This window comes from Phaseolus vulgaris, chromosome 9 (assembly GCF_000499845.2).
Source record: "Phaseolus vulgaris cultivar G19833 chromosome 9, P. vulgaris v2.0, whole genome shotgun sequence".
Taxonomy (NCBI): domain Eukaryota; kingdom Viridiplantae; phylum Streptophyta; class Magnoliopsida; order Fabales; family Fabaceae; genus Phaseolus; species Phaseolus vulgaris.
Window position 1 is genome coordinate 14,782,908 of NC_023751.2, and position 56,755 is coordinate 14,839,662.

Sequence of the window (56,755 nt, forward strand, 5' to 3'; positions counted from 1 at the left end):
GTCTCAGAATTAAATCACAATCATTATTTAATAAATATTCACTTAAATTCTTTATCTAAACGTATGCTTTCTGTGTGGAATTTCCAAATCAATTTACACAGAACTTGCAAAAGAGAATTTTTGTCGTAATCATGATTTCAAGTTCTTGCAAACACAAATCAACATAACGTAGTGATATCTTTTGATTAAGTACCAAAGTGGTGATATCTTTAAGCAGTTATTTTTTCCTTAATATTACTTGTTGTATAAACATGAATTGTAGATGGTAACAAATCCGGTCTGTTGGTCTGGTTCATTTAATGCACTTTTCTAGGTTGGCTTGAATGGAGATATTCAATTTTTTTTTTTAAATGGAGTAAAAAATATTAAAAGTTGTGTTTTAGGATTTTGGATTTCTATTTTCTTTTTGTATGAAAATAAGTTGTGTTTCAAGACTCAATATTTGAGTTAGAAAATAATCAAGTGTATTTCTCTGATAATTTGTTTTAGCATTTGTTAGAATTAAAAATAATTTAGGGGAATTAAATGAAATGACACGATTAAAAAAATTAGTTGGATAAGAGAAATCGATAGTCGCTAATAAATTTAAAATGATTTTATCATTTTATATTTTTAATTTATTTCGCCGGTCATCCTTTTAATCCGTTCATACATATATAATTTAGAGATTACATTTTGGTTATATTCACACTTATAAATTTGATATAAGATTATTTTTAATCACTGATATTTTTTAAAACTTATCGAATTTTATTTAGAGATTGAAAAAAGTAATAACATGCATGGACTAAGATAAAATGAGGGTACTTTGAAATAGTTTGTGTTAAAAAAAGAAAGAAAATATTGAGAATATTTAATTAAAATAGTGGGAATAAATAAAAGTGTGAAATTGAGTTTGAAAACTAAGTAGCAAAAGTTGTTTGTTTATAGTTTTAGGATGGAATTTTATCGATTTGTCCGTCTATTTTTGTTTTTTTCTTTCTTGCTCGCATTTCCCAATTAGATTTCTGTGGTTATCTGTAGAAATAGGCCTGGGGAAGGTGAAACCAATGAAAACACACTTAGGATTCTGGTGCATGGACCTTTTTCAATGTGTGATACATTACAAATATACCCCTTAAATACATCTCTCTTCAATTATGAATTATGAACGTGATGGTGATAGCAGTTGCCAAACACTATAAAATAAACAAGATACTGATGAGTTAAATTTTAACTGTACAGGCAAAAGTAAATTCTAAACCCTAAATTTCAACCCATAAGATTATCGATTTATAAATAAGATTTGTAATCATTTATATATAATAAAGTATTATTATTTTTAAAGTAAATCCTAAACCTTAAATTTCAATCTATAAAATTATCGATTTATAAATAAGATTGGTACTCATTTATATATAATAAAGTATTATTATTTTTAGTTAATATGAAATTTCTTAACTCCCTTTTCCCTAATTAGAATTTGAAATGAAGTAATCTTGTAAACAAAGGGAAGCATCTTTTTATAGATATTCTGTTTATAGGGAGTACGAGGTATTCAAATTTCACTCTTCATTCAAATTCTTTTTTAACTATGACACTATATGTAATGTTAGATCCCAATGTTTTCTTATCCAAATGAAGTAATTTCTCATGTTTTCTTAATTCTTGCTTTTATTTTACTTTTTACATAACGTAGAGTTTTCTTTTTTCTTTTTATCTCTTCCATTCCCAATGCATTTACCTACTGCTTGGCCAAGTTTGAGATTGTTTAATTTACTATTAAGTTTTATTTGCTATTTTTTAATTTATATTAAGAAAAAAATGGAACTTGCATAATTGACTGTGAAAGAATAAAATGAACTAATTATTTTGTATTTAAAGCAATATAATTAATTATATTGTCATCGGTGCAATTTTTTCATGCGTTTTCGTTGATGCTTTGTATGGAATAAAAGTTAAGCATTCCACCCTTTTAAGAAAAGAATTCTTCAAATTTCTACACTCTCAAACTTCCATCTTCAACTCTCTTCATTTTCTTCCTTTATCTTTTCTTTATGTGCTGGCAAAAGAGATTGCATTCACTATTTAACAATAGAGTGATCAAGTTGAACACATTACAGAAATAAGAGAACAAAACAATTTTATTTCATCTTTTATTTGTTGTAAGTAAATTATACATATATTCTTTAAAAAATTTAAAATTAACTTCTTTTAACCTTTAAAACAATCTCAAAAGAAAACATTTCAATAATAGTATTTGAAATAGATAACTTTCAAAAAATTACGATATTTATTATAAAAATATGTATTTGTCAATATTAATTAATTATGTATATGAATATAAAACTAATTTTATTTCATGATGTGATGCCAAAAGTGATATAAAGGAAAATCTTATTATAATTTTACAATTTTTAAATAAATTTATCAAAAAATATTAGTTTCACGACTCTATAATAAAATTGTACTAATTTATAAGTGTGATGTGTTACAATATAATTTCAAAATTAATTTCTTAATTGAAATATTATTTTTTTCTTCAATTATAATTTAACATAAGGTTGTCAAAATATCCGCATACTTGGTTAACCTTTATTGCACTTTTTTCTATACAAAGAGATTTATTTTCTCTTTACCTTCTTCCTTATCGACCAAGTATTCTTCCATGTTAGTCATGGAGGGTTGTTGCTCTTATAGAAGGAGGAGCTAAAAAATGTAGGTTATGAGAACTTAGATTCTTATTACGCTGAGAAACATTGTTCAGAAGGAGAAATGATATATTGACAATCTGTTTCAGTATACAATCTCTAACTGATGATATAAAAAAAAGTATTTTTGTCATATCATATCAAAATTAAAATATTAGATAAAAAAAAAAGAGTTGTAGTAAATGTAATATATTTTTCTTTGAGAAATGTAAGAAAGAGAATGAAGGTTATTAAAATTTGAGAAAGAGGTTTAGAGTAATAGGGTTGAAAGAGTTTGAGTTGGGGTCACCGACAGTGTGAACAGTGAAGAAAAAAAGGGTGTTTTATTTTATATTTGTTTTGGAAGTGGAGAAGTAATAAAGAAACAACAAATAAGAAATAACAAAAAGCAATAACTAGAGTAGAGTACAACTTCACTTACCCTTCTTACCCACTCACTCACATCACACAAAATTCACATTTTGGAGTTTGTCTCTTTTCATGAAACAAACAGAGGACTCTGTTTTCCACTAATCACCACCATGCCCCGTTCAGCTCCCAAACCTTACGACTGCGTCAGAAGAGCATGGCACACTCACATACACCAATCCATCAGAGGAACCCTCATTCAAGAAATTTTCAGGTCAACAACCCTTTTCCCGATTTCCTTTTCTTCTCCCACTCAACCACACTTCTTCTTCTTCCTCTTATTTCTCACCTTAATTAAACTTTTTTTCATAGGGTTGTGAACGAGATACACAGCTCTTCCACTAAGAAGAAGAAAGAGTATCAAGAGAAGCTCCCCGTTGTTGTGCTCAGGGCAGAGGAAATTATCTACTCAAAAGCAAATTCCGAGGTAACCAACCTTGTTTTTTTTTTATTTGAAAAAAAGGAAAAAACATAAATTATTTGAGGGTTATCTGTTGCTTGAGGCGCTGGACACAGAAACATCTTACGAGGATAAAAACTTGTCTTGTGTTGAATTAATAGTAATAATAATAATTGAAATTATTTTTTTGGGCAGGTCGAATACATGGATCTTGCAACACTTTTGGACAGAACCAATGCTGCCATTGATACCATAATTCGATGTGATGAGCACACACAGACTGGAGAGTATTTGCGACCTTGCATCGAAGGTATTTTTTACTTTAATCAACTCTCACATCAAGTAAAAAATGTCGAAGCTTTCAACTTTTGTTCATTACCTTTTATGAGTAAAAAAGGAAACAAATGTAGTAAAATAATTTTTTAAATTGTCAAAAAAGTAATGAAACAACACTTATCATGTCTTTTTTAAATGATGCAAATTCCATTAAAATAAAATAAGACATCTGATTAGAAATGAGAGAATGCTTACCCTTAAGAAAGAGTAGCATTTTAAATTAAATAGAAGGATAAAGTAGACCTGTATATAGGGTATGTTTGAAAAGCCAATAAACTGTCATTTGACAGATTTTTACCATTCCAATGTAATAGAAGGGAGAGGGAGGGCATGGATTAGGTTACTTCCACTTGACAAATATGCAAACACATGTTTTGTTTGTTAGAGTTTTTGCCATTTTCCAAATTTTGTTTTGTTTAATCAACAGTGATAATAGTTGGATGTTGAAATGAAGTTGTGAATATATCTTTGTTGTTCTTTCTATTTTCTTTTTAGTCATTCCTAACATCTATGAACAAATATTTTACATTAGCTATTATTTAGGTAAGTTATTTTTGGACTTCCCCATATCTAAAATGCTCTAATTGGTGGCAATTGTTGCACACACGTGTTATATGTACTTTTCCTTCTTCTATTGGTATTATTATGGTTCAGCTGCTCTGAGTTTGGGATGCTCTCTAACAAAAGCCTCAAGGAGTCAACGCAACAACCAACGTTGTTACCTAAATCGCAACACTGAAGAGGTTCCCAATCTCTTTCATGATCTCTCAACAAAATCGCAATATGTGTCTGAGCATGTGGCTTCAGGCAGTAGAAAGCAGTGCGTGGAACATCTAGCACCACCAAATTTGTTTTCAATTTATCCTTTGTACCATGGTAACAACATTCAACTCCACGAGTCTGAACATGGATTCAAAGTGTCACATGTATCTGTTTCTCACACCAGTGGACCTACCCCTGTGTTTGGTGCTGAGAATGCCCTTGCCCATAACTTAAATTCTTCAAGTGGGGCCTCCCAATCATACATTATCAATGGGGATTTTGAAAATCCATGCACAAACATGTGTGATCTATCATTGAGGTTAGGACCCTCTTGTAGTGTACCATCCCCTAGTTTTGAGAATGGTCAGATTATGGAAACTGAAATGAAAAGCAAGCTAAATTGTTCGAACCCCTTAGAAGGGGTAAAATACGAAGCTTCAAGGACATTTCCGTGAGAGTGCAACCGACAACATTACAATAGCCGAAGTGGATTTTAGAGGTTTGTTTTCAGCCTTAGTTTGCCTGTGTACTAAGTTTGAGAAACTGTGGTCTCTCTCTAGACTAGACTTGTGTGTTAAGATTAATGCAAACTCTCGTTTTATCATTATAATATTAGAAATTGTATTTATAAGTGTCGGTCTTTTATGGAGTTACTAAAAGATTGGTTGAATGGCATTTTGATGTGTCTCAAAATATTCAGAGAATATAATCAATGGATACTAGATATCGAATAGTTAAATGATTTGGTGGAACCAGTGAAAATATATGGATTGAATGTAGACACGAGTCTTGGTGAAAAGACACAAATGAATCATTGTGTTTTTACGTATGTCCCCTCTTTACTTTCTTTCCTCAGCATTAGTATAATTCTCTTCCTTTTTTTTTTCCTTTTTACACTTATTCATCTTCCACCACAGAATTTAAACACGTTAGGGACTGTAACATTGGGGTTCATTGCAAACTTGATAATTGACACTTGCTTCTTGAAATATGAACTGGATGCTAAAATAATAATTCAAGAATAAGACAAACATGAACCAAGTCTGAGGTTAAAAATTGGAAAATCAAGAACAAGAATTCTTGCATCATCTCCCTTAACCATGCACAGTAAATACTATAAAAGGAAAACATCATCGTATGGATGGCATCTCCCCGTGGAAATTAAAAGACGGTGTGCGTTTTGGTGTCTTCGTATCTCTGTCTATATAATATTAAAATCATAATATATACATGGTAGACCAATTATAAGCGTACACTTTGTTTTTAGATGTATAATAGAAGCAAGAGAGATAGAGAGGGGAAAAAAGGAGGACAAATAATACAATAAAAAAATGCAAAGCAAAAAAAAAATAGACATTAAAAATAGTGTAAGTTTTAGACATTAAAAACATGAAATGTTGTGGACAATTGCATGGCATTTGCACCGACATTTCTTTCGTTTTTTTTAATTCAAACCCATTCAATTAGATAAGGATCCGAATCGAAAGGATAACGGTTGTATGAACTAATGATCCTTATACGATGTTCTTGATTTTCAATTTCAGTAAAATCAGTGGCGCATGATTTTAAAGTTTAAAAGTTGTCACCAAAATAGCGGTGCAGCCGCCAAAACTTAATTATTGTGAACTAGCATTTTTTGGTCCTAACAATTGCACAAGGACAATTAGTAGAGAGAGAACATTCCTTTCACGAATTCGATACTTTGATGTGAAGATGCAATTTCATTTTTCTCCGGTCTCGAATATCTAACCTAAGATTGTGACATGACACATAATTTGATATGTCCAAGGCTGAAAAGCATCAATCCTACAACTACAAAGTCAGGAGGGTCTTCAAACTTGAATAATTCTGCACAAGTTCGTTGGGTGATATATCAGAATAATATTTTGGTGATCATGCTTCTAATTTAATGTTCCACTTGATAAGAGGGACCACAAAGAATCAGTTGAAGTAGCAGAAGAAGCAGAAGAAGAAGAAGAAGAAGATGAAGAAGATGAAGAGGAAGAAGAAGAGCTATAATGGAAATCAATCTGCAATTGTCGATGAAGATAGGGGCTTGAAACACTCCATTTCCTCTCCTCCTTCTGTAGTTGCCAGAGTGGTATAGCAGCAAGAAAGCGTTTGATGAACTCTTTACAACACTCTTTTCCACGACAAATTATCTCACGACTTTCTCCACTTTTTGCACTCTCAGCACCCCTACTTCCCTTTGAAGGCTCCCTTTTTACTGTGTCTATTGTCTTATACATCAAACTCGAATCATCAAACTTCAATATGAATGCCTGTTGACACCCCTCAAAAAGCCGCTCCCCCAAAGAGTCAATGATGTAGTAAGCATCTCTTTCTACCTTCAGCACAAAGAAATGATCATTCCAACTAACTATGTAAATTCTTGGCTCATGATCACCCACCTTGATCTTTATCTCCTCCCAGATTTCATCAAAAGACATGGCTCCTTTTAAGCACTGAAACTTCTCAGGGGAGAAAAACCCCGTATACGATTTCTGAGGCAGAACAACAAGAGGTCTTAAATTGGCTTCAATGATCGTCTCAAGGTCAAAATGTTTATCTGGGAAGAGCTTCGAGTAGTAGTCACTGCTGCATAGCCTTCTCCATTCGGATGAACCTTGTGTAATGAGTTTCTCGAGTTGCACTCTTGTTGGCATACCATGGTTGGAGTGGAGCCAATGGGCTATGAGTGCAACTAAAACCGTGCATGCACTCTCACCACAAGCTCTTTCACTCATTTGGTCAAAGGAAGCAAAAAATGCATTGGTTTTGAGCTTTGCCTTCCCATCCCTACTTTTAATCTCCTTGAATTCCCAACCTTTTGCAGTGCCTTTCTGGTATACTTGTGGAATAACTTCGTTTGATTTCTGTCATAAGTAAACAAAAGCATATAGTAAGTAACTATCTAGTTGGTCTAGAAAAGTAGGGACCATTTGTTTTGCTTATTGCAATAATAACCAATAGTGTAACATAAAAACGAGGTTAGGAAGTAAGAATGTAACACACCGTGAAAGGACCAGGATACGAGGTTTGAGTTTGTTGTTTGTCAGTGGGTGTGTTAAAGTTCCACTCATTGAGGCTTCTATTCCTCTGCAAACGAGTCTTTCTCTCTGAGATTGTAAACCTCTCAGAGCCATTTGTGAGTGTTGGCCGTGTGCTGCGGGTTCCACTGTTATTGCTACCACTGCTTGTGTTGGAATCGTTGGATGAGTCATCCGAGTCAAACACGGGGGATCTATCCGAGTCACAAGGACTGGTTTGTTTTGATTCGTCAATCTTGCCATTATTTTTCCTTCCCAAGCTTGTGAAATGCTTTACTTTCTCTATAATCCCCTTTTTCTTCTTTGGCTGGACACTGTTTTCAAAGGGTCTTGCTGTCACTGAGTCACCCTTAGAATTAGAATCTCTCAAATTCAATAGTCTTAAAGAGACCTGTTCAAAAGAGTAGCGCGGTGAGATACAGTATTTTTCCATCATATGTGCATAACCATTTTTGCTATATGAGGCTGTCAAATTCTTTAAAAAAAAAACAGCAATAACAAAATGTTATTCACACTTCCTTCTCAACATTTACTTATTTATTGTTGCAATTCATCATTCTTATTCAGACTGACAAGTTAATCAGGGAGCTTTACTTGAAAATAATAAAGAGTTAAATTTAAAATGTTTTTCGTAATTATCTCACTGAAAATTGTAATACATAATATTTGTTATAATAAATACTTCTAAAAGCATATGCAGTAAAATTAATGATGTGTTGATGCAATATCCTTTTTTTCTCACAGCGTAAGGATTGAAAAACATAGTAAAAAGTATTTAAAAATGTGTACTGGTAGTGTTTTTGAGCCACAAATATTAGCCACTGACGAACGAATAACTTTTAAATAAAGAAACAAAAAGAAAAGACAAATCATTCACCAATCACGGTCAAATTACGTTATTATGAAAGTCAATTGGCATAGATATGAGGCGAGGAGAGTCAGGAGTTGAAACAACAAAATAGGACATAATCCATTCACGTAAACATAGAAATTTTGAATGGAGGAACCAAGACTTTCATTCTACTTTTGGTGTGTGTGCTTATGAAAGGGGTTTGACTAAGAAGGTTTAAATAAGAAACACAATTAATTGTATTAATAATTAATAATTACTAAAAAAAAGCGACAAGGAAAACGAGGATGCAGCGTACCAAAAGGGTAGCTTCTATGCATAAACCATTGACCCTCAACTTGATTGGAAGCCTTCTTTGAAAGTGATTATGAGAATTGGACTTCGTCTTCTTCTCCTCCCTCGCCACCAACTCCACCACCGCAACGCTCATTTCCGCTTTTCCGACCACCGTCATCTTCGCTTTCGCTTCTCCCCCACCTCCCTCTCCCTGCATTTCATTTTTAAACATTTCCTCTTTTATGAACAAAGACAAAAAAAGTTTATCAATAAACAAATTAACAGATTATACACCCTCCTCCATTTCTTCCGCTTTTTTATCCTAAAAATATCTTTGAAATTCATAATAATCTTAAAAAATCGTTAACATAACTGTTTGTCCTAGTGGAGGGTTTTATGTTAAAGAAAAGAATAGCATTCTTATATGTTATGACATTATAAATTTCTTTACAAACATTTTACGATGAAAAAAATGGGTGAAATATTAGTTAAACAATTCGATAAATAATGGTTGTTCTTACATATAAGACATGAAATGCGAGGTCGCAAACATCGAGGGAGTTGTCTTTGAGAAGGAGATGAAAAGCGCAGAGGTCGCGCGCATCCCATGTTAGAGAGGGGGATTTGGAACCGAGGGACCTACTGGAAGAGGTTGTTTGAGACGATCGTCGTTTTGAGAAGGGAGCGAGTGAGAGAGGTGTCGTTTTCGGTTTGGATGAAGTGGAAGGTTTTTCTTTCTTCGTAGATGTCCCTGTTATTTCGAACGCGAGCTTGTCGTTCGGGGCACCGAGGTTGCTTCCGAAGAGACCCAATTGGAGCTTCAATTGGGTAACCTTGAGCGCGTGACTGTCGTTGTGCCCCGAAAACCTCGTGGCCCAGCACTTCATCGGCGACATGTCCTCGTTCCGTACGCTGAACCTGAATGCTGTGTTTGGTCGGAGGAATAACCATGGATTGAAGAAAGGGGCTGTTAATTCGGGTAGTGACAGGTAGAATTGGTTGGGTTTGTATATGTGATGGTGTGGTTTTGGAAAGTGGAATGAAGAGTGATTAAAGAGAAGGAAGAGAAGAGAAGAGAAGAGAAGAGAAGAACGTGGTTTTGGAGTCAAAGCGAATTAGTCACAGTTGTGAGTTTCTATATTTCCGCGTCAGCGGAATGCCACGGTCTTCAAGAGTTTGCATCAACACACGCTTGCGGAATGAAGGATCAATTACTTTCTAATGTCTCAAATTCTCATTCTTTTTCTTTTTATACTCTTAATTAATTTTAACTCCTTCTAAAATCAACCAACACCCATATATTTTATTAAATTAACGATTAAAGTAGTGAATATTTATAATTTTAAATTTTATAAATTGCAGAACCTGGCACAGTTTGAATGATTTCAGGTACAGTGATGTGACAATGTCTCATTGGCTTGCAAAGCAAAGAAAGGGTCGGTTGGTGAAGAAGAGCCATACACGTCAACCTTTACTTTCAGATAAAAATCTCAGCCACCATGGATAAAATGCTTACACTTACACATTCTTCACTCCTCTGTTACCACAATTATTCATATATATAATAATACAATATCCCTCTTTTATTCCTACCATAAATCAAAAACTTGTAAAATTAATGATAATTATATCATCATAAGCACAATTAGTTTCTGATATAATAAATTTAATGGTGCAAGGTAGAAAAACTAATTTTATTTATTATTACGTATCTGTTATACAAGATGTTGTGAAAAAATAAAAGCATAGCGAATATTTTCAGATTTTTGTATTATTATGTGAAATTATGTGTGTCTTTTGGTATCCGATTAGGGTTGGATTTGGGGTGTTAAAAAGTACTGGACTTGTGTTTGGCGAGTCTTTGATTGGGCCTTGAAGAATACAAATGGGCCCATCGATAGCAAGTCCACACCATAGCATCAATAATCGCGTTAAAGAAAAGCACTCAATTGGTTACTACACACGCATTTTTCAACATAAGCCGTTTGAGTGATGTTAATATCTTATTAGAAGTAAATTAAATAATGGGGTAACAATCTTAAACCTTAAGACCAACTAACAGTGAGAAGTTTGGGTTTGGTGTTTGGGAAACTGAAGAGTTAATTACAGACATTTTTATCTCCCTATGTCCAATGTTTCTGCATCTGCCCTCTCTGCATAAAAAGAGACGCTATAAGATTAAAAATTATTTTTTTAATAAATATAAAGGGATTCTCATTATAATATTTTTTTTTCAAACAATTTTTTTCGATTCTACTCTTATTTAATATATATCATTTTATTAATATAATCAAGTATTTTGTCATTTCATATGAGTTATTTAAAAAATAAAATACTCTCCGGCTCTTCCTTTAATTCTTTATTTTAAGGCAACAACAGGGAGAAATGAAGAAAGAGAGAGCATACTCTCACACATTTACACATTAAATCTCACATATCAAATAAAATAACTTCAATTTTCAATAACTCTTTGCATTTTATTTCTTGTTTTTCAATTTTAATTAATCTAAAATTATTTTTGTATGTTAATTTTTTATTATCGTAAAAATTGAGTAAAGGAGGAAAATGCGGATACACAAGCACGGTTTTCCGATAGTATATATAAATATTATTAAAATACATAAATTTTTTAATGTCTCACATATTTTATCATATTTAACTTTCATCTTGATTTTATGATATTATTTTTTAAATTTAACTTTAACTATAAACTCTTTTAAAATGTTTTTAAATCAATAATCATTGCAACCGCTAATGTTATTAATAATATAAAAAAATATGCACTATTAATAAATTTTTCATAATTATAATTACATTAAAAAAATTAATTTCGAATTCATTTTAAAGATATTAATATTTAAATTATAAAGATAACTAATTTATTACATTATTTTAAAAAAATTGTAACAACAAATTTCTATCGTCCGTAATATCAAAATTGAATATATATAATTTTTAAGAAGTATTTATAGAAAAGTTTATGAAACAAATAAATACCAATATCTTTGAAAACTATCAAACTCGGACAATATGTCTATGTTAGGCACACATATTAGACACTCAGATTCGATATTCATAGAACATATATAGGTAAAAAATTTAATTCAAAAAATATTTGTTAGATTTCTGACAATTATAGCATAGTTCTAACACAATTTTAAAAATGATAAATACATTAATTTAAAAAAAAAAAAATTTATTATATAAATTTTTATTACGATTATAAAATTAAAGAACAAATCCTTTAAATTAATTATAAAAAACATTTTTCTATTAAAAAAATTAAAACATATTTAAACATATAAATTTTTATTATTAATTTATATAATTTATAATTATATAATACATAAATTCGTTTATATTTCAATCTTTATGCTTTGAAACTATTTACAGATTTGATTTTGAAAGAGACTTAAAAAACGTTGTAAATCCTCTATTAATTAATATCATTCACATGTGACTTATTCTTCCATGACCAAGAAGTCTACCCCTGGTACATTAGGTTACTTTATATAATTAATGTTATTTGTTTCATTGGTTGCTCATTTTAAAATCTTTATAAAGTCAAGTTAGAATAATATATTAATTTACTCACAACTTTCTCATTCACTGAATATATATATATATATATATATATGTGGTTAATTTAATTTTGAAAAACCTGATTATGTATGTGATTTTTTTCATAAATAATAAAATATATCATTTGATGGAGGAAAGGAAAGATGAGATCAACTAATAAAAATATATCAATAGTAATTATGACTTTTTTTAATAATTATTAATGAGAGGAAATGTGAAAGGGTACCAAGCGCATTGTTTAAATTAAAAAGTTTATTAATGGCTTTTGAAACATACCCGCCCAAATCATAACCACTGGTGTTTGAAGTTGAAACATTACCACTGCACCACGTAAGAAGAACCAACCAATAACCATGTCTGTTCAACACCTAACATCACAACCAAAAACTAATAAATTTACATCATTTCACAAACAACAAGCATAATCATGTCATTCCTCCATTTTTTTTTCCTTTGGGAAGGACATCCATTTATTGTTTTCTGGCTTTTTTTTTTTATTGTTTCCCATACATGTCTTCTTAATTTGAGTTCTCTTTTTTCAGATTTGTGATAAAAATTATATGTGAGTTATTGTATAAGAGTTTTTTTTTACAGACTTGTAATAAAAATTATAAATGAATTATTGTATAAGGATTGAATCACTCTTAAATGATTAATATTTATTTATTGTAAAGTACATGCCAAAATAAACATAAGAAGAAGACATTCCAAATTGCTAAAATCACCCGTTAGCTTGCTGAACACAAACAAACGCTCACACTGTGTACTTCAAATCTAATTGTTTGTTGGCAAATTTTCTTTCCACCATCTCCATGAAGGCGCCGATGGGTGCTGGTGGTGGTGACGATGGTAGCCTCGATGGGAAAAGACTATTTGGATATAGTTTGAAGCATTTTTCAACTTCTTGAAATACACTTGAATTTGTTAGGGTTTTAGACTATGAATTTCAATTATGTACAATTGTGTTACATTGTATGTCACATCATATATTGTTAATGATGGTAATGAAAATTTAACAGTGACTATATTGCATATTTTTTTAAAACAACTATAATCAAAATGGTAATTAAATTTAAAAAATTTAAATAACTCTAAATAAAGCATAAGTTTACCTTCTTACTTAACCTCAATTGCACCCTGCACTCCCTACCTGTCTTCCAACCACAACACTTTCATTATTTTTCAGTCGCCGCAATATTTGATAGAGCATTTTCATATTTGAGTGTGTAAGAGGGTTGACGAAAAAATTCATTATATTCAACGTTTCGTAATGCACAAATAAATTTATTTTTTTTAATTGGGTACTCCATTTTTGCACATAGCTAATTTTTTATGGATATTATGACTTTCAAAAATATGAAAAAAAATAAAAGTAAAAAAGAAAACAAAATCACCACTAGTAAAAATACCATAAAATTGACTTTAACTATTAAAGTTTACTGTAAAGCATCACCACTTGAAAATGAAAAAAATATACTATATTTTCCATTATACTCATAAGAGTATTGTTGAAATTAAAAAAAAAAAAAAATTGGAGGTGCAAGGAGAAAATATGGAGGTGACGAGAGAATTTGTGTTATTTATTTAAATCAAATCTCAAGATCCAACACAATTCTCACTCTCTGATCAAATCTACAACTGTTAATATTAATTAAAACATATTTTATTAAATAAATTAAAATTTCAATATATTTTAAAATAAAATATAACACTTGTGTTTATTACACCAAAATGACAAGTTTTTATAATAACCTATTTTGTTAGGAGAAGAAAAAAAGGGTAAAGAAATAAATAACAAACCAAACTTACATACATATATGATTAATGTCATGCTCGATGATTTAAATAATTGAATTGACTTGAAGTACATCATTTGGCCTAATTTAATTGTTAATTAAAGCACTTAATTTTGAAGGGATGGGTTTCATATATTATGATATTGTTGGTAAACCACGGGAATATAAAAATGTGTGTATATGGTGCTTTGCTTTTCTCTCTCAATACTCAATGGTATGTCTGAAAGAGATTTTTTATATGTAAATTTTAATACAATTCTTATAAGTTATAGTTAATTTATATAAATTAAAAGTAAACTTTTAAAAAATTACTTAATTACCAAAACTTTCAAGTAATGAAACAATAGTATTTATAAAGTTGTACAATTGTTAGTAATAGTTTTATTTTTCATAATTAAAAGAATACTTGTTTTTTAAAAAAATTGTCAAACATAAGTTTATATAAGGATCAAAATAGAGACAAAGTACAAGACTACAAACGGTGAAGATCAAATATCAAAAATATCAATAATAAATATCAAATTGAAATTATTAAATAGTTTTTTAGAGGTTAGGAGTACTTAGAATTTTACTCTATAAATATTAGGTTTTTATTTTATAACAGAGTTGAAACTTGTAAACACCTACATAAATCCTAAACCACCACTAAAAAAATTTATTAAATAAAAATTAATTTTATAGAAATTTTTTTTATTAATTACTATAATAATTAAATTAAAGACAATTTTAGAGACTAAAAAAATTTATTGATTTATAAATTAGTTTTTATTATTGATAAATAATTTTTAAATTAGTATCTAATTAATTACAAATATTTTAACTACCAATTATCTAGATTCTAAATTTGGTAAAAAAAATCTTGATAGTTAATTAAATAACAATTTAAAAACTATTTATCAATAATAGAAACAAATTTAAAAACCAATTATTTTTTTAATTTTTAAAGTGATTTCTAATTTAGTTACTATAAAAATTAATTATTTTTTTTCTCTAAAATTATTTTTTATTTAATTATTTTTTTTAGTAACTACTGTTTATGGATTCACGGGTTAGTACAATATTCTTAAATATTGTATTTCATCCTTTATATTCAACTGTTTTTTTTTATTTATACATTCTATATTTCTTTTATTTTTTTAACAAATCTTAAACATTTTTTATTGTTTAATATTAAAGAGAAATGTAATAAAGGTGTCTTTGAGATATTTATGTGACGTGGTTGATGATTTAATCTTGTTACCTTATCCTATCTAATCATGAGGTCATGTTTTAATGTTAGTTGTAGGTAACTTTATATATCTTTTGTGACGAATGCTAAGGTGGACAAAAGGCTCATATAATATACGGTGGACCACTTTTAATAACACATATCAGAGAAATTAAAATCAATAAAATTATACACTCACTTAAAATAGTTACTTTGTTTTAAAAATATCTTATCGGTAGCTAAGATCGAATGGTCCTAAAATATCTCATTATTCAGTACCATCTTTCATAAGAAAAATATGACAAAGTTAAAAGTGTATTAACACACGTAGAAAAATAGGTAATACAATATTAATCATAATATGTGTATGCTAATATCGATCCCAAAATTAGAAGAACGAATAAAAATTGTATAAATAAAAACAATAATCAACACAAAATATATTATTATTATAATATTTATTGTACCAATATATCAAACACTTACGTGAGTTTCGTATAACCTTTTGTAGATATACTCTTGAACGAAATTTGAAGTCCGAATACTAAAAGATAAATAATTGATAGAAAAGTGATCAATAATTGATAGAAATTCGATAACATTTTTTTTTATTTTAATCACGTATAACAAGATCTATAAGATACTTAACAAGATTCACAAAATATTGAGATTAAAGAAAAAAAAATATTCATATAAACTCAATCACATAGGTTAAGAAAAATTAAATACAATCACCTAAATCATCAATTCTTGAAATATCTAACGATTTAGGCCTTGTTTGCTTTTAGGTGAGGAAAACAGAATATTTACTATATCAAAAAAAAAAACGAGATACTAAAAAACAAAAATTTACAAAACACGAGAATGTTGGTCGGTTAAAAACTTTCTTCCTACGTTAGAAGAGAATTGCGAAGAAAGTAATATATATATATATATATATATATATATATATATATAATTATTTATAGTTTATATTTCTCTTTATTATAAATTTAAATTACTATTGTTTTTATTTAAAATAGGATTATAATTCAAACATATAAACTGTAATTAAAATTATAAAAAAAATATTTTTATAAAATAATATAATTAATAATATTATATATAGTAAATTATAAATATAAATAATAATAAATATATTTTTTAATAATAAAAAATAAATGTATATAATAATTATATTAATTATAAAAAAATAAAGATAAAAGTAATAATGTTATTTAATTTATAAATAAATAATCCAATTAATTTTTAATAATTTTTAAATATAAAAATAAATTTATATTTTATCTATTAAAAAAAATATAATTTCAATTACACCTATCTCTTTATTCACAAACTTTCACACATTTTTTATTATATTTATTTTAATCCAAACAACCTCATTTTCTTCACACTTTCTCTTCAAATTTCCTCTCTCTTCAAATTCACTCTCTCAAATCCACTTCCAAATCGAAACAAAACCTTAAAAAAAAACTTACAACTCTCCTGTGAAGTCATTTACTGTTTGTTTTTGTTTTATAAAACTTGCATCCAGATTAACTCTACTCCATAATTGATCATGTGCACCTGTATTGAACGTGGAGCCTCGTGAAAGGATCCGATCCATATAAAAATATTCAATTGTTTAGTTAACAAAATTATAAGACGTTGTTGATTTTTCATTTTGTGATGGTGTAATGAAAACTAATGTTCATAAAAAATATATTTACTTCAAATACCCAGTACATATTTAATTTAGTGCATTAATTTTTCTGCGTTTAACAATATTATAGCATAGAATGTAACTTGACAATATTTACAACATAGTAAAAATCTTATAAAACGTCGTTAATTTTTAAATTTGAAAAACTTTGCGTGGGTGTTGTTGTCGTTTACTACTATACTTAAATAGATAGATCCTCGTTATTATCGTCAATCTAAAAATACTAAACAACAACTTGTCTAATATTTTTTTCACGTTATTATTATAGTCACAAAGTTAGTTAATATAACAACAATACTAATTTAGTAGCATTGTGGTAGAAAATTGTTCCATGATTCTACCGAACACCTAAGAAAAGGTCTGAATTTTACGACCATGTTAATGAATTAGTATTATGACTTTAGAAAAGTGTTTGAACAATGGCGTCAAAAAAGTTGTTTTGTTGGCTTTTGAAAACTTGCACTTATGTTCTTCCTTTTCTAATTGGATTAAACTAATAATAATAGTAATGGTGGAATCACAGAGCTAATAGTCCATGGATTTAACCACTCAGCTCTCTTTGTGGGTTATTTTGGTTGCATTTTTTTATGTGCTTAGTACCTAATCAATTAATTAATTAATTAACTTTTTTCGATACAAGTTTTCGATAGAGTCAAAGGATCTTTCTAACCTGCCACATAACCCAAACCAGGGATTTGAACCCCAGATTCCAGAAGCTGATTATTCTAGACCAAATTATAATGGAGTTCAAGTTATTGAGGTGGATTTACACATGTTTTTTTACAATGGATAGATGTTAAAAAATTATCCAGCTGGCGTGACCTTGATTGCAAATATTTTTAATATGTATTTAAATTTTAGAATAAAGTAAATCTTGTCTTTATTTGATAAAATAAATTATGTTAATGACGATGCTGAAGTACATGCTTTGTGTAATTTAATTACATAATTTTCAATGAATTTAACTTCTATATAATGTTAGAAAAAAAATACTGATTATAAATCATGTTTACTCATGCTTAAAATAATTATTATGAATTGAATATATTTTTTTTTATAATGTATAGTTAAACCTTTGTAATAAAAAGAATTATTAAAATAAGTTTTTGTTAATTTTTTTTATGTGTTAAATATTTTTTTAACATAAAAATAAGATATTATATTAAGAAAATAATAATTATCAAATTATACACAATTTGCATGTAATTATTGTACTATATTATACGTAATTAATTTAATAATTATAGAATCTCATAATTAGTTTCATACACTTGTATATATGTATATATTTCATGAAGTGATGTAAATACACAAGAGAATAAGAAATCTATTTTTTTTACCATCTTGCTCTGATAGTCTTTCCATTTTTATCATTAAATAAGAGATTCTCACAAAAAAGGCACAATAATGCTGCCAAGTCGGCTGCCATGGACCCAACCAATCCCTACTATGTCGCAGGGGTAATTCACGCGAAGACCGCCTGTCAAGTTTGGGAAGATCTCCACGACCAGTTCGGACAGAAGAATGCGCCAGCTATTTTTCAAATTCAGAAGGCAATAGCAACCATGTCCCAAGGTAGGATGTCAGTGGCTTCATACTACATCAAACTCAAAGCGCTGTGGGATGAACTCGAGCTATATCGTTCACCGATAGTTTGCAACCAGACAAAGGAACACCATATTGAGAAGGAAGAAGATAAAGTGATGCAATTTCTCATGGGGTTGAATGATTCGTTTAAAACAATCAGGTCCAATATTATCGTCATGAATCCTCTACCAAATGTCCGACAAGCATACTCTCTAATTCTGCAAGAAGAGATACAACAACAGATGAATTCAAATCCTATCAAGATTTTTTCAATCGCGACATCAGTACAGGGTCGATCTGCCAATTGGAAGCAATCAAAAGGTAAGACCTGTGAACACTGTAACAAATCAGGTCATACCATAGACGAATGTCGTACTTTGAAATTTCATTGCACATACTGTGATAAAAGAGGACACACAGAAGATAGGTGTCGCATAAAAAATGGGACATGGAACTCCAATGGGCGCAATGACCAACAACAACGAATAAAAAATAACCCCAAAAGCTCTTATTCATCTGCAACAAACATGGCAGATTCCTCCTCATTGCCACATGATAGTAATGAGTCTAATGGAAACTTTGTACAAGGGTTCACTGCCGAACAAATTTAGCAATTGGCAAAGGCTGTTTACTCGCTCAGCATGGTAAAAAGTGAAGTGTTTATTAACGCTGTTGCGGTTATATTTGCTCATAACTTGTCTATTAATTCTGCTTTTACAAAACCATGGATTTTGGATAGCGGAGCAACCGATCACATTGCATTTGATTCACAATTTTTCACACACACTTCATTACCATTTATTTCAAATATTAATCTTCCCACAGGCTCAACTGCGACCATCTCATCTACGGACACGATTAAATTCAATGACAATATCACTCTCAAAGATGTTCTTTGTGTTCCTTCTTTTAATTTAAATCTCATGTCCGATAGTAAGATAACAAGTGTACTGAATTATTGTGTTGTTCTTTCTCCACATGGTTGTTGCATCTTGCAGGACTTGACTACGGGAGGATGATTGGCTCGGGTAAACAATACGCAATCTTATACTACATGTCCCTTCTTCCAAACCAAGCCCACGCATATCAAATTTCGACCGACCCTCTGATTTATGGCACAAGCGTCTCGAAAATCCTTCTCCAGCGCGTCTACAACTTGCATCTTCATTACTATCTATCAATAAAAATCTCATTTCCATTCATAATAATTGTAGTGTTTGTCCCAAAGCAAGGATACCCTTTCCTTTAAGCACAATAAAATCTCATTCTCCATTTAATTTATTGCATTGTGGCATTTGGGGATCCTCATAAAACTCCAACTCATTTTGGAAAACGTTTTTCTCATTATAGTCGATCACTATAGTGAGATGTACTTGGCTATTTCTTATGAATCACAAATCTGAAACCCAACATCTATTAGATTCATTCATTACATCTGCACAAAATCAATTTCAGGCATTTATTAATTGACAACAGACTGGAACTTATTTCAGTAATCTTTTTTCTCAAAAAAGGTATTGAATGTCAAGGCACTTGCGTCTACACTCCTCAACAAAATGGACTAGTAGAACACAAACATAGAGACACACTTTAAACACCGCACGAGCCCTCCTATTTCAATCTCATTTACCATTAGAATTTTGGGGGAATGCGAGCTACTATATAATCAATCACCTTCAGTTTCTCACCTAAAAACTTTTTGGTTGTCTATGTTACGCAACTATTGTTTCACCTAAATAAAAATTTGATCTGCGCGCCCGAATATGCATCTTCATTGGTTATTCACACAATAAAAAAAACATACAAATTATTTGATATAGATGTAGACACTTTTTTTACAAGTCGGGATGTCACCTTCCATGAAAGTGTTTTTCCATTCTGTCAGACGCAATCCTCACCTCCATCACAAGATATTTTGCCCGCCATTGATATTTACTTACCCACTCCTGTCCAACATTCACTTGATCCACCATCTTCTCCTACTCATCACAATGCACTTAAACCTACAACACACCAACCTTTTTCTTGCACGCCAGGAAGTCCTGCACTCATTACTGAACCTTCTCCAACCAACCTTCATGTTCGACGATCAACTTTTTTGTGACAATCAAGCGACATTACATATAGCAGCTAACCCGATATTTCATGAACGCACACAAAACACATTGAGATAGACTGCCACATTGTGCGAGAAAAATTACAAGCCGAGATAATGAGTCTTTCATAAGTACCGACACAGTACCAACTCGCAGATATTTTTATGAAGGCACTAGACAAGGAACTTTTTTGACGCTGCGACACAAGTTGGGGGTTCATGATCTTCACCTACCAACTTGAGGGAGTATTAAGGAAATAATAATTATCAAATTATACACAATTATTGTACGATATTATACGCAATTAATTTAATAATTATAGAATCTCATGTGGATCCCTACATAATTAGCTTGTAATTTGTAGAAAGAAAGTCTCCTTATACACTTGTATACCTGGAGTGATGTAAATACACACAATAGAATAAGAAATCTCTTTTTCTTACCATTTTCTTGTATATTAAAATATTTTGTGTTAACTCAAAATAAATATTATAATATATATTATTTTTTATAAATGTTATAATATAATTCATATTTTTATTTATTATGTATAAAACAATTGATAAGGAACTATTATAACAATTTTTTCACTATAAGTATATAAAATATCTAAATTTTTTAATAGAAATAAAAAAAAATCGTATGTTGCGAAAATATTTAATCCTTATTATAAAAAACTAGCAAATTTATTAGTTATGTATAAGTATTTGAATTCGAAAATGATCGTATTCAAATTAAGTTCATTTACAATAACTAAAAAGCATGGATAGGCTATATTTTGCACAATAATTTAATTTACAATTTACTCTTTAGGGAAGCATTAATTAGAACTAAGTCAATTCTGTTAAACATAAATGCTGATTTCATCATGGTGACAATCAAACCATATAAGTTCAAGTTTTTTTATAGCTCTCTTCCTTCGGAAATTCACGTTTCATTACAAATTCTCAATTCTAAAATAATTTAAACAAAAATATTTTTCAGTATAATTAAGTCATTTTTAGATTATTTTATTTGAAGTCTGTATTAAAATTGTTATAGTAAATAAGTAATTTTTTCAAAGTAACAAAATATTAACATACCTTTTTCTTGGTGTGATTTATAATATTTTGGATTCGAATGTGAGTTTATAAAATACGTTTGGAGTCGTTTACGACTGTAATATAAAATTCAGAAATACATTTATGATTTATTATTTACACTTTTTATACAAAATTATAATATAATAAAGAGAGTAAATATGAGAATATAATTAACAAAATAATATTTTGCTATTATTTTAAAACTCTAAAACAACAAAAGAAAGGAATACAAATTTACAAACGACAAAAAACTGAACCATTTTTATTTTTAATTGTGAACAGAGTAGAATTTATATTAAACATGACATCTTAAAATAATTATTATAAAAAAATCAATAAAATCACACATTTTGTTGAGTTTCTTTTAGTTTTCTATTTTTTTTTGTTTTTCTTTCACTGTTTATTTTAAATATAAGTTAATTGTGACTTTTTTTAAATAAGTAAGAAAATATTATATGATTTTTTTTTTCTTTCTCTCTTTTAATTTACGTCTTTTTGTTTCTTTTATGTATACATAAGATTTCCTGACTTTTGTATGCAACACTGTTATCAATGTAAAACGATTACATGATAGAATAAATTCAATATGTTACTAGAGTGCGTTAATCATGCTTTGTTTTCCTTGTTTATTTTATTATATATGGATACAAATTAAAAATATTACAATTTTATATTATTAATTTGATAAATAAAGTTTTCATAATTTATAACACGGAAGACTCATTGCATTTTGTTGAGTTTCTTTTAGTTTTATAGTTTTTTTTTGTTATTTTTTCACTGTTTATTTTAAATATAAGTTAATGGAATTTTTTTTAAATAAGTAAGAAAATATGATCATTTTTCTTTCTCTCTTTTATTTTACGTCTTTTTTTCTTTTATGCAATTCACTGTCCTTTGTATGCAATACTGTAGCACAATTATCAATGTAAAACGAGAAACATGATGGAATAAATTCAATATGATACTAGAGTGGGTTAATCATGCTTTGTTTTTCTATGGTGTTTTTTTTTCTTCTTTCTTTCTTTTCATCCTTTCCTTATAGAAATCAATCAAGATAAACCAGTGTTCTTGTTTTTTTTCTTGTTATTCATCATGGATTTGGGTCCAACACTATGCTATTTGTATGTATATATATATATATATATATATATATATATTTGTTTTTAGGAGTAAACATGTGTCTTCAAACTATTCATTTATTAAGTATTTATAGAATTTATTTATTTATTCATTCAGAGCAGTCATTGAAAATACTTAAAAACCTGAAATATTAAGAAAATCATATAAGTTGAGTAACATATTAGGCATGAGTCTTTCACTTAGTTTAAACAAAGAGTTTCCAAACTCTCTTACTTTAAATGTGATTGGTATACAAATAAAGTCCAAAGTCCACAATATAATGTTATTTATTAAGTCACTAGATAAACATCACAGCATGAATATTTGTATATGTTACGAGCATAATCCAAAGAAAAATAAGTTTATAATTACTCAATGTTCAAGCTATAGTTGAAAAATGAAGTTGTTGAAAATTATGTGATGTTCTCTATAAAAGTCTAAAGAGATTAACAAAATTTACATATATCTTCGATCTTACAAATTCATGTATATTTACAATCATTGACTTGAAAAGACGCATGTTTTGTTCTCTTTAAAAAATTAAATTAATTTCATATACATCAATAATTCAATATTTTTAAATAATATCTTAAATTCAAGTTTTATAAATAAAAACATTTACAATGGCTTAAAAGAAAACGAAGTTTTTATTAGAAATTAATTTTATATTTTTTATTAAAAAATAATTTTATATTAAAACCTATGTAGCACAGACACAAACACTGATACGACACGGACACCGACACAGAGATACGTAAAATCTCTAAAATGTAGGACACGAATCTATATATTATATAGTTATTAATTATATAAATTGACAATAAAGATGGATGTGCACAAGTATGTTACAAATTATTTTTTTGAAAGAAAAAGATGTTTTTCATTACTGATTCACAAATGTTTGTTTCTTATTTTTATAATCATAATAACAATTTATACAATAAAATTTGAATTTTTAAAAAATTAATGTATTTTTTCTTTTTAAAATTGTGTTAAAACTGTATTAAAATTGTCATAAATTTAATAAATACTTTTTTAATAAAATACTTAATAGATACGTATCCTACATGTATTCATACGAGTGTCGATACACCATTTAAGAAGAGTGTTCGAACTTGATAGATTAAAACACAAAATTTATTTTATGAGAATAATATCTGATGAACCGAAGACAAGTTACAATAGAAAGAATGGATGTACTCAGCATTTTCTACTTTCATCTGTTACACGAACTTTGACCCTTTCCTCACGTTCGTCCAACTTTGCATTAATATAAACCAAACTTGTTAATTAGGTTTTGTACCAGTGCGGTTACAATGCTTTGTCCTCAAATAAATAAAACCTAATTTAAAAATAATGCAATGCTATTTTACTCGTTCAAATTAATAAAAAAACATTTTATAAAAAAAAATATTGAGTTTTTAAAATACAGTACTATTAAAACAATTATCTTACATGACTAATGACTTAATCTAACTTAATCTTTCGGGTCCCACATTCCTTCAACACACCAACCAATAAATTGCAATTTAAGTAAAAGAAAAGAGAGAGAAAAAAACAAAAACAAAAGTCAGAAAGCATGTTGCATTATAATACTGTCTGTCTAAACAGTGCATGTTTTGAGATTCATTTGCATTTGCAATAAAATACAATAACTGATTATTCCAACGTTTGTATTGGCTAATGCATACGTATGAATGATGAATCACACAGGTGTTTCTGACACGTGTTAAAAAAATACATAAACTATGTTCAGCTAATTAGTTTTATACTTTAATTATAAAAATAAGTAAATTTTAAAAATTATTAAAATAGATAAATCGTATACATTTTATTATTTATTTACAGTAAAGTTGAAATTTAAATTTTAAATTTACACATTTAAATAGTTATTTAAAATTTTATCCATTTTATATATAAAAATAAAAAAGTCATAATAATAATAAAAGCTTTCATGTTAGACATCACTATACAACTTGACATCTCAGCTATACTGACACCTTAAGTAACAACAACCATTTGTCATCACATGAAAAAATAAGTATATTAAAAAAAAAAGAAAATAAAGAAAAAAATACAAAAATACAAAAATATGGGAAACTATACCAAAACTCATACCTTAACAAAAATGATACATATGTAGACTATATCCATTAATAAATAATTATAATAACAGACTATATGGTAGCCTCTTATACCAATGAAAATATTTTCTATGAATAAATCATAAATTAGTCAACTTATCAGCACACACATTTCCGTCACAAAAAATATAAATAACCATAAATTTGATTTTTCCACAGTAATTAAGACAAATATTTCATCGACTCCGAAGCATCCAAAGAACATTGGTCTTAGCAATAAATGCAACACAAACCAAAACATAATCACATTTCAGCCAGACATTAGTACGCCCCATATTTTGAGTTCCCCCCATAACATGTATAATCTCATAAAACTAATCAATTAAAGTAGTCTAAACTTAAAAAAACGTAGAGAAAACTCCAAAAAAATTATTTCATACTTCTACGAAAAATACTTCCATAACAATCTACATATATGACTCTCCCACTATTTATCTTTTGAGTGAATGATACATATTAATTCAGAATTTAAATACAAATAAAATATATTATAAATGCTGAATTTAGATATAACTAAAGTTAATTTATCTAGTACCACGACTATAACTGCAAAGAGGATTACAGATAAAAATACTAGGACGAAGACAGCAAAATATGTGACGAATGATTTTTTTTTTGATCAGCAACAAATTAATGAAATAAAAGGAACACTTCAGGAGTGTCCCAACCCTTATACAAAGAAAGTCATCTAAGATACAATGCATAAAATAAAGCAATAGAAAAAACAATACAAAGTTTAGCTAGAAAAACATAAGCTTGAAGCATCGCATGTATCCTAGAAAAACAGAGATACCTACACCTGGATAAAAAAAACAGCACGTGCTGTCACAATAAGCCCAATCTGCAGTTTTTAAGAATACCTATGTTGTAGAAGCCACCGAAAACAAAACTTCTCCTACCTTATTGAATATTATCTACTCACTTCCCCCTTTCACCGACTCCAAATAGCATATCAGGGTGGCATCTCATAGTCCACTGTCATACCTTGTTTTTGATTCCAAGTCTTCCTTTCTAAACTTTCCTCTGAATCTGACATACCCCTTCCCCTTTACAACCTACCCCCTTACATTCAAAAGACAAAAACATCAGAAACTCTAATTCCCCTCCGTTTAGGCACCATCATGACTTCAAATGTTCCTCCCTCACATCTTTCGCCCTGCTTAACTCATCTGCTATGGTTTAGGAGCAACCCCCTGTGCCCTGAATCAGACTAAAAAAATACTAGATTTGTCACACTTTTGTATTGGAAACATCTTGCTAGGTTCTGCCATGGAGATATGATTGCCATCACATGGTTTCTGGCTCCCCTACAAAGAAGATAGAATTAGCATTTTATACATTGGACAGGGTTTAGATGCCACTCCGCAAGAGAGTAATTAAAAGACTGCATCCTATGTTTCATCCATGACTAGGCTCTAACTTGTGCTAGATGAAAAATTTCATCATCATCCACTACACCATTTTTGAAGATTATAGAGTTCCGCTGCTCCCAAAGACATCTCACCACCGCTACCCACATGCCTTTCCACACCATATTCTGCTTGTAATTGAAAGCTTGAAAGCTGAACTGCTCCAAATGACATGTCAGCTCCCTATGTTGAGCAAAGACAATTCCCATCCATCTAAAGCATTTATTCCACACACGTTGAGCTACCGAACACTCCACAAATAGATGTTGTACTGTTTCGTTGCCACCCCCACACAATACACATAATTGGTTGTTTATCATCACCCCTCTCCTCATTAAGTTTGTCTTTGTTGGAAGTTTGTCTAGAAGGGCCCTCCACGCGGTTACCAGCACATTAGGATACGCTTTAACCTGCCAGAGCAAGTTAAAGATTGCATTTGGGCCATCTGTAGAAGATTTAGTAAGTCGTTCATATGCCGTCTTCACCGAAAAAACTCCAGATGTGTCCCCTTCCCACTTCTGGGAATCCATCTCTTCCCTGATGAGTTTGGTTCTGCTTATCACTCTTAGCAGCTCATCTACTAGTTCAGACTCCCACTGAAACCTATACCTTCTCCAACCCAGCGTCCATGTCCACTCATTGTCCTCCCATATTCCCACCTCAGACACCTTTGATTCCTGATTCAGCGATATAGAAAACAGTCTCGGAAAGGAATCCCGTAAAGTCCTGCTGCCAGTCCATGCGTCCTCCCAGAAACGTACCCTATCCCCATTCCCCAATTTCCAGCTAGTGGCACTGTGAAACCAACTTACTTCTTCTTCCTCACCACAACTCTTGCACAAGTCTTTCCACCACCAAGAGGAATTCTTCTGGTTGTTACGGCTTGGATTTGAATCCATACCATACTTAGACAACAAAATATCTTTCCACACGCCTTTTTCTTCACTCATAAGTCTCCATTTCCATTTTGCTAAAAGTGCTGCGTTGAATTTCCTGATGTCTTTGATTCCCAGCCCTCCTTCCTCCAGTGGTCTGCAAATTTTGTCCCAACTCACCCACGGTATTGGCCTATTCTCCCTTCCCCATCCCCAGAGAAATCTTCTTTGGATTCGTATAATACTCTCACAAACCATTTCTGGTGCCTTGAAAAAAGATAAGTAATACAACGGTAATGACGTAAAAACCGATTTAATTAAGCAAATTCTGCCAGCCATAGATAGAAACCTCCCCTTCCAAGCACTAAGTTTTGTGTTTAACTTTTCTATTATCATCTCCCAGTACTTCTTCCTCCTTGGATTTCCTCCTATCTCCAACCCCAGGTATTTAAAGGGTATCTTCATAAGAGTACAATGTAGGCTCTTTGCATAGACTTCAAGAGTCTGCTCTCCGACATTAATTCCGGTCAACTTTGACTTGTGAAAATTTACTTTCAATCCCGACGCTAGTTCAAAGCATCCGAGTATTGCTTTTATGGTAATGACATTGGAATATAGGTCTTCACAAAAGAAAATTGTGTCATCCGAATGATAAAGGAATAGAGAACAAGACTTCACCCAAATTAACCAATTCCAAGTTAGTTATAATTTTCATCAATTGTATTTGTTTCTAGGTTTCTTTCACTTCTAAGAAACCTTATTATTATAAAACAATAATTTCAATTTCTATTTATGTCCTTCATCCTCCTTTTTAGGTTGTTTTTGAATTGAGGAGTGAAAGTATGGGGATTTGAGGAAGTTGACGTGTAAGAAATTGAAAAAAATGTGAAGAAGGTGAATGTATTTAGATTGATGTATGTTTTAGTGGATTTGTGAAAAAAAATTATTGAGATTTATGAGTAATGTGATGGTTTGAGAGTATTTTTTTTTTAAAAAGGTATAAAATGTAAGATTACAAATTTATCCTTATTTTTAAAAAAAAATAGAATAATAAAATATTAGGTATTTTTATCTAAATTTAGATAAATTAAAATTATTAATACTATAATTCAGTATAGTTGAATAATTAATTTTTTAAAAAAATACGAGTTATTTGACTAGAAATAATTTACATGTCAAATTTTGAATATAGATAAAAAATTTAAATTACTATATAGAAATAAATAATTTAAATATTTGTAAATTTAAAAATTATAATTATAAAATCATTTTTTATTAAATGTAAATAGTATTATTATATCTATAATAATAATATAATTTTTTTATTATAAATAACTATTTATTTTTTGTATTAAAAAATTATTTTATTATTAATCATTATTATTTTATTTTATTAAAATATTTGTATTAGTTAAATTTATTTAGGAACTAATATTTATAATGAATTTTATTTTTTATTAATGAAAAATATAAAAAAGTGAAATCCTAAAATAAAAAGAGATAAATTCGAAAATAGTCCTGAAGTAATTTTTATATTTTTATATTTTTTATTTTAAGAAAATAGGATACGTACTCTTCACACTTATATTCTCCCATTATTTTCTTCCATAAAATCATGAATCTAAATAACTGTTATCTTCCTAATTTTTACTTGTGCAGAATAATCCATGCATAGAAACAGAAACAAAGAAACTTTATGATATGGTAGTATCTAGTGAGACTAAATTTAATAATACTGTTAACTTTAACTTTCATATAATGAGGATTCTATTTTTAATGATTTCTTTTTATTCTTTGCAGTTTGATCCTAGTATTAGTTTTCCTGATCTCTTTTTAATTAAAGAGCCATTTGTAAAGTTGTTAAATTGAAAAACATTATCGATTGAATATATATATATATATATATATATATATATATTTTGCTTCAATAAAATACTATAACTTAATAGATATATTAATGTAATCATTTTAAGTTTTAATAAATTTTTTAATCTTTAAAAATACAATAATGTAATTATTTTTTCAGTTGGAATTGAAGTTGATAGTTTTATAAATCATCACTACAGATTTGTTATAAATTATATTATATCTAATTGAAATCATTACTATTGTTTTAATTTTGTTATTAATTGGATTAAAAATATTATACTGTTACTTTAATTTAATTAATTTTTGTTAATAATAGACCTAAATAAATAATGAAACTTACAAGATCATTAGGCCTATTTTTAATATTGTTTATTTAAAAAGTATTAATCATTGTCCTCTCAATGAAAAAAAACCTTTTAAGTTGTTTTCTGTGTACAAAAGAATCAGAACACAACCACCAAGCGATAGAGTTGTTTAATTTAACTATGTCAGGATTTGAGTTGAACATTGAAAAACAGAATTATCTTGACTAATGAAAAAAAAAGTGATTATAAACTTATTAGGAAAAGTAAAAAAAAAAGGTGTTGATGTTAAGAAATTATGTATGAGTTAGAAGTGGGATGTAAAATAAGAGGGATGCAGAAAGTTATTATCTTAATATTTATGGAATCATGGGTCAATCCATGAATCCAAAACAAATGAATTTAAAAGGTAGAAGACAGCTTCCTTAAATGCTTTTGACGGTTCCAAAACCAGAATTAGCTGTAAAGTACAGAGGCAACCAAAGTCAGATCCAGTTTGGAAGCATTTCAATCGACCACGCTGCTATATACAACTACAAACTCATTTCATTCATTCATTGTTCTGCTTCCTCCCTTTCCTTTCAACTTGTTCTATCTACCTCACGTGCCACAGACACTCAAACAAACACACTCACGGTCAAACCATGAGTACTTTCACCAGTTGTCATTCTTGACTCTTTTTCCCCTTCTCTTCTCTGCTCCTCCATCACCACAAACTCACCGTGCCGTATCCACCCTTCCGTTCCACACTTCCCTTTCAATCTCCCTCTCATCCAATGCACTTTCCATTATCTCACCTCTTCAATCACCATTCATTCTATTAAAATTCATCTTTTACTCTTCTTCATTGGTCAGTTAATCCTCTATTTTTCTTACCCCTTTGGCTGTCTTCATGTTCTCTCCTTTCTTCTTTCTCCTTATATTACATAGCATTGAATGAAAGATAAAACTGCCAGAAAGATCTTCTCTTTACTTCTTGTTCTCTTTTGGGTTGTTGGGCTCATACCGCTAGCGGTTAGTTTTTAGTTTTTTGTTTTTGCCTTTTCTTTCAGATGAATTTTGTTTCTTTCCTGTTCTTTTGATTTCCATTTGCTGTTGAGTGAACATGGGAAAGCATCGGTCTTTCTTGCATATTGTGGGCACCGTTCTCCTTTTGTGCAAATTTTGTTTTGCTGCGAATCAATATACTGGAAGGGTCTTACCCGGAGGAATAAAGGGTTCTCAAATGAATTGGATTGACAGAAATGGTGTATTCCTCGTATCAAACGAGGGGCAATTTTCCTTTGGCTTTGTCACCACAGCGAATGACACCACCTTGTTTCTACTTTCAATCGCCCACCTGGCTACTTCCAGGGTCGTTTGGTCTGCTAACAGAGCAGTTCCTGTTGCTAATTCCGACAATTTTGTGTTTGATGACAAGGGCAACGCCTTCTTGCAGAAAGATGGAACCGTGGTCTGGTCTACGAACACAAGCGGCAAAGGGGTTTCTTCAATGGAATTGCGTGACACTGGGAATTTGGTTTTGCTTGGGAGTGATAATAGTACAGTGATTTGGCAAAGTTTCGGCGTTCCAACAGATACTTTGTTGCCAACTCAGGAATTCACAGAGGGAATGAAACTCGTCAGTGATCCTAGCAAAAACAACTTGACCCATATTCTTGAGATCAAGTCTGGTGTTGTTGTTCTCTCCGCAAGCTTTGGAACTCCGCAGCCTTATTGGACCATGCAGACGGACAGCCGCAGAATCATCAACACGGGCGGCGATGAAGTGGCTTCGGCAAACATTAGTAAAAACTCATGGAGGTTCTATGACAAGAGCAAATCTCTGTTGTGGCAGTTCATTTTCTCTTCAGGTCCAGACTCAAATGCGACTTGGATTGCTGTTTTGGGGAGTGATGGCTTCATCACCTTCTCTACCCTCGGCAGTGGAGCGTCAAATGCTGCTTCTGAAAAAATTCCCGAAGATCCTTGCGGTATTCCAGAACCCTGTGAGGCATACTCCATATGCACAGCTAAAAGGTGTAGCTGCCCTTCTGTTATTCCTAATTGCAAAACTGGTTTTGACTCTCCTTGCGGTGGTGACTCAGAAAAATCCATTCAGTTGGTTAAAGCTGATGATGGACTCGATTACTTTGCGCTTCAATTCCTTCAACCGTTTTCCAAAACCGATTTGGCTGGTTGCCAAACATCTTGCAGTGGAAACTGTTCCTGCGTTGCTATGTTCTTCCACAGAAGTTCGGGAAATTGTTTCTTGTTGGACAGTGTAGGAAGCTTTGAGAAACCTGATTCTGATCCTGGTTATGTTTCTTATATCAAGGTCTCGAGTGAAGGAGGTTCTGGCTCGGGTTCTGGGGGCGGCGGAAGTGGCAATAAGCACACCATAGTTGTTGTGATCATTGTCATGATAACCTTGTTTGTCATTGGCGGTCTGGTCTTTTGGGGAGTTAGATACCAAAGAAGAAAGCAAAGGCTGCCCGAGTCTCCTACAGATGGTTCAGAAGAGGCCAATTTCTTGGAGAATTTAACCGGTATGCCAATCCGTTACAGCTACAAGGACCTTGAAACTGCCACTAATAACTTTTCTGTGAAGCTTGGGCAAGGGGGTTTTGGGTCAGTGTATAAGGGAGTTCTACCAGACGGAACTCAAATAGCAGTGAAGAAATTGGAGAGCATTGGACAAGGAAAGAAAGAGTTCAGGGCTGAAGTTAGCATCATTGGCAGCATTCATCACCTCCATTTGGTTAGGCTCAAGGGATTCTGTGCTGATGGAACTCACAGGCTTCTTGCCTATGAGTACATGCCGAATGGCTCCTTGGATAAATGGATATTCAAGAAAAAAAAAGGTGAGTTTCTGTTGGATTGGGATACCAGGTTCAATATAGCTCTGGGAACAGCAAAAGGGCTTGCTTATCTGCACGAAGATTGTGACTCCAAGATTGTTCATTGTGACATCAAACCAGAAAATGTTCTGCTGGATGAACACTTCATGGCCAAGGTTTCGGATTTTGGGCTGGCTAAGCTCATGAACCGAGAACAAAGCCATGTTTTCACAACACTGAGGGGCACCAGGGGCTATCTTGCGCCGGAGTGGATAACAAACTACGCTATATCAGAGAAAAGCGATGTTTACAGCTATGGGATGGTGCTGTTGGAGATCATCGGGGGAAGGAAAAACTATGATGCAAATGAGTCTTCAGAGAAATCCCATTTCCCAACTTTTGCTTTCAAAATGATGGAAGAAGGGAAGCTGAGGGATATTTTTGACTCAGAGTTGAGAATTGACGAGAACGATGACAGGTTTCAATGTGCTATCAAAGTTGCATTGTGGTGCATACAAGAAGACATGTCAATGAGGCCATCTATGAGTAGAGTTGTACAAATGTTGGAGGGTCTTTCTACTGTTCCTAACCCACCAATCACTTCTTTCTTGGGTTCTCGCCTTTATGCCACTGTCTTCAAATCCTCCAGTGAAGGGGCCACCTCTTCTGCTCCCTCCGACGGTAACAGTGATGCTTACCTCTCTGCTGTTCGTCTTTCAGGGCCTAGATAACACTTCCTCACTCTTCTGTACCCTTCTCATGCTTCCACTCCTACATTTTCTTTAACTTCCTCAAATTTTGTAATATATATAGTTTACTCATAATCACCCTGCAGTTCTATCTTCCCTTCTTTTCTTCATTTTTTATACCTTTTCGATCATCACCATCACAACCTATAACGCATGTGAATACTACTTTTCCAGTTTTCAAAATTCATTTAACACTAAAACAACACTTCAAAAAAACACAATCCTACAACTGTGGAAATCGTATCTAGTCATCGAATAACTAGAACTTTTATATTCTTCTATTTTTCTTCTATCACGGTTTGTTTTAAAAATATTCTGTTATTCTAATATTTGGAAACTTTTATATTTTAGAAAATAAATTATAATTATAAATAAATAAATAAAAACGAGAACAACCGCTTGGATATAGAAGTAATTTGCAAGGGAAGTTTATTATTATTATTCGTAAAAGAGAAGAAACGGATTTGTAAATATAAAATTAGAATAATAATTAATTATTTTTAATTTTAAAACGTATTGTGGGGATATATTTTTATAAAAAGCTAAAAATATAAAAGAAAATGTATACTGGGAGTGAAATAAAAAAAAGGTGCGTTTGAGTGTGTGGCGTGGGGCAGCGATAATGAGATTAGGTGTGAGTAAGCATGTTGTGCGGTGCTCAATCGGCACCGTTTCAGGCGACTCCAAAACCCATTTTCCCGCCAAATCCCAACGTTCATCTTTCTCAACTGTCAAGTTCCGCTCCGACAATGGTTCGTCAGGTGAGTGAGAGAACAACCTTGAACCAAATACTCTCTCGGACAAGGTTGTTATTGCGTTTATACTTTACAATTTCTCAACACGGTAACTGTATATCGTAGATTTAGCGGTTTCTAGTAGCAGCAGGAGAGAGCTGATCTGCATAGTCACGTGGCCATGTCTTCTTCCTCTCGTAGGTTGTCTCCCAGCCAACGCCTTGCAGTAAGTATGTATATAATTAACTTTGGATGTTGCGCATGAAGATATTCGCAATCACAATATTACACTGATGTCTTGAATGCTTTGTGGTCATTGAAGAGCAGGTGCAAAGGAATATCTTCTCATTAAAGAAGAGGTGAGGAAGGTGTTGTCTAAGGGAAAGGCAGCTGGGGTGCTTCGATTGGTTTTCCACGATGCTGGAACCTTTGACATCGATGACAACACAGGTATGTTACTCATGTTAATCCTATGACTCTAAGTTCCTGTTAATTTTAGCAGTTCTTCCAGTTTTCTAGCAAAACCCAATGAAATTTTTACTGTCTTGTATTTAATACATGTGAGATATTTGTCTGAAACGGTTGGATATTATCAGGTTGAAAATCATCTTCGGTTTTGGTACTGGTTAAAGAGTTCAATTGGCATGTTGTGTCAGTGTCAACCAACCAGAAATTATCATTAGTTTGAGTTTAAAAGTAGTTATTATACATGATGGTTTGTAATTGGAACGTTATCATGTAGTTTGAGTTTAAGTTTCTATGCCACGTCTCTCCGTTACCTTTTCTGTAACTCCGTCTCAATAGTAGTTCTTGCCTTTGCTCATCGGTTGAATTCGTTTAGGTAAAATTTCACAAGGCTTGAGCTAAGAAATTAAAAAGGAAACTATGCGGTCTCCTTATTATGTTTTCTTGGTAATAGTGTCATCATCACCAGTAAACGTCAATTTCCTTATTCTTATTATGTCAAAATGAATGTGTGTGTGTATATATATTTATGCACTTTCCATTCTTTTGTAGGTGGAATGAATGGTTCTTTAGTCTATGAACTTGAAAGACCCGAAAATGCTGGCCTGAAGAGATCAGTAAAGGCATGCTCTGTCTCACTATTTTTTGATTCCCCTTCTATCGTAGCTCTTTCTGTTACTATTTTGAAGAATTCCACATGATAGTATGTTCTATAGTCTAAATTACTTTATTATTAAGATAAATATTTTATCTTACATTTAACTGCCAAATAATATCTCAGCGGATGTATCACGTATTTTTTAGGTTCTGCAAAAAGCAAAGACTCAGATAGATGCTATCCAACCAGGTTCTTCTTCTATCTGGTAACTGCCGCTAATAGTAAGTGGTTTTGGTGTAGACCAACACGTTTTCATTTACCTTTCCTAGTATCTTGGGCGGACATGATTGCTGTGGCTGGAGCTGAAGCAGTTGAAATATGTGGAGGTCCACCTATCCAAGTTTCACTGGGCAGGCTAGATGCACTGTAAGATGCTAAGTTTCTAGTAGACTTGTACTCTACTTAGTATGAATTGCGTGACAGGCAACTGGTTTTTTCTTAACAGGATGAAAAACAAGCAGTTAAATGTTAGTTTTGGTTGATTAGGTTCTCTGAAAATATTTTTTATCCAATTATTGAATTATGTTCAATCTGTTGTTTAATGAATAATCAACCATTTTTCAGGAAGAAAAAGAAAATCCTCCAAGGGATTTTAACTCATTGGTTTTCACATAGCGAAGAAACCTGGTTTTTTCTTCTATCAAATAATATTTGCATTCATTTTAATGATAGGGTGCCTGATCCAGAAGGGCGACTCCCTGAGGAATCTCTTAATGCTTCTGCTTTGAAGAAATGTTTCCAGAGCAAAGGCTTATCGTGAGTATGAGAAAAACTTCTAATTTACTTTGTATTTGTGTTCTTTTAAGTGTTATTTATTTGTACCTATTTGCAACCATACATAATCTAAAAGCTGTCTGATTGCTCATTACGTGAGAATTTTAGCACTACAGAGGCAAACTAAATATTATATCTTATAAAGTCTTAACTTTAGACCAGATTAACAAGGCAATAAATATAGTGATTTACTGACCAAAAAATCACTGATCTGTCAGTTATTGTACAAACTTTTCAACATATTTTACCTGAACTAATCTGTTTAAGCATCCTCTTTCTCTTGGAGCTTTTCTTCCATAGAACACAAGAACTAGTGGCATTGTCCGGGGCACACACTATTGGAAGCAAAGGTTTTGGAAGCCCAAATTCTTTTGATAATTCATATTATAAGATCCTTTTGGAGAAGCCATGGACGTCTTCAGGTAATTTTACAGCTGATCTCCTCTAAACATTGTGTTTGTATGTGTTGTAAACTTCCAACCAATCATTGTTTTCTGAAGCAAACAAAAAGGAAATGCAGGAGTTGAATGCATGTTACTTTGTTAGGCTTAGCCACTGGATTAATACTTCATTTTTGTCTAGTGTGCTCCGGATCTTAATGTTCCAATCAAGTTTTTCAGTTTCTTGGCATCAAGCGTGCCTTTCCATAAACTACTACAGATGGCATAAATATCTGTTATTGTGGGTAAAGTTGACTCGGGCCAAATTGACAGCTCTACAATCATTTTTCTGGATAGACCTGACATGTTTTTTGGTTTGTTTTATCATTTTTTAAATTATTATTATTGTGATCTGCCTGTTCTCTTTTATGCAGGTGGTATGTCGAGTATGATTGGCCTTCCTTCAGATCACGCCCTTGTTGAGGATGATGAATGCTTAAGGTTCCATATCTCTTGACAACCTCTTATGCTACACTTATATGAAATTGACCCCCACTTTTTTTTTTCTTTTCTGGCTGAGCACTAAAATTTTAGTTCAAAAGTGTTAAATACTTCAAGTAATGTGAAGTTATCTGAAATGATAAAACAATTAAAATGAGAAGCATTCCCTTTTCTTATTTTCCAAAATTCAAGAAAATAACAGGTGAGGCAAATAATTCATCAATTGAGAACAAGTAACAACTGCATATCAATTGGTAATGGATAAGTTATGTCAGTTAGATTTCTGATACTATAATTCGTATGTTTTCATGCCCTTGTAAACCTGATCCTTGTCTCTGGTCTGGACCACGAGTTTACACACAATACTAAACTTGAAATCTGAAATGTCAATTTTCTAACACTAAGGTCATGTTCCCGAGCCTACATGCTCCTTTTCAAATGCTTATTTTATAGTTGTTTGTTGGCCCAGGGACTCATTTCTGATTCCTTTTTGTCCATGTAAGCAAACAACGATGTGCTGAGAACAATATAGTCTTGTAAGTAAACTAGAGTCAGTATTGTCCATAAAAATGTCCATCAGTCATGTATTTGGGAGAGAAAGATATTTAACAAAACTTTTTGCTGGACCATTTTATTATATCTTATTATTGATGACTAAAAATTCCCTTGCACGTTACATATGTATAGTATATTTCTGCTAATTATATTTTCCTTAGTGTTCATCACTTAAGACAACTCCATTGATTGAACAGATGGATTAAAAAATACGCCGACAGTGAGAATCTGTTCTTTGAAGATTTCAAAAATGCGTACGTCAAGCTGGTGAATTCTGGTGCTAGGTGGAAAAACATGTAATTCAGGAGTTGAATATTCTAACTTGTATTGAAGGGGCAACTTGCATTTTTATTGACCTGCTAATAGTGTTTATGCAGAGTTGCTTTGCTATGAAGCATGTGCATGCAAGGTCAATAGATTTCATGCGAAAGTCATTTAAACACAATTTAAAGTGTGAAGGCATGGCATATAGAACAATTTTTTTATGACCACATTTCCTCCTTTAAACACAACCAATCAGAACTTAAATATATATATATATATATATATATATATATATGACTATTAAAGTCTTCCAGTTTAATTATAAAGTTTTAATATTTTCCTAACATTGGATGGTTTAATATTTTAAAAAAATATTTATTATAATTTCGAATACTTGGATAATATAATTATTCCTTAAGGAGGAAATTTAAAGTTTATTCTATAAAAAGTAATGCAATATTTTTAACATAAATTTTAATTATTTACTACATTAAATATTTGTGTAAGAATAACATGGAGTTTTTTTTTTACCAGAAATAACATGATATTTTATCGTATTAAAACAATTTTATTGTAACAAAACATTTTCAGGTGAATTATTATTTCTCGAAACAAACCAAAAAACAATATTCTCAAATGAAAATTCTGATCTCATCAACAAACAAACACTTCACTAATGGCATGCTAATTGGTCATCTAAATAAAAATGGTCCCTGTTAATTTATCCAATATTACCTATTATTTATTTTAATCAGTATTGTTTTATTTTCATTTGAACTGAACATAAATGTTTTACTAATATTTGAAGGAAAATAAAAATTATTATTAACACTTATTACAATTGATAGTTGTATTTTATACATTAACACTTATTACAATTAGCATAACCTATGTTATTTTATTGATATAATCTAAAGAGACTTTTGATAAGATGAAGGTAATTAATTAGTGTTAACTCAATTAAAAATTATATAAAAATGTTAAACTATGTTAAAGTTATTCTTGTTTTTTTTTTTCTCAACATATAAATGAATAAAAATATATGAGAAATAAAATAAAAAATACCGAAAATATTCACCTTATCTTTTTTTATTAAACAACCAACACTATTTTCACTCCTGTTAAAAAAATTATTTCCTTTTCATTTTTATGCTATCCAAATTATTTTTTTGGAGATATAATATGTAAACTTTGAGAATGATAATTCAAGCAAAACAAGTTAGTAATATAATATTTTAAACCTATTTTGATAAATTAACAACATGTCAACAAATAAATCAATAAATAAATATTTTTATTTTACTTAATAATTAGAGTTTGAATCTATTAATTTGGAATAATCCATAACATAACATGTTGATAAAAGTTAAATTTTCTTTCTTAACTCATTGTACAATATTTAAGTTAGGAGTAAGTTTATTGCACATACATGTCAAACAAAAAATGTTTAGAATCAAACACAAATTAAAAATATCTAAGATTAACGATAATTAACAAGATCAATTGACAATTTTATAACTAATTAAGTAATAATAATCACATAAAACTAATTACATCAATTACGACATTCTCATGAATTAATAAAATAAAAGTCCATTATTCACTCTAACTTTATTAGTTATAATTTATATCTCTAATTTTATTAGTTACCATTTATATGTAATATTTTTATAGGTACTCTACTTGCGAAACTCATAAACTAAGTTAATATCGAAATTCCCAAAATTAAGAAGTGAACGATAATACATTTTTTTACTCATGTCATCTCCACCTTACCTTACAAGAACATACAAATTATAACTATCTTGTTTATTACAATTAGAAGTTTTCATAACCAATTTATTTTAATCATACTACCCGAAAACACTTTTGATAATTTTGAATTTAAGAAATAAAGTATAATGTAATTTAAGAAGAAATTCAGATGTTTCAATTCAATATTATTTTATTCTCTTAAAATTATTTTTAAGACAATTATGTAACAATAATACAAGTTTTAACTTAATGTAATATTTTTCTAACATAAAAATATATTTATATATTGTTATTATTTATCATAAAATACATATTACAAAACATGTATCAATTGTATACGGTTTTCTGATTCCTGTTAACAAAATTCATCATGCAAGAATGTGTAGGAACTCAAATACTGTAAAAAAAAAAAAAAAAACTCCCTGAAAGGCTGTAAGCACGTAACCAAATAACTTGATGTAACCGTAAAATGTGAGTACTGCAGAGAAAGCGACTTGACCTGACCCGGAAATTGAAATTCAGCATTTGGATTTGAAATGAAACCGTTGTCTCCTACACCACACTTCTCTTCTCACTCTCAACCTTATACTCTCTTCCTTCTCTCTTTTTCCCTATTTTCATTTTCATTTTATTTTATTTTTAAGAATAAAAAATAATAATAGATAAAGCATCAGCATCACCAACACCTTCTACCACAGTTTGAATCTTTCGGATCTTGTTGGTCGGACTCGGATCCCCCGTTCCCCAGATCTCTGAACCCACGATGCCATTCGGTTCTTGACACTGACCCTTCAGGTAATAATTTCTGGGAACACATCAAAATTTCATTTTTGTTCTCTGCTTATGTCAAGTGCTGTGCCTTAGTTAAGATGGTAGTGTACTTGTTGATTTGTATTCTGTGACAAAATGGAGCTTTGTTAATTGTTTCTCGTTGAGTGGCACTTTTTTGGGATCAAAGTTTTGTTTTTGGAAATGGGAGTGCAGTGGAGGATGCTAATCTGTCTTGTTTTACGATCCCCTGATTTGATTTGCTCAGTTAAATCTTCTTATTTTGTTGATGCTAGTTCATAGATAAGTACTTTTTTTTTTCATTTGGTTTCTTAGACCTAAGAATGCTTTGGAAGCAAGTCAATTTAGCTCCTTTTTCATAATTTGTCTTCATGCGCCTTGGCCACCAAGTGGAGATTAGATGCATCCTATTATCTACCTAGACCTAGGGTGTTCCACATTTTCATTAATGTTTATGCTTTTGAAGTGCCATATTTATATTCTTTATTACTGTATTTATTTTGTGTCATGTTGCTTTCACTATTTTGACTTGTAAGTAACTCATGGCACCACCTGACAGGCATGCTGTTTTTACATGTCACTCCCACGTTTTTTTCTTGAAGTGGGTAACTTGCAGTCCCTTAGGATACAAAGGCTGTTGAATTTGTCTTTCTCTTTTGATTGTAAAAAAAGGTCTATGAGGATTTTCTAGGTAATTTTTTGAAACCATTCTGGCTTACAGGACAGATGATGAATTTTTCATATGAACAATCTTGTTCTGTATGGTCTCAGATTTTTCCTTTCACTCTTGTGTTAAACTATCTCTAAGTAGCTGGTCACTGGTTTTATGAAACTTGTAGCTTGACTTGAATGATGGATCCAAGCAACCTTTTACCAGCCAATGGACTTGAAGAGGTCCACCAAAATGGTGTTAATGGCAAACTGTCTAACTCTGGAAAGGATGGTATTGCTTCAAATGTAGACCCTGCTGTCACTAAAATCACGCAAACTGAAGCTCCAAATGGAATTTTTGAAAACTTCATCCAGTATGATAACACTGCAACTGATTACTCATCCAAGGCAGAAATCAAGGAAGGATCAAATGACTACCTATGTGTGAATAATGTCACCATTTCTAAGGTGAGGATTTTTTTTCCGCCTTGAATTGGTTTAATTAACACAATAATACTATTCAAATTATTATCTTATCTCATGTATTTTCTTAATGCTAGGAAGAGGAAGCAGAAATCATAGACCAGACAGAGCAATTAAAAGCTGGAAAAAGTCATGTCAAGAATAAGAATAAGAATGCAAAGTCACCAATCCCCAGAGGTGTTCATGCAAGTTCAATTAAAAAGAGCAAAGATGGAAAAGAAGAAGAGGTAGCATCTACTGTTTCCAATGGGACTTTTGCTTCAGAATCTACCCCAAGACAGCATATTAAAAATAGATCATTGAGCGACAAGCAGGCTCAACTGTCGAAGGTAAACTAAAATTGTAGTTATCTTTGTTTGTTTATGAAAATTTTCATAGACGGTCAGGGATTCAAATAGTTATGCGCCCTTGGTCTCTTCTTTTATTATTTTGGTTTTGATTAACAGAAGTTACAGTTTTGGCACTCCCTGATAGTTCTTACATTTTATGCTTTCAGCACCCTGGAAAGTCTAACGTTGCACCTTCTGAAGTTTCAATGTATGTACTGCTTTTCAGTTATGTTTGATTTTTTTTTTAAGTTGAAGAATGATGGGGTATGAATAATCCTCATCTTTCATTAATTGACTACTGGACTATATTTTACTTCATCGGAAACAGGGAGAAAAACAGACCACGCTTATCAAAGAAAGGGCCCCCTGATAATCTTAATCTTCAAGGAGAAGCAGAATCTTCTTCGTATCCTTTTTTATTTTCAGGTTGAGCATTATTTTCTTCTTGTGACTGGAAATCGAGAGCTGATGTGGATTTTTTTATATTTATATTCTAAGTTTGTGTGAGAAAAATGTATGATTATGCTTTATCCTTAATCCCGTTATAAGTCCTACTGCAGAAGATGCCCAAACTCGCAAGGTAGGGATGCTCCCAAATTATGGATTCAGTTTCAAGTGTGATGAGCGAGCTGAGAGAAGAAGAGAGGTATATAATCATTACTTCTTTCTGTCATTCTTTTGAAAAATCTCAGTTTAAAAAAAATGTTATTATGGTGGCCAGTTCTACACTAAGCTTGAGGAAAAGATTCATGCAAAGGAAGTGGAGGAGAGTAACCTGCAAGCGAAAACCAAGGTGATAATATATGATATCTAGGCGGAAATGTAACTTGCAGATGTTGCCTTTTAATCATACCTTTAACTTCTTTTATAGGAGACCCAAGAAGCTGAGATTAAGAGGCTTAGAAAAAGTCTAGGATTTAAAGCAACTCCAATGCCAAGCTTCTACCAGGAGCCTCCTCCTGCCAGAGTGGAATTTAAAAAGGTAAGTTTCTTTATGTGTGTGCACATACCTGTTTGTCTGGCTGATTGCATGCAAGCTCTCCATTTGTACTCTGGGTAATTGATTTTTAATTATTTTAATTCATATCATATGCAATGCATATCCTGTTGTTATATGCACCAGTGTGCACACAGTGGACACCCGGATATTTATGTGGTCTCAAATAGTTAGAGCGTACAGCAATCTTCTATTCTTCTGAATTGATTTGGAAAGAGCCTTACCAGCTCATTGAAGCCCTTTTCTTACTGTTTCCACTTCGTTGCATCAAAAGTTTATGCAGTGGTGGACCCAAGACCCCTGGAGCAGTGGGGCAAATTTATTTAAAATAAATAAATAGTAAATATTATTACTGTATAATATATGATTATACACAATCTTATATTAACATATGCGTCTCTCATTTGATAGTGGGTCAATATATAAATTTAGAGGGTACACAAATGAAAGTTTAATATATTTTATTGTAATGTTGGAAAAATGAAGGGTGCAATTGCCCACCCTCATCCCTAAACAGGTCCACCACTGAGTGTATGTCTCAGGGTTTGGTCTAGAAATTCCAAGGCATTAAAATGAATTTATGTTGACATCCAGCCCAATATAATCCATCCATCATTTTCGTTTTACCATCCTTCTGATTATTAAATTATTTATCAAAGTTTATATCTATGTAATTCAAATATTTCTTTTCAATAGATAATTTGACTAATTCGTTTAATGCACCTTAATATATCAATGATCTCAAATAGGAGTTAAATAATCGTGGTTCTGAAAAGTTCTATCGGCAGTTGTGTCGTGACAATTATAGTATTTCTTCATTTCAACCACCCAAATGATGTCTTGTGTGACTGACATCTTGATTAATTTCATCATCATTTTGTAATATTGATCCTAGATACTTAAACTTAGAAACCTATGATATGACATCTTCTCCCATCTTTACCTTCCAAGTCATTTTCATCTCGTGGGTATTACTAAAATTGCAATGCATATACTTTGGCTTACTCCTACTCAAGTAGAAAGCCTTAGGGTTCAAAGTATGTCTCCAAAGCTCAAATTTAAAGTTAACCTCTTCCTTTGATTGTGTATGTCCATGGTAAGCACATCCAAATCTTGATTAATCAAGGACACTCAAGGTTTAGTCTTGATGTAAACTTATGCTTATAGGAAAGTCTATAGTCTCACCTCTAGGAGTTCTTTGACTAGTAGTTACTCATTATGCATGCCTTGTATAGCCTGAATATAAATCAGGAAAAGAACACTTCCCTTTTTTAAAGCCTTCCACAACACTTGACATTCTATCATTTTTTTTTCTAAGTCAGTAAAAGCCATATGTAAGTCTTTTCTTTCTTTGCTTTCAATGCCTTTTCATCAATTTCGGTTAAAGATGTCTTCTGTTGTATAGACTTTCCTAGTATGAAACCAAATTAATCCCTGCAGTCCTATTTTCTTTTTCTCTAATCAATGGCTTCATCATCTTTTGTCATAGTTTCAGCGTGAATCATAACTTTTATTCCTCTAGTTTACACAATTTTGAATATCTCTCCTTTTAAAATGTATGAATCAAAATTATCCTCTTTTGCTCATGTGGCTTCTTAAATCTCAAATTTAATAGTTTAGTTACCCAACTGATGTTCAAACAAAAAAGGATCTTAAACATGGTGAAAATTGAGTTCCCGGAACAAACAAAAGATTGTTAAATCCCGTATCAGATTCCTTTTCGGTGTTCAAGGGACTCAATTTTACGTTAATTTCATGGCTTTTACGACTGCTTTTTAATACAAGTTTCACGTCTGGAATAAAATGATTAAAGATCCTATCTTAAAATTGAAAACGATAATTATTTTAAATTACTTATGGTACCAAATTGGCACAAATTTAAAAGTTAAAGGACCAAAATGATTTTTTTAAATAATAAGAATAATTTATCGTAGAATGTTGGGGCCTCAATTGTCATTGGAGCATTATTAAGCTATTAACATATTTTTCCCAAGGCCTTGCACCTGGGCTGCCTAATTAAATGTCTTCTTGAATATCTGTAGTTAAGACTGACTGATCAATATATATAATGAAAAGTCACTTACCTTATAGCCATGCAACCATAAAGTTTAGGTGTGTTGGATATTGGAATGAAAAGAAATGGCGATTTAGTAATTGTGACAAGGGTATAAGAAACTATTTTTAAAAAAGAGTAGTCAAACATGCCCTACAACTTGTATTTACTAAAGTTGTTAGACCAACGTTAGTCTGGAGATGACTTAAAAGATAAGCCTGTTTTTCATCGATGCTCATAAATTATGTTCAATTTGATGGTTTCATTCTATAAAACTAGGGACTAATTGGAATTCTGATTCTATTTTGCAGTTATTTGCTTTCATTGAACCCTTAGATGTGGCTTGTGATTTGTTGGTTAGCAGATATCTTCTGGTTTCTGAAAATTTAGGTGGTTTTGTTCATTTTCCAAAATAAGCCCACAGGACTTTTCGATTCCTATCTTATTGCATTAAAATTGTAATTCTTAATTTGTTCTAGAGGGCTTTTCACTTATCAATGTGTGGATGCTTGATTATTTAGACTTAAACAACATTTTGAAACCTATTTCTTATATTAGCAGATGGTTTTAAATCTCTCTAAAGTGACACTAAAACCCAGTTTTCTATCCTTTCACTGCTGAAATGAAGTCTTGGTTGTTTTTCTATTTGAACGTTTCTTTGAGCACACTGTTTTGATCTTTCTTTTTTTGCCCTCCTCTCTGACACATGTAACTGTTGATGTCATTTTTTTCTTTTTATGTGTTTGCAAGTTTGGTCTTGTGTCATTTGCAAATTTAATTTCTTAAGCCTTTGGACTTACTAATATAGATGCCCACCACAAGAGCTAAATCTCCCAAACTTGGTCGTAAGAAGAGTTCAACAGTTTCAGAGTCAGAAGGAAACACTAGCAATAGTGCTCGACAAGGTCGATTAAGTCTGGATGTGAAAGTGTCTCAGACTAACCTCACTAAAGGAGTTACTCTTGTTCACCAAAAGAAGCCACAACGAAAGTCTCTTCCTCCTCGACTGACATCTGAAAAGACCAGTTCATCCAATTCGGCATCTGTTCGGACCCCATCTAAGGCAGTGAATGATGACAAAACCTCCTTATCAAGTGTAACAACTGAAGTTACCACCTTATCCATTTCAACTGGGGAAGTGAAAATTGAAATAGCCACAGCCACTGAAGAGAGCAATGTCTTATTGGATGAGTCAAGTAAAGCTCTGCCTCTGATTGTAGAGCCAAGTGAAGCAAAGTCACCTACTGCGAATGGTGATTTAGCCATTGAAGAGAAACCGCAACAACTCACCTTAGCACAAGAACCCATAGTGGCAGAGCTCTAAGCAAACAGAAGGAACACGACCAAATATTATTAACTATCAGATCAATTGATTCGACTCGTGAATGTTATAGAAGCATATGACTGAGATTGTTTACAATGAAGGCTTGCAGAATTCCTTTGTGGTTTTTGATGTCATTTTGTCCAAGCAGCATTGTTTCTTGTGTTTACTCCTAAAGCTTGCTGGTTTTGTCCTTATGATTTTCTGCTCCTCTTCCAGCAATGTATGTAACTATTTCTCAGGTTGTTGTTCTAGCTGATGTTATTTTACCATGTAACATTTGTCTGTTTAGTTAATATGTTGGCGAAAATTTTGAGCAAGTAAGAGATCGGTGTCTCAGTCACATTTTGAAACAAGCTGTATTGTGGACACTCATCAAGAGCCATATGATTGTGTTATGGCTTTGGTCTGTCTAATGCATCGATTTTCACCTCTGGATTCTACCGTGTAACTGCTTATGCCCAAGCAACTCGATCAAATAAAGACTTCTACTTTTTAGAGTTCATCATGATTCTTCTCATATTTTTTTAGTAGTTTTGACCAGTTTTCAATCGATTCTCTGAAATTGTTTTATTAAAATGCTCGGTCGTTCATTTTATCAATGACTCATGGCTCCTTCCATTGGAAACTCTTCATCAAAAAGTTTTTGTAACAAGTCATTGACTTTTTTTTATTCAATTTACAGTTCTGGTTATGGATGCTGACCTTTTCCATTACTTGCTCCAGCCCTTCCCCTCATGTATTTTCTCTCAGCTGTTATTGTAGTTCATGCTTCGGTCAAGTGGTTAAACATAAATTAACTTCCCTTGAATGGTACTGATGATAAGTTCCACGATTAGGCATTACATGTTAGTTATCAATTACTTTGATAAACATCCATTATTATTGTAAAATGTTATACTACTAATCAACAAAGAGATATAAAGATTATTTCTTAATTATTGTAAGAAGTGATTTTTAAAACTGTTACTTTGGTTATTGTCATTTTGAATTGTGATTACCACTTTATATGATAAAGAATGATTGGTCAAAAGAGAAGCATTGTATTCATTGTCCTCCTTCACAACCACTAGAAATTTTTGACTGACTAATCAAATAAATTGTTGACTAAATTGTATTTACATTCAATCATAGTCCTTGGATATTTTGCCAAAAGGCAAATAACTATGGTTCAACAAACTTATCTATATTTAGATTTTTTTTAACAAATTAGCTATCATACTGGCTATAAGAACTTGTTACCTTAATTATGGTTTAAATTTCTAAAAGTGAAGGTGAATCTGATTTTCATTTTTCAAATACTAAATTGGAAAGAGTAGAAATGCTGTAATTTTGAATTTTGCTAAAAAGAAATGAGGTGGATTTAAGAGGTGGCGTGGCATGATAAGGTACTTAGAAAAGAAGAATGGTTGGGTAGTGGTGCTACCACATGTCCTAGTGTTTCAGATGAGACATGATAATGCATGTGCCATTCTACATACTCTCACGCTATTCTCTACCAACCTTAACCTTCGGATAGGATTGCCTTGTTCCTCATCCTAACCAGATCCATTTCATCTTTCTTAATAAAGCTTTTAATTATTAAGCCTATGTTTAGTTGGACTGAAAAATGAATAAAATGAGAAGAAAGAAACAAAACTATTTAGATCACATTATCTATTATTATAAATTAATTTTAATTAAATTATTATTTTATAGATTTAATGTTATCATCATTATTGATTTTTAATTTTATTATTTTAAAAAAATCATTATTAATAATACCATTTTTTCTATTTTTGTAATATACTTATTATTATTATTATTTTATGATTTTACTCTAATCATATTATTATTTTATAGTTATATTATTATTATTTTATAAATTTCTTTCTCTAATTAATATTGAAAATATTTATATTTATCATTTTTTAAATTTATTATTATCTATCCTTTTATTATTATTTTACAATTTTATTCTAATTTTAGATTTTTATTATTATTTATTTATAAATTTACTTCTTTTACTATTTATTAAACATATTTAACTTTGTTATTATTTTATATTTTATAAATTTAAATTTATTATTATTATTTTATATATAATATATAATATGTTGCATTACGTTATATAACCTCAGTAAGTTTTTTCTTCTGAGATATCGCGCAAGCCTTTCTCCCGCACATCCGGGTGAACAAGTCTTTCTGCAGCAATTCCACACTTTCATTTATCTGTAAATCAGTTACATCTTCTTCATCCCAGTGAAACCAAATATTCATTATTACTTTTCAATGATTAAATATATTATTTTATCTGACATTTTAATAGTATTCAAAACATAATTATTGGATGAAATTTAGAATATAAAATAAAGTGAAACATGACACAAGAGTGACGAAGTTTTATTTCATTATTTTCATAAAATAAAGATACAATACAAGGGGCATATAGAGGTTACAATGAAGAGTTGAAAAAAATGAAGCCTAAAAAAGCAGGGCTTGGTAGTAAAAAAACAAGCCTAAACCCCCCAAAGGGAAAAGGATTGTGATGACAGACCTGTACAAGGGGCTGCCATAGCCAAAGCCCTGACTCAAGAGAAAGGCTTCATATAAACCTTCAACTGTTAAAGTAACTGGAACTTCAAGACACCCCTTCACTAAAACTTAGACCCAAACAACACGCATACAACATGGCTCATATACGTGAAATTTTGGGTAAACACCACTGGACAGACTCGTTACGTTACATACTGCTGCAAAGAAATAAAGACAAAGGACACACATGGTGGCAAAACCGATACAAAGCATAGCTAAAAACATCAGATGCCAACACCAGAAAGGAAGATACCTAAAACTCCAGAACCCGGTAACTATTGCTCACAGGGATAGACAGTCTTTTTAAAAGTGGCATCTCATCCATGGAATGAATGCCAAAAAGCTTTCAACAGATTTCCAATTAAAGGAAACCTGGAAAAAAATGAGGTTTAAATATAACTGTATCCTCTGGAAAAGGAGAACCGAGTAGTGGATGATGACAAAGATCCATAGCGAATGAACCCAAAAACACTAACGAGCAACACTAACTATAAAAACTGAGGCATTTCCTGTTCAGTAGAGGATGTCACAAGTCCAGAGATGTTCCTGAAGCTTGCTGACACCTCGGCTGCTGATTGCACTGCAACGCTTGATATTCAATCCTGCAAGGGATTGACCCAGTTTTTTCAATGCAGGCATGCTCTTGTCTGAAACCGATATACAACCTGCCAAAGAAAGTATCTCCAGGCTGATCTGATTTCCACGTGCAAGAGCTGCAATACCGGTATCAGTGATTGCACACTTGGAAACATCCAGATCAGATAGCATCGGACAATTGCCTGCAATTGCCATCATGCTTGCATCGGTGACTCTTTTACAACCATCAAGGCATAGCACCTGAAGAGTCCATCCATGTGAATTCACAATAGGCAAAACTACTCTGTCCGTCACATTTATACATCCCCTTAGATTAACTGTTGTCAGACCAGTCTCAGAACACTCCAGCAGTGGAAGAAACCCTGCGTCTGTTACTCTCTGAAGTCCACTCAATTCAACATGTCTAAGCTGAGGACACAGTTTTCCAAGTAAAGCAAGATTAGCATCGCCAAATTCAGGGCAGTCACGGACTGTTAGAGACCAAAATGATTCACAAGGTGACATTGCTGGCAAATCAGCGTTCAGATCTTTGATCCCATAGCAGCTAATCAGAGTAAGAACCTTCAGTTTGGCAGCACAGTGAAAAAAGACGCCAAAAAGCCCAATTTGGGTAATTCTGTGGCATTCCTGCAACTGTAGGCTCTCAATTGATAGAGCAGCCCTGGTAAATGAAACCAACCCCTTGTCTGACAGAAATGCACACTTACGAAGCTGGAAGTTTTTCACATTTGGACAACCCTTTCCAATAGCTTCGATCCCTGTGTCTGTCAATCCTTGGCAGCCTTCGATTGTGATTGAATTCAGTTTCTGCAGTCCACGGCTATTACCCATAACCCAGAACCCTTTCTCTGTGACATTTGGGAGGCAACTTAGGACAAGATCGGTAACTTGAAAGCCATAATGCCCAATCGTTGCTAGAGAGAGATCAGACACCATCAACGACTCAAGCTTCACCTTTGATAGAACATAAGAAGTTGAAGACAAAAGGCCACAAACTCCCTGATCACCAACTCCGGAGCAACCCTTGATTGATATAGACCTTAGTTTGGGACACAACTTCCCAATAGCTTGTAGACCTATGTTACCAATGTTGGGACATGACTCAATTGACAACTCAGCCAGATTTGGACACTTCTTCGAGACTGCAATTAAAGTCTTGTCAGAAATATTGGGACACTTGCAGAGGTCAAGCTTCTCTAACTTATGACACCCGCTAGCAATCTCAATTAGGCCTTCATCATCAATAGTTGCAACATCAAACACTGAGAAAACCTTTAGAGAAGGGCATCCATGAGCAATGGCCTTGAGACCTACGTTAGTCACCCCACGACCTGAATTGCATCCACGAATAGTAAGCTTCCCCAGCCCTCCTCGAGAGGCTGTTCCAACAGCAATGGCAGCAAGTCTAACATCTGTTGCCTTCTTTCCCTCCAAGCTTCGGGATAGATATCCTTCGTTGCTAAATCCCTGATCATCATCACCACCCACATTAGAATCTCCGGTACTTCCATTGCTGCAGACTTCATTCTTACAAATACTGCTTAGAAGCATAAGCCAGCGCTTGGATACAGAAGCACAGACGCTCCTATCTTGGCCAGCAGGCAACCTTCTAAGGATCTCAAAGAGGCATTCATCTGGCAAAGATTCAATAGATGTCTTCTGCTTCGGCTCATCAAACCATTCTCGATTGATATCAAATGAAACACTGACGCGAGATCTCTTCTGAAGAGGAAAGTAATCAACTGAACGGCCAAGAGACAAAAAGAGACATGGTTCCTTGGGGTTAGGATATATACGACCCCCAGGACAAAAATCATCATTTCCTGAAAAGAAAAGAAAAAAACAATTACGGCCAAGGTCAAGATCGCAACAAAATTACGCATAAAACACTCCAAGGAAACGTAAATTTCCACACAATTAAAACCATAAAAAGCATCTGTTATATGAGCGACAGTTTTGAACATACAAAAGAAACCAGATATATTCGTAAAACATCTAAAGGCAGCAGCTGCCTCAGGTCAACTGCGAAATATTTGCAGAACTAATAAGATTAACCACTCAACAGTTGAACCTTCTGCCAAGTGATCTCAAGAACAAGATCCAAAGACTATTACCAACAAAATTCACCTTTGTACACAAGATTAACTACTCAAGTTGAAACTTACTGCTATATGATCCAAAAAAAGGATCCAATTTTCATGGAATACCAAAAACTGCTACAAAAAAAAAACATTTGGCCAATCCAAACTAAAATTATCTCACTATCTAACAAAAAAACTTTGAATCTCTTCCCATCTCCCATCAGATCCACCAATAAAGACAAAGATTCAAAGAATTCATCACTTAAAACCCAAATAATAACCTTTGACCAACCAAAAAAGAAAATAAAAATTAAAGGCAACCTCCGAAAATAACCACAAACACAACAGCCAGACCCATGAACTGAATCGGGTAAAACATGCGATCAAACAAAAAGCTACCTGAAAAGCTGAAAACTTGAGACATGGGCACAGTTCAAAAAAGCCCGGGAGGTGAAATCTGGTATGTTCCACACAAAAGAAGGGTTGAAGGATAGCGTAGAAGAAGAAGGCAACAAGAAAGAAGAACTCGTGAGAGCAAAAATGCATGAGGGAGAAGGAGGGAGAAGATGGAAACCCTATGAGATAGGGCAAAAAAAGAGAGAGAAAGTGTGAGAAAGAGAAATGAAGGGCTTGGGTTGGGCAAAGAGAGGCTTTTATTGAAAGTGGAAACAAACAGATTCGGATGCAATGAATGCGAACGTTCCCAAATGCAATGTATCTGAACACACAAAGTGGGGTTTCTTTTCTTTGTATTATTCTTCCACCAAATCAATACCAGAAACCACACACACACTGCTTTACCCTTTTCTTTTTCTTTATTTCATATGGAAAATTTTATGATAAATTTTAATGCAGATTTATATTTTATCTGTTTCCACAATTATTTAATTTATCATATTAAGAAAAGTAATTACTTTAGCTGATAATGATGTTTTTTTCTTAAATATATATTATTAATACTTTTCTCTTTTTAAAACTTTTTATGAATACAACTTCTCACTAATTCAAAGTGTTTTAGTCTAAAAGAGTAACTAAAAAGTACTATGAATCAGGCTTTTTAAAAAAAGAGAGTTTTGATTCATTTCTAATTTGAATCTTATAAGAATGTTAAAAACTTCATAAAAAAATTATTTATTGTTTGGTAAATCCACTGAATCAAATTAATGCATTAAAAAACACATTATTCGAAATCAATATTAGAAATGTTGACCAAATACACAATTAATATATTATTTATTAGAACATTGTAATACGTCCTTATCTAAGTTGGTATTGTTTATTAAAAATGTCTATTAGAGCGTATTGTTTAATTGACTTGTAAAAAAAACATTAAATTTAAGGTGACTTAAGTTAAATGTCCTCTTAAATAATTTCGGCATTAGAGTAATTTTTATAAGGAAATTAAAATTTACATAATATTGTCAAATTTATAAATAAATTAACGACATTAATAAATGTATTCACTTTTACAAGTATTTATTTCTAGATCAGGTCTGATGAACATAAAACATAAAGAGAAAAAAAAATATTTTAAGAAAAAAACTAATGAAGTTCATCAATTCATTATTTTACAAGTATTTATTTATAGAGCAAGTTCAATGATCATGTCATAAATAAAATTTTAATAAAAAGTTCCTGAAAAAAATTCATGAATTCATTCATTTTAAAGTGTTGATTCAGAAGGAAGGTTGAATGAAGTAGGGTCCATAGGTTATTTTGAGAGACAGTGACTTAGGAATCATGATTGAAGGAAATTAATTAAATTATTCAAACAACTTGCCTTTGTTTAATTTACTAAGGAAGGGTAGAGGAAAAAAATTGAAAAAAAAGAAGAAAAAATAATAAAAAAATGAAATGACTTTTTATTTAAGTTATTTAGTTGTATTAAAAAATGGAAAGAAAAAAATATATGTGCATGACACATCTAATATTTTTGCCAAAAGATCATTTTTTTTCCATGTTCTAAACCTGACAAAGAATTGTGTACAAAATGACTAACAAGATTTCAATTTTCAGAAAAAGAAACATTTATTGAATATAGTATTGTACGTATCTAAATTTTTATTAAAAAATATATTTATATTTATATTTATACAAAATCTAAACTTTATATTAGAAACTAGTTTTTATCAGTTTTTTTTAAATAACAAATAAATTTTCACTGTAAAAAAAATTAAAACTGAGAATATTAAAGAAATAAATTATTTTTTAAACTATTTTAATTTTCTGAATTAAAAATAATACATATTTTCCAATGAAAATATCGTCATATTTTTACATTGATAACAGAGTTAATCTATCCAGTGTTTATTGAGAGATTTTGTTTTCGTAAAAAATAATTGGCAAGTCAATTATCATAAAAAAAATAAAGTAATTAACTCTATTTGTTACTTTTATTTTCACTTGAATATATTTCATAATGATTGACAAATAAAGTTAGTTCAGGAGTATAACTGATTTAATCAAGATAAAGTATAAAAATATATATTTTATTAGTTAAGTTAAAAAATTATAAATAAAATTTTTAATTATTTAATTTTTTCATAAAAATTATTATCTCTCTAGAAGTATATTTTGTCAATCTTCTTTCTAAGTTTTTTAGTAATTTCTTTTTTAATATTCAAATATGTCGTAAGGATGCTAATAAAGAGGAGAAGATAATTTATTAATTAGAAATTTGTTTAGATTAAGTTTCTTTATTCCTTTTTCTTGGGATGGTTGCTTATGGGTTATTTTTATGCTTAGGAGTATATGCTTGTATGTGAAGTTTGATGTCTCTGCTATTATAAAGTCATAGTAATATCTTTAGTTTGTGATCAGAGTTTTTTTTTAAATAAATTTGAACTTTTTATGTTAAAAAATGGAATTTTTAGGTTTTTACTTATGAGTAAGTGGATTTTTCATGTAAGGAAAGTTTTCATTAGTAATATTTTGATGATGAATTTTTGGAATAAAATCTGGTTTAGTTGTGAGGGTTTTAGTAAAATGGTTGTTATATTGTACGTTTAATATTTAAACTTTGAATTAAGATTAAATGCTTATCTAGGAAATGTTAAATTATATTTCTCTCTTTTTGTTTTTTTTTTTTTAAAGTAAAGTATATTTATTGATTGTAGTTTGTAAGAAATAATATTGTCCTGAAGTAAATATTAATTTGAGTTAAAAAGGTGAAATTAGGAGTTATAGGAAATAGTTGTTATGAAATTTTTTAAACTTGTTTCTATTCTTAGGAAGTTAATATAATAGAAAACTTTGCATATTCATATTTTTTTAGTTCAATTTTGTCTAATAACTGAGCGTATTTTATGACTAAATTTAGTTTTCTCAAAATAAATTATCCATGTTATAATGAATTTGAATGGTTCAGATTGAGTTGGAATGAAGTATGATAATTAAGCAATTTGTAGTTGTATTTAATCATTTTTTTTAATTTGTATAAAACACTACATAAGTTAGATTAAAAAGTGATAAACTTTTGGTATTGTTTTGTTTTTACGGTGCAAGTGTGTTATCCGAGATTAAGTTGCTCACAAGTCTATTTTTTCTTGAATGAGATTATTGTTGCTTAAGAAAAATTAAAATAAGAGTTTAAGTGATTTAGGGTCAATTTTTCTCAAATAGTAAATTTTTCGCTTTAATAACAAAATTTCCACTCAAGTAAAAATAGAGCAGAAAATTATCTTTTTCTTAACTTTATTTTCATTCAAGAAAAAAATACTTTTTTTTTAAATTTTAAAAGAATATTTCTTTAATTAAATTAATATGAGAATTATATATAGAGATAATATAGTTGTAAATTATACCTATTTACTTATGTATATAATATATATATTTATATTTATATTTATATTGTAAGTTGTAAATAATAACTTATAAGATGTAAATACATAAGAATTAATATTGATAGTTGTACTGTTAAATAGCGAAAGTCATTTGACTCAACAAAACGATGTCAGATCTACTAAGGAATGACTCGACTTCCCGACATGAAGAGACGAATCCATAATGAAGATTAATCGTAATCAAAGTAGTTGATCACTTCCTAGACAAGGTTAAGGGAGTATTAGGCCTTCATGGGCTTGGGATAATCCTTTTGAAAAAAAAGACCTATATGAAAACTATAAATAGGTGAAAGCTCTAAAGGTAAAAGATAATAATTCTTTAATTAGAATACATGTAACCTATACATATTTACTGCTAACATGAGCGTCAGAGTATCTTTGTAGGTAACCTCTTCCCTCGCCAAACCAAAGGAACTGAGAGACTAAGAACTCTGAAGAAGGACATAACATCTTGATAGAGGAAATTCTACCTTGTAAGAACATTTTTGGCAATGACCTGTGGGGACGGAAGAAAAATCTATCGATAAACTGCATGGTAGCCACTAGGAGTATGATGGGAGACGAAAGATAAACAATAGAGGAGGAAAGCCATCAGATGGACCCATTGGGAGTGGTTTTAAAGATGAAAAGGAGTTAAAGAGTCTAAAAATGAAGAATGTCAAGGAGATAAATGCACTAAGGGTAAAAAACACCACTTTGAAGCGGAGGATAGAGATTGTGGGGACACCACGGTTCAAGAGGAACATCGAAACCCGGAAGGCTCTAATGCTCAAATTGTTACAAAAATGGAAGGAGAGAACAATTCCTATTACCACGACACAAAACCACACACGTCCACTAACACCTTCAGAATGTCGTCACAAAGGCATTCATTTCAGAGGCAATTATGGACGTGTCATTGTCGAACACATAGAAGAGCCCGCCTTAGATAAGTGTGACGAAACAACTGACCCAAATGAGCATGTGGATGCTTATGTAATGCAAGTCAGCCTTTACATGGTCCAAAATGTGTTATTGTGTCGAGTGTACCTAATGTCTTTGAAAGGGACTGCACTTAACTGGTTCACCCGCTTACTCCCACATTCTATCGATTGCTTTGACACCTTAGTAAAAAAGTTCGCAGCACAATTCACAAAAAGTCGGCCTCACCATTTGATGTCAATAACGCTTGTGAACATCTGACAAGAGAAGACTGGATCCCTACAAACGTCTATGGAACGATTTGGGAGAATAAGTCTCAACATCCAGAATTTGAGTCCGAAGATGACCATGCATCATCTTGTCACTGCTTTGAGGTCGGACCCATTCTCTAACAACCTATAAAAAAAGTTTGTTGACAATATGGATGAGTTATGACAGAGGAAAACACAGTTCATGCAGCTTAAGGAGTTATGGAAACTTCGAACAAAAGTACATGGTTGAAAACGAAAAATTAACATAATTGATTAAAACAAAAAGGAAAAATTAACATAATTGATTAAAACAAGAATGCACATGCATGACCGTTAAAGTCTCAAAGACACTAAAGCAAAAACATACTTACCCATTGATGAAACTTAATTCATTGATGGTTTATGTCAATGAGAAATTCATGAATGTTACAGTGATCCACGTCATCTTTCAAACCCTATACAGATTCGTAAAGTTAAGCAAAATGTATCTTTCAAAGCTCTATACAAATTCGTAAAATTAAGCAAAATTTAGAGCTTGAAGATGACTTTTTTTTATTTCTTTTATTATTATCTCTTTCACTCCTCTTTTCCTCATCTTTTAAAAAATCAAAATATATTTTTAGAAGAGTTCCTTTTTATTAGTTTGAATAAGTCTGATAGGAGCAAGAAA

General features: G+C 31.3%; 6 protein-coding genes across 9 annotated transcripts; 4 read left to right on the plus strand and 2 right to left on the minus strand.

The window, feature by feature from the left end:
- Positions 1-3,045: 3,045 nt before the first annotated feature.
- LOC137823063 (uncharacterized) lies at positions 3,046-5,227 on the plus strand. Its single transcript, XM_068628175.1, has 4 exons — positions 3,046-3,312; positions 3,411-3,525; positions 3,694-3,808; positions 4,489-5,227. Exons 1-4 carry the CDS (start codon positions 3,212-3,214, stop codon positions 5,049-5,051), a joined length of 894 nt encoding a protein of 297 aa, XP_068484276.1. The 5' UTR covers positions 3,046-3,211; the 3' UTR covers positions 5,052-5,227.
- A 1,036-nt stretch (positions 5,228-6,263) lies between these two features.
- Positions 6,264-10,000, minus strand: LOC137823062 (uncharacterized). The gene is made up of 4 exons (XM_068628174.1): positions 9,294-10,000; positions 8,795-8,983; positions 7,612-8,037; positions 6,264-7,472 (listed from the first exon to the last, which is right to left on the minus strand). Exons 1-4 carry the CDS (start codon positions 9,666-9,668, stop codon positions 6,498-6,500), a joined length of 1,965 nt encoding a protein of 654 aa, XP_068484275.1. The 5' UTR covers positions 9,669-10,000; the 3' UTR covers positions 6,264-6,497.
- A 19,924-nt stretch (positions 10,001-29,924) lies between these two features.
- LOC137820310 (G-type lectin S-receptor-like serine/threonine-protein kinase SD2-5) lies at positions 29,925-33,206 on the plus strand. Its single transcript, XM_068624309.1, has one exon. The coding sequence runs from the start codon at positions 30,648-30,650 to the stop codon at positions 33,090-33,092; it is 2,445 nt and encodes an 814-aa protein (XP_068480410.1). The 5' UTR covers positions 29,925-30,647; the 3' UTR covers positions 33,093-33,206.
- A 457-nt stretch (positions 33,207-33,663) lies between these two features.
- On the plus strand, positions 33,664-37,668 carry LOC137820311 (putative L-ascorbate peroxidase 6). Of its 2 annotated transcripts, none has more exons than XM_068624310.1 (10): positions 33,664-33,871; positions 33,971-34,070; positions 34,167-34,294; positions 34,862-34,932; positions 35,114-35,156; positions 35,237-35,333; positions 35,640-35,723; positions 36,042-36,163; positions 36,556-36,622; positions 37,375-37,668. In XM_068624310.1, exons 1-10 carry the CDS (start codon positions 33,733-33,735, stop codon positions 37,475-37,477), a joined length of 954 nt encoding a protein of 317 aa, XP_068480411.1. In that variant the 5' UTR covers positions 33,664-33,732; the 3' UTR covers positions 37,478-37,668. The 2 variants fall into 2 exon arrangements, with proteins under 2 accessions (XP_068480411.1, XP_068480412.1); XM_068624311.1 differs by having other exon boundaries at positions 33,679-33,871; positions 33,977-34,070.
- Positions 37,669-39,628: 1,960 nt separating this feature from the next.
- LOC137820290 (protein WVD2-like 5) lies at positions 39,629-46,324 on the plus strand. 3 transcript variants are annotated; one of them, XM_068624276.1, is made up of 10 exons: positions 39,693-39,991; positions 40,545-40,676; positions 40,825-41,104; positions 41,197-41,448; positions 41,616-41,656; positions 41,777-41,854; positions 41,998-42,094; positions 42,170-42,241; positions 42,320-42,430; positions 45,307-46,324. In XM_068624276.1, exons 3-10 carry the CDS (start codon positions 40,835-40,837, stop codon positions 45,820-45,822), a joined length of 1,437 nt encoding a protein of 478 aa, XP_068480377.1. In that variant the 5' UTR covers positions 39,693-39,991; positions 40,545-40,676; positions 40,825-40,834; the 3' UTR covers positions 45,823-46,324. The 3 variants fall into 3 exon arrangements, with proteins under 3 accessions (XP_068480379.1, XP_068480376.1, XP_068480377.1); XM_068624278.1 differs by lacking the exon at positions 40,545-40,676 and having other exon boundaries at positions 39,629-39,991; positions 44,810-46,324; XM_068624275.1 differs by lacking the exon at positions 40,545-40,676 and having other exon boundaries at positions 39,629-39,991.
- Positions 46,325-48,191: 1,867 nt separating this feature from the next.
- On the minus strand, positions 48,192-51,885 carry LOC137823177 (EIN3-binding F-box protein 1-like). Its single transcript, XM_068628338.1, has 2 exons — positions 51,471-51,885; positions 48,192-50,813 (listed from the first exon to the last, which is right to left on the minus strand). The coding sequence occupies exons 1-2, from the start codon at positions 51,493-51,495 to the stop codon at positions 48,907-48,909; spliced, it is 1,932 nt and encodes a 643-aa protein (XP_068484439.1). The 5' UTR covers positions 51,496-51,885; the 3' UTR covers positions 48,192-48,906.
- Positions 51,886-56,755: the final 4,870 nt, after the last annotated feature.

Excerpts from the sequence above, each read along its gene's own strand:
- LOC137823063 (XM_068628175.1), top strand. The coding sequence starts at position 3,212 with ATGCCCCGTTCAGCTCCCAAACCTTACGACTGCGTCAGAAGAGCATGG. Across the intron at positions 3,526-3,693 it reads ACTCAAAAGCAAATTCCGAG|GTCGAATACATGGATCTTGC; the intron begins GTAACCAACCTT and ends TTTTTTGGGCAG. Across the intron at positions 3,809-4,488 it reads TTTGCGACCTTGCATCGAAG|CTGCTCTGAGTTTGGGATGC; the intron begins GTATTTTTTACT and ends ATTATGGTTCAG.
- LOC137823062 (XM_068628174.1), bottom strand. The coding sequence starts at position 9,668 with ATGTCGCCGATGAAGTGCTGGGCCACGAGGTTTTCGGGGCACAACGAC. Across the intron at positions 8,984-9,293 it reads TCGCATTTCATGTCTTATAT|GGAGAGGGAGGTGGGGGAGA; the intron begins GTAAGAACAACC and ends AATGAAATGCAG. Across the intron at positions 8,038-8,794 it reads GCATAGAAGCTACCCTTTTG|GTCTCTTTAAGACTATTGAA; the intron begins GTACGCTGCATC and ends TCTTTTGAACAG.
- LOC137820310 (XM_068624309.1), top strand. The coding sequence starts at position 30,648 with ATGGGAAAGCATCGGTCTTTCTTGCATATTGTGGGCACCGTTCTCCTT.
- LOC137820311 (XM_068624310.1), top strand. The coding sequence starts at position 33,733 with ATGAGATTAGGTGTGAGTAAGCATGTTGTGCGGTGCTCAATCGGCACC. Across the intron at positions 35,157-35,236 it reads GATAGATGCTATCCAACCAG|TATCTTGGGCGGACATGATT; the intron begins GTTCTTCTTCTA and ends TACCTTTCCTAG. Across the intron at positions 35,724-36,041 it reads TTCCAGAGCAAAGGCTTATC|AACACAAGAACTAGTGGCAT; the intron begins GTGAGTATGAGA and ends TTTCTTCCATAG.
- LOC137820290 (XM_068624275.1), top strand. The coding sequence starts at position 40,835 with ATGATGGATCCAAGCAACCTTTTACCAGCCAATGGACTTGAAGAGGTC. Across the intron at positions 41,105-41,196 it reads ATAATGTCACCATTTCTAAG|GAAGAGGAAGCAGAAATCAT; the intron begins GTGAGGATTTTT and ends TCTTAATGCTAG. Across the intron at positions 42,431-45,306 it reads CCAGAGTGGAATTTAAAAAG|ATGCCCACCACAAGAGCTAA; the intron begins GTAAGTTTCTTT and ends TTACTAATATAG.
- LOC137823177 (XM_068628338.1), bottom strand. The coding sequence starts at position 51,495 with ATGTCTCAAGTTTTCAGCTTTTCAG. Across the intron at positions 50,814-51,470 it reads TCAAGTTTTCAGCTTTTCAG|GAAATGATGATTTTTGTCCT; the intron begins GTAGCTTTTTGT and ends TTTTCTTTTCAG.